The following is a 72089-nucleotide window of genomic DNA, read 5'->3' as shown; positions in this document are numbered from 1 at the left end:
ATTTTGAGTTCTGAATGACGGGTTTTAAAGTTGTCTGATAAAATAACGTATTAGCAAAGCGTATTAAGATTGAATCAAACCGCACTTGTGCATTTTCATGTTGATATTCTCAACATTGAATGACATATCTCGTTCTTGTGTATTTCAACTTAATGCACTCACCACGTTCGCATTTGGTGTAATTAGATATTTGATGTCTTGTCTCGGACGTATTGTCAATGGAACAGTTCTCAAGTTGTTTATTGTGCAAATGTATTTTTGCAATATCCATTAAACGAAATCTACGATAATATTTCATATGTCACAGTACACATTGATTTATTTCATTGTAAAATGCACGTGTTATCCGAAGATATTGAACACCAAATAATACAACCAAAATTACAAGATAATGTGTACAACACATTAAATAACGATTCCAATGAACAAATTGACAACAACTAGACATCAATCTCAAAGTGTTATTATCTTCAACACTTTCATCGTTTGACCAAGATCAACGCAATGATATTGTCTTGTGGTTTGCTTAAGGTACTCCCTCAATAGAGCTCCATGAAGTCATATAGTCATTACCTCATTTCATATCGAGACTTTTGAACAGTCAAAATCTGTCCAACCACAATATCACGTTAAATAATATTCTACACGTAAGTAGCAATATTTAGACAATTAATTTTGTTTATAACAACACTAAGTTGTTTTCCCATCAGTAGTCTACCCGGCATGTCACTTCTCGTATAAGAAATATACCATTTATATTTGCAAATCATATTTTATTTCTTTCAAAATATCTCTTTATGTTTGCAAAATTTTATAATCGTTTTCACAATAAACTATTTTATTTCTAACACATATTAGAAAACTAATGTTTACGAAACGCTTTATCGATTACAGTTTGCAACAAACCACATTTCTAACTTGGTCGTTAGAAATAAACATTTACCAAATGTTTTGAATGTTTATTGTTTAAAGACAACACTATGTCTAAGTTGCTCGGTAGACAATTAACGACTTCACACTACTTGGTTTATAAAATAACCCGTTTCTAACCGCTCATTAGAAAATAAATGATCACATATCATTTTTGAAACATTGTGGTTTATAACAATAAACCCATTCTAACGCTCGTTAGAAGTATAAGCATTTAGACACAAATGTTTACAATCTTTAGTTATATATATATAAACCGTATTTACTATTATTATTTTACCAACATAATAATTTCTAACACTCATGGTAGGAAACGTGTCGTTTAGTCCACAATATTTTATAATCAATTTGTAACCCGCATGTCAGGAGATGAAACGTTTACAAAAAACGTATTGATTATAAATTAAACCCATTCTTACGCATGTTAGCGTATTAACATTTGCATGAACAAATGATTTACCTAAAACCACTTCAAATTGTTTTAAAATGTACGGTTTTTCATGAACCGTTTCTACTTGATTTTAGACATAAACGATCACAAAATTGGTTTAACTATTAAACCCTCGGCTTAAAAAAAAACGTTTCTAACACTATAGTTAGAGTACATACGATTACAAAAATCGTTTCCAAATGGTTGAATCAAATTTCTCGTTTTGTATTACGGTATTCAGATTACGTATTGTACTCCAATAAAAAAAATCCTTACTCAATTGTACCACACAAAACTTTTCCCAAATCAAATATTTATAAAAATCCATTTAATAATTAAAACTTTTGTGAATCCCCTTTATAAAGGTTTTAAGATTATCACAACAATCCTGCGACAGTTCGAAATCTGTTTTAAAATTGTAGGACATGGGTCACGATTTTATTAAACAATATTAATAAAAAAAATAAATAATCTCTTTATACAATTTGGGAAATTTTAGTACATATACCGTACACAAATTTAAACGAGAAGAACAACATGTTGGGTTTCTATGGAATTTATAAACTTAGTTAACCATTTAACTAGTCACAATAAAGGCGGAAGCGTGATATTTACAAACTAAACATATGTATCCATGTGTTTATATATGTATATATTACAAGTTTATATAATATATGTTCATGAACAACCTAGTTTATCCTTGTCATTAGATTACCAATAATCTATATGTTAGAAACCCGAGGCAAGGATCAAGTAATACGAGAAAACTAAACTATCAAAGCTTGTAAAACTTACATTCTTAAACCTTTAAGAGATGTAGTTGATGGTTGAAGAAGATGATGATGTGAATGCTAGACTTTCAAAGGAAAACCCTCAAACGGAATATACCCCGAGCCTCCAACACACACCGAGCTATGTTAGGAAGCTTAAACACCAAAAACCGAGACCCGAGCCTTCCTTTTCTTCCTTGGCCGTAAACAAGAAGAAAGAAAAGAGAAAGAGTTGTGTGTTTTTGGTTACTTGAAAGTCCTCTTTCTAATAATGTATCTTGATCATTATATTCTTAACATCATGCATAAAACAATACCCATGGTGTTAGGTATTTGATCATGTATCCCATACCAAATACATGACATGATTTGACCAAGACAATGGGGTGTGGGGCCCACCCTAAAACCGGCCCCAATATGTATTTATTTTATTTTTTTTTTTATTTTTTTTTTTTATTTTATACTTTATAAAATATATAAACACCCCATCTTTTATAAACCATTTTATAAAAGAATACATAGTTAAATAATCATTCCAATAATAATTATTTGAATAAATAAATTAACCAATTAATTTATTTAACACTTTCAAGTAAATATTCAGAAACCCGATTTTCTGAATGTGTCGTGTTCTGTATTTGTCTTATAGATCTTATCTTAACAAATACATAATTGGTGTGTGTCTAACTCGTTATTGGGTATGACCCGACTTGGATCAAACACGGCTAGCCACATTAACCTAATTATGTGTCTCGGGCATACGGTATTCCAACAATCTCCCACTTGCACGTGACTCATAAGAAGTTAATGCTAATGGTGAATACCGCCTAACAACAGGTCACCACCCCTAGTGTGTTTGACTAAGTGCCATTCAATAACATCATCCCCTTCAAGTCCATACTTGATATGATATAGGTAAGTCTTATCATTACATCCCTTTGTTACTAGATGTCCTGTCAAATCGAAGAGACACAGAGTGATCATTCTCTCAACGATTTAACTTAACAGGCCTTAGACATCTAAACTCTCAACACATAAGAGGAACAAATCCCATCTTGACTGCATACATCCTCGTTGACATCTCATATAATATCTGAGCTCTTTCTTACACGTCATCGTGTTACCAAAATAACAAAGAATAGAGTCAAGATATCAGACTTGATGAAAAACCAGATCCGATATGCATCTCAGGTCAAAGGACACAATGATACTCGCCTTTACTCAAGGATTACTTATGATCAATTGCACTAACTCCATGCAGTGATCCTTGAGAGCGGATCATGTCCAATATTTGTATCCCACAAATATCTATGAACCTTGGTGGCAAACCTATGCCCTATATTCATCACATGAATATCAACCAATCCGGGTTCATAATAGTCTTAACTTCATACTTGTTCCCACAAGTATGATCGACTACGGACGTTTAGAACAACATAAGTCATTCATGGATTAAACATGCAAATATAGAACATAACTCATTGAATAATTAAAACATAATTAATTTTCATGAGATACCCATTACATTCGTTCTTATACAAACACTAAATACAGATTAAATCCACTCACTAGAATACCGAAGTCCTAATGCACAAACATGACCCTCATGCTTTGGCCTATCGAGGAGCTTCGTGAGTGGGTCCGCAATATTTTGATCGGTATGAACTTTATGAATACATATCTTTCTCTTTTCAACTTCATCCCTTATGTAGTTGAATCTGCGCTCAATGTGCCTCGTTTTCTGATGAGCACGAGGCTCCTTGATCTGTGCAATAGCACCTTCATTGTCACAGAATATCTCTAGGGGCTCCTGAATGGTAGAGATAATCCCTAGATCCATGATGAACTTTTTCATCCATGCAGCCTCTTGGGCTGCCATTGAAGCGGCGATGTACTCAGATTCTGTAGTGGATAACGCGACAACATCCTGCTTCGAACTCTTCCAAGAGACAGCGCCTCCATTCAAAATGAAGACATATCCCGACTGTGATCGAGAATCATCTCGGTCAGTTTGGAAACTCGCATCCACGTAACCCTTTACGACGAGTTCCTCCTCACCAGACCCATATATTAAAAACATATCCTTAGTCCTTCTAAGGTACTTTAATATATTCTTGACAGCCATCCAATGACTGTCACCTGGGTTGTGCTGGTATCTACTCGTTATGCTTAAAGCATACGAGACGTCCGGTCTAGTGCACATCATTGCATACATAATAGATCCTATTGCCGAAGCATAAGGAACATGCTTCATCCTATCCTGCTCTTCCTTAGAGCTAGGACTTTGGGATGAGCTTAACACGGTTCCTCTAGGAATAGGTACCAAACCTTTCTTAGAGTTTTCCATCCTGAACCTTTTTAGGATTTTATCAATGTATGCACTTTGATTAAGTCCGATCAATTTCCTTTTTCTATCTCTATAGACCTTTATTCCCAAGATATATGTCGCTTCTCCAAGATCCTTAATTGAGAAACGACTACTTAACCACGTTTTAACGCTTTCCATACTTGGTATATCATTTCCAAATAAAAGTATATCATCGACATACAAAATAAGGAACATGATTATACTCCCACTAGCCCATTTATACACACACGCCTCATCACCGTTTTGGACGAAACCAAACGCTTTGATTTCTTCATTAAAACGATGATTCCACATCCGTGATGCTTGTTTCAACCCGTAGATTGATTTCCTCAACTTACATACTTTATCAGGATTAGATGGATCGACAAAACCTTCAGGCTGAACCATATGGACATCTTCCTCAAGATATCCATTTAGAAAAGCGGTCTTGACATCCATTTGCCATATCTCATAATCAAAATGAGCTGCAATGGCAAATAATATCCTGATCGACTTAAGCATCGCAACCGGCGAGAAGGTTTCATCATAATCAATCCCTTGAGTTTGCGTGAAACCTTTTGCGACAAGTCGAGCTTTGTAAGTATCTAAATTTCCATGCATATCGGTCTTCTTCTTGAAGACCCACTTACATCCAACCATTTTGGAGTTAAGTGGACGATCAACCAATTCCCAAACTTGGTTATCGTGCATGGATTGCATCTCGGCGCTCATGGCTTCAAGCCACTTGTCACAATCAGGTTGTGACATAGCATCTTTGTAGGAGATCGGTTCATCCGAATCGACCAAGTAGCAATCATCCACAAGAAATCCATATTTCTTGGGAGGTCGACTAATCCTATTAGATCTGCGAGCAACGTGTGTATGATCAACCATTTGATCACCTTCAACATCCTCGTGTTGAAAGCTAGTATCGACCAACTGTGTATCATCCAGTGATTCTTGAACCTCTTCAAGTTCCACTCTCTTTTCACTAGGTCCTTCCATAAGGAACTTAGTTTCTAAGAAGTATCCTTTGCGTGAAACAAACACCTTTTGTTCACTAGGATCATAGAATATATATCCTATATCATCCTTTGGGTATCCTATGAAGATACACCTGATGGATCGAGCCTCAAGCTTATTTGGGGTGTCACGTTTAACATAAACTATGCATCCCCATACCCTTAAATATGAAAAGGATGGAACCTTTCCATGCCATACTTCATAGGGTATTCGATCCACCTTTTTGGTCGGGGCCATATTCAAAATACGAGCCGCTGTAAGTAGCGCATATCCCCAAAATGATGGCGGTAGTGAGCTTCGTGCCATCATTGATCGAACCATGTCCAACAGTGTTCGATTCCTCCTCTCGGATACTCCGTTATGTTGAGGAGTACCAGGAGGAGTGAGCTGTGAAATAATTCCACAATCTCTAAGATGACTTTGAAAAGCATCACTTAGGTATTCGCCTCCTCTATCGGAGCGGAGTACCTTGATTGTTCGGTCGAGCTGATTTTGTACTTCATTTTGAAATTCCTTGAACATTTCAAAGGCTTCATGTTTGTGTTTCATTAGATACACATACCCATATCGACTAAAATCGTCGGTAAAGGTAATGAAGTACCTTTCACTATTCCTACTAGTTGGCTTGAAGGGTCCGCATACATCCGTATGTATGATACCCAACAAGTCCTTAGCCCTTTCATTTGTACCTTTGAAAGGCTCTTTGGTCATCTTGCCTTGAATACAAGATTCACACTCATCAAACGAACCTAACTCATTTGTTTTCAAAAGACCATTCTTTTGGAGAGTATTTACACGATTCTTGTTTATGTGTCCAAGACGACAATGCCAAATGTAGGAATCACTCAAATCCTTTTTGAGTCTTTTAGTGGAAGTTTGATATAATGAGCTATTTAAGGTATTGTCATGAACCAATTCATAAATACCGTTGTTTGGTACAGCTTTAAAATAAAAGATACCATTAGATGATACATGCATTTCTGATTTTACAAATTTAAAGTCAAAGTTACATTGTCTAAGAAGGTGCACAGAAATAATGTTCCTAGTCAAACTAGGAGCATACAAAACATTTTTCAAAACAACTTCCAAACCACTTGGAAGCGATAAAGTGAAGTCTCCTCTAGCGACCACGTGCACCCTTGCACCGTTGCCCATGAAAAGACTCACTTCGCCCTTCTTTAAGTCTTCATTCCTTTTGAACCCCTGCAACCAATTGCAAATATGAGTTCCACATCCGGTATCCAATACCCATGTGTTAGAAGAAATAAGATTTAGCTCAATATTAATCATAAAGACATTACCCGAGGTATGCCCCGCATTCCTCTTGTCTCTTAGCTCCTTTAGGTAGACCGGGCAATTGCGTTTCCAATGTCCGGTCTCCCCACAACCAAAACAAGGATCATCCTTATGACCCCTCGGTTCCATAACCTTTTGTTTCTTTGCCATAACCGGTGATTTGCCCTTACCCTTAAGATGCACAGGAGGACCCTTCCTTTTTGCTACCTTAGCCTTAGGATTGGGTTGAGATCGATTCTTGGATCTACCTTCATTGATCGCAAACACGGGTAAAACCCTTTTACCCATACTCGCCTCGGCTGTTTTAAGCATCGAGTGAAGTTCTCCAATGTTTTTGTCCCACCCGTTCATGTTATAATTTAACACGAATGTGTCGAACCTTTTCGACAAAGAGTTAAGGATCAAATCCGTTGCTAACTCTTTTGAGATGGGACAATTGAGCTTGGCGAGGCGATCAATGTAACTTTTCATCTTAAGTACATAAGTTGAAACTGGTTGATTATCATCCATTCTACATGCATGCAAGGCTCGAACCGTTTCGAACCTTTCAACCCTCGATTGCTTAAGGAACATTTCCTTAAGTTGAGTAATCATGTCGTACGCATTATGGTTTTCGAAATCCTTTTGGATTTCGGGAACCATAGTCGCCAACATGAGGCATGACACTTGAATGGAATCTTCCGTGTGTTTGACCCAATTCATGTATTCGACCTCAGTTCCCTCTTCCGGTTCGTTGGGGATAGGTGTTTCCAAAACATGATATAATTTTTCTTGTTTTAGAACAATCCTTAAGTTTCGGAACCAATCCGAAAAGTTATTGTGGTTAAGACGGTCTTTAGCGAGAATAGATCGGAGAGATACGTTTTGGACGTTAGGGATTATGTTGTCGTCGACGTGTGCGGCCATCTGCAGAATTTTAATTAAGTTCATTTTAGTGTTTTACATATTTTAATTATTAATACCCTTTTATATATATATACCAAATATAATTAATAATTAAAATCTAGAATCCAACGATAAACCCGACTCCGGTTAGGTGACCTTTTTCCCATTGTCGGTTTATCAAGGTAGTTATTCATAACAATTGCAAACCCTTTTGCAACTTCTAGAGTTTATGGGACCGGTTCGAAATCATATTTCGTGTCGGCATGTTTATCCCATCAACACCTATTAGACCCCATGCTTGGGTGACCCTCTTCACATGGTTCTAATTTAAGTTGTCCTACTTGTATCAACTTGTAATATTAACATACAAACGGTTAGGTGACCTTTTTCCCATTTATATGCTAATATTACCTCAACATATTAATTTACTCTACGCGGTTAGGTGACCTTTTTCCCACTAAGAGCTTACTAATATGTTAAGCGTTAATACAAAAGGATGGTGTTTAACTTGTTATCCTTAATTTCAAAAAGGGATTTTTAGTTTTAATAATTCTAGTTATAAAACTTTAAATCATGTTCTAACATGCATTTAGTAACATGATTATTTTGAAACCATTTTTCAAAATTCTAATTTATAATAAAACCATTTTATTATGGGCGTGAGACGGCTAGTTAATAAATCCATTTTATTAAACTATGTGTCACGTAATTACCGATAATTATTAGAACCCGTTTTATGCTTTGTTAATTAATTCTAAGTGACGAAGTTGATATCCTAATATCTAACAACCACACAATCAAACAATCAATTAACAAGCATACATAATTATACTAGACACGAGCCACTAATTTAGACCACACTTGTTAGCCGAAACAAGTGTGTGTCTTAGGTCCAATCCTAAGGGACACATGACACATGGATGTTGTAGCTCCCACTCGATCCCGCATCCAAATGCTTCGAGCATCTTCTTCAACCCCGTTGTGATCCATTGGGCTTGAACTTGGGCCTTAGCTTCCATAAGCTTCCATTTGGGCTCATTGGGTGGGCTTAGGTCCATTTGGGCTTGAATCCCTTTAATGGGCTTGTGAGACCCATTATCACCATACCCGGCCCAATAAGGCCCAAACTTCCAATTTTGCAATCTTCTTTAATTTTACAAAACCAAATGTCCTAATACATTTTTTCTATAAAATAAAGATATTACAAATAATCTATTTATTACATACCCATATGAATAAATAATTACAAATAGCCCCTAATTAATTATTACAAACCGAAACTTTGAATAATTAACTACAATCACAACATCAACCACAATCAAACATCCATTTTGGTCTACGGCTCGGTCTAGTTTTAACAAACATAACCCGTTATGTCTTAGGAACCCATTCCAAAACCCCTTGACCTTATCGGGCCTAGCCCAACCCATTTGGGCTTGACCCAATAACATGTTTATGGGCTTCGGCCCATATGTCCAAAACACATGGGCTTCGGCCCAATAGAAAGTTTCATGGGCTTCGGCCCATTTAACCAAAAATGGGCTTCGGCCCATTTACTCTTTCCCTCCTTTTTTTTTTTCTCGGTTAGCCCATTAACCAAAACAAGTGGGCTTCGGCCCAATATCACCCGATATGGGCTTTGGCCCATTTAATCGGTTTTATATTTTTTTTTTTTTGAACAAAGCCAAAAAATATAACAAGATTAAATACAAAAAATATGCATGTTAATTTTTTGTATAAAATCTTTCAAGGGGAAAATATAAAACCGAAAACCCGAAGCTTAGTTTCCCGTATCCCGGCTCTTGATGCCATTTGTTGGGTTTCTATGGAATTTATAAACTTAGTTAACCATTTAACTAGTCACAATAAAGGCGGAAGCGTGATATTTACAAACTAAACATATGTATCCATGTGTTTATATATGTATATATTACAAGTTTATATAATATATGTTCATGAACAACCTAGTTTATCCATGTCATTAGATTACCAATAATCTATATGTTAGAAACCCGAGGCAAGGATCAAGTAATACGAGAAAACTAAACTATCAAAGCTTGTAAAACTTACATTCTTAAACCTTTAAGAGATGTAGTTGATGGTTGAAGAAGATGATGATGTGAATGCTAGACTTTCAAAGGAAAACCCTCAAACGGAATATACCCCAAGCCTCCAACACACACCGAGCTATGTTAGGAAGCTTAAACACCAAAAACCGAGACCCGAGCCTTCCTTTTCTTCCTTGGCCGTAAACAAGAAGAAAGAAAAGAGAAAGAGTTGTGTGTTTTTGGTTACTTGAAAGTCCTCTTTCTAATAATGTATCTTGATCATTATATTCTTAACATCATGCATAAAACAATACCCATGGTGTTAGGTATTTGATCATGTATCCCATACCAAATACATGACATGATTTGACCAAGACAATGGGGTGTGGGGCCCACCCTAAAACCGGCCCCAATATGTATTTATTTTATTTTTTTTATTTTTTTTTTTTATTTTATACTTTATAAAATATATAAACACCCCATCTTTTATAAACCATTTTATAAAAGAATACATAGTTAAATAATCATTCCAATAATAATTATTTGAATAAATAAATTAACCAATTAATTTATTTAACACTTTCAAGTAAATATTCAGAAACCCGATTTTCTGAATGTGTCGTGTTCTGTATTTGTCTTATAGATCTTATCTTAACAAATACATAATTGGTGTGTGTCTAACTCGTTATTGGGTATGACCCGACTTGGATCAAACACGGCTAGCCACATTAACCTAATTATGTGTCTCGGGCATACGGTATTCCAACACAACAAATATAACATATATGCATGTCTTGATTCATACCGAGGTCTTTAACCTGTGCCCGTACGTCGAATTCTTTAACGAGTTGATACCGGACCGCGAAGCCTAGTTGATCATCGTGTTGAAACCGCACCGGAACCAAGCTCACATCGTCTAGCTCGTGTTCAACGAGATCCGAGCATCACCTCTGAGTCATGTCTTCTTGTACACCTCTTCCCTTGGTGAACCCGTCTTGATCACCCGAAAACGTCTACACCTTTCTAGCTACAAAACTGAACAAACTATGGTTCCCGGTTGTGGCTAAAGATTTCTGTTAAACAGAGGTCCCTTAAAACAGATTTCGGGCCACCTCCGCGAGCCCGTCTGTTTCGCAGGGTACAACAGCCGAAGCAGCATGTACTGCCGGGATTACCCTAGCACCCGAACCATATTTGTAACGCGAAATCCGGATCTAGAGAGAGTTGGAATTGAGAACATGAACTAGTTTGGCTTTGTGTGGTCAGGTCAAGTGTGTATACGTGATGTGACTTATCCGGGGTTTCAGTGTTCCAAATGAGCTCCTTGACTTGCTCTTTATAGAAACATCCCGTCATGAGTCAGCGTGATACGTGTCACATCCAGAGCTATCTACGCGACACTTGGCACAAGATTAAGTATGTGGTGACACGTGTCCCATGATTCACCAATGACTTCGACACTTGGCGCAAGATTAAGCAAATGACGACACGTGTCCCGCGACTCACCAAAATGCTAAGGCAACTCTCAAGCGTTCTACCAATATGGGACAAACCCATCTATATTTTGACCAATGTTCAAGTTCTCAACTACACACTTTAGAGTATCGATATCGCATTCATCTTTACTCTTTGGACACGCTATTAATTTATTTATTTATTAGTAACAAGTACTAATAAATATTAATTTTTGTCCAAAATTTCCAACACTGTCTTAGGTAAAGCTTATGATTGAGATGATGGATGGTAATCAAGAACTCAAAACAACACAAGAACATCACATTTGAAAAGTGTTTACTTCTTTGTAAATGCGTCAACAGATACAATGATATTTGGACTTAACAAACAAGTGCACTACGTTATTTCCAAATTCTGATGGATTTGTAATGTTTGAAGCTTGACAGATAATGTATACGGTATACCAGTGGATGTCAGTGTTATTATAGTAACAAAGTATTTTCAGGACCTATATTTCCCTCATTAAAAATACTATAACGAGTCTAATAAAAAGATGGGTCTACATACATTTGCTGTTTTAGGTTGTGGAAACTTATAAACCGAGTGAAATTATGTTTACTTTCTCTCAAGTTGCTAGAAATGCTACGAGATTTCAATCTCCATTGTTGTAGCATAATTAACGTAAGTAATTTATTGGCAAGTATAAAAAAACGTTTACTTTGAAGACTTCGTTAAAATCAAGATTTAGTACTATACATTGTAGGGTTACTGGTATATAAAAGCTCTTTGCTTTCAAGATATAATTCTTTTTTGAACTATCAACAAAATACTATTATTCACCAAAAATCGGAATAACGACCCCCACCCAATACATATTACACTTCCAATAGTTTTCTACCAAACATAACACCAAATGAAACAAAGTTTACATTTTACACATTAAAGTTAAAAGAACTCCATCTTTTCCAATGTTAATGCCGCCATGTTTGATCTCGACCGCACCCATAAATAACCCAAAGCTTTTATATTCCTCATCACATTACTCACATATGAATTGGTTTCCGGTTGAATACCATATCATTCTGGATTCCTGGGCATTCCATAAACACATCGAAGTAAGACAAATAGTAAGAAAACTTTTAGCCTTCTTCTTCGAGAACCTCATATTTCAAGACTTAATTTAGTTATCGTTGCATAAAATTACACCAATAAATCTAGAAGATTCCCTTGTTATTGGCCTATAAAACTTGAAAATCTTAATAAAATTAAAATTGGCAATAGCGTTTCAATTTATAAATACTAGGTTGTCACCCGGCGCGTTAGCGAATACTAGGTTGTCACCCGGCGCGTTGCGCTAACGCGCCGGGGCTGTTCTGTGTTGGTAACACCAGACGTCGTTTCTGTAAGTTGACGCGAATTCGGTTGGTATCGGCTACACGCTTTACGGTATCAAAACTAAACCAAAAAAATAATTCCTTAAATTAACGTATTTAAAACTAATTAAAAAGCAAAACACCACACCACCTTACTTTTCATTACTTGATTTAGTATGAAATCTAATACAAAATTTTATTTCTATTTAAAAAAAAAACACTAAAAATGAAAAACAAAAACCGCTCCAAGAAGGCTCGAGCTTAAGACTTGCAAGTTGCAACAATACAACAATACCACCATAGCAACTTCATTTTTTGTTACTTCATTACTTTCTAATGAACAAATACTAAAACAGAAAGAAGAAGAAAAAAACCGGCTTAAGGAAGGCTTGAACTTAGGACCTAGAACTTGCAACAATACAATACAACAATACCACCACAACAGCTTTTTTTTTTGCTACTTTTATTACTTTCAATGAATAAATAGTAAAATAGATTTCGAAATATTTAAAAAAAAAGTTAGTGCCTGCCACATAGTAACAATCGATTGGACCTCTCTAAATTCTTTGTAACATTAGGTTTGCAATTATACATAGTATAATATTAGGTACGTTATTACTTCTTTTAAGGCCAAATTTTATAAAAGAAAATAAAAAAGATCACTTATAAGACGCAAGGGACCTCAAGATACAAGAAAACAAACCACAACAACGACAAACAACCTATCGTTACAAACAAACTACAATGGAAAATTCACAAAATTAAAATGACACAATTTCTCCCACTCTAGACCCGTACTCTTCTTTCGATCGATAATGTCTTCTTGATGAACACCATGTCATTCCTTGCCAACCAAATCACCCAATAAGTTACTATCACAATAGCTTGAATCACCTCGCCTTCCATCTTATTCGTTTTGAGTTTCAGTGGATATTCAAGTATTTCTCTAACTGATTCAAAGGAGTTAAAACCAGGTAATTTTACCCATTCAAGAATAATGACACATATCCATCTTGCCACCTTGCACCGAACCATCAAGTGCATAGAGGACTCCAACGCCCCCTCACACGAAACACACCTATTATCATCCACGTTTATACCTCTAACCGTGCCTCATTTGTTGCAATCCTATCCAATAGAAGCCTCCAAACAAAACAATTAACTTTAATAGGAATGCATTTAAACGAATAATTACCTTCCATCAAATGATGATTTACATTATCCATTTCCCATTTTATGCTTTTCATTGTGTAATTCATCTTTGATCCATCTGCTACCTTCCACAACCACACGTCCGACTTCTTTATAATTTCCACCCTTGATAACAAGCTGATACAATCTGCTAATTCCACTTTTACCTAATATATATTTTTTTATTTGTTAAAACCAAAAAAACATGCAATGACTATTTCAGAAAAAGGTGAAGATTGGAACGAATTGTGAAGTCATTTGCTATAATATTAGACACAAAAATTGCAAAGACACGAAAATTGTTAGGACACGTTTAGTCAAAACATTTTGATAATGTCACATTTTTATTTTTTAATCTTTCAGTTAATTTTTCTCTTTCTTTATCTGTTGCTATTGCTTAAACATCAAGAAATATGTAACTAATATTAAAACCAAACAAGTAGATATATACTTAGGTTTAGGTTTTGTTGTTGAATATTGATTATGTTTAGGTTTTGTTGTTGATTAATGGAAATGGGAGAGAAACAACAATTGTCAAATGAGCATCTAAAATGCTTATTAGAGACTTCCATTGAAGAGATAAACAAGGTGGGTAGAAAAGGTTTGAGTTTGCAAAAAGATCATGGAACAACTTAGGGCGTGTTCTTAAGGAAAAGTTTGGATTGGAGTTGAATAAAAAACAAATGAAAAATGCCTATGATAATCTTAAAGCCAAATACATAGGATGGGTGTATTTAAAAAACAAAACCGGCAACCTTTACAATGCTCAAACGAACACGTTCACCTTAACAAATGAGGAATGGGAGGAAATTAAGAAGGTATGTTCATATATTTTATTTTTTAATATGTAGTTATAAACAAAACTTATGCCATTTTCTACTTTGGGTTTAGGGACATCCAAAGACTGCATCATTAAAAACAACCTCGTTGCTATTTCCAGATCTTTGTGCATGATTATTTGATGGTAATACTGCCACTGGGAATCGCAAGTGGACCTCAACCCAAACATCAGTGGTTGGTTCCACCTCTTCTTGTTGTCATCGGGTCCAACAACTTATGATTATGGACAATGTTTTTATTGACACTGAAGATGATGATGCTGGCACTATTCCTGACCCGACTCCTAACCCTACTACTGAGCCTACTCATGAGCCTACCCCAGAGCCTAATCCAAATAAAAGGGCCAAAACCTTAAAGTCATCATCTGTCACTATTGATGATTTAGCATTTGATGTTCAAAAGACCTTACAATATTTGCTTAAAGGCAAAGATGGGCCTACAATTCGTGAATGTAAGGAAAAGTTAAGCTTGGTTGGGTTAGAAGAGTCGGACCCTCTATTTTTAGCCGCTTTTCGTATATTTGGAATGTTGGAGTTGAGAGAGGTATGGATGGAATTGCCAAATACTCCCGAAGTGTTAAAAGGGTGGATCAAGATGACGGGTATAGGTTTAGGAATATTAAAGGAGTGAAGAACTTGGTATTTTGGGGGTTTTAGATTTGTTTTTGCTATGTTGACATTGTATGCTTTTGGTTTATGTTGAATGATTGTTTGGTTTATGTTGACATTGTATGCATCGATGACATTGTATGCTTTTGGGTTTATTTGGTTTTATGTAGAATGGTTGTTTTTATGTTTATGTTAATTGTTGTTGTTGATGTTTAATGGATGTTTATTTTTAATGGTTGTTTATGTTTTATTATCATAGGATCAGAATGGATCACGGTAAGAAATTACTTTTAGTAATTCTTATATACGTGTATATCCGCTATTTTTGGAGGAGAGGTTTGAAACGAATGCGAGACAATGATTCGGCTATGACGGGGCATAAATACACGTTAGAGTTATTGCAAGGAAATCCAAACAATGCAATGAATTGCTACGTATGTCTCGTGAATCAGTTGTCCGACTATGTGCACTTTTTAGGACAAATTATTCATTAAATGATAGTAAATATGTATCGGTCGAGGAGAAGATGGCTATGTTTTTTATGATAGTCAATCATAATCAACGTTACGTAGTTATCAAGCGTAGATTTCAACACTCAAAGCAAACAATTCATAAATTTTTTTATGAGGTGTTGGATAAAATGATGCTTTTCGCAAAAGATATAATAGTACCAACTTCTTTCAATCCGAATCCAAACATTCCGGGACATAATAAGAGGCTACGACGGGTTTTTAGAGGAGCAGTTGGTGCACTAGACGGAACCTTGATACATGCTGTTGTCCCTGCTAAGGAACAAGATTTATATAGAGGAAGGGGAAAAGGGGATTGTTATCAAAACGTATTAGCAATTTGTGACTTCAACATGATTTTTACCTTCATCGTGGCGGGCTGGGAAGGGGTAGCACATGATTCTAGAATATTATCAGATGCATTATCAGATCCACATGCGCCATTCCCATTTCTACCACCAGGTATGTTTATTGTTTGTTACTTATTTCTATCTTAGCTTAATAATCTAATTAACTTGTATATCTTCACAGAGAAATATTATCTTTGTGATGCCGCGTATGCACACACGCGAGGATTTATGGCTCCGTACCGTAATGTGAGGTATTGGCTTGGAGATTTTCGTCGGAGACGTGCATTGACAAATAAAGAAAAATTTAACCATGCACATGCAAAACTTCGAAACATCATTGAGCGTTCTTTCGGTGTCCTAAAAGCACGATTCCCTATATTGAAGAGGATGGCACCATTTTCGTTGGAGACACAAAGAAACCTCACAGTTGTATGTTTCGCGCTACATAATTTTATTAGGAAAGAAGGTTTGAGCGACGAGTTGTTTAAACAATACGATCAACCCGAGGTGTCATTCAGAAATACTCATGCACACGTTGCTGATGAAGACGAGGTTGAAGCGCATGGCACTGCATTAGATCGTGAATATATGACACGGTTACGAGATGAAATTGTGGAGCAGTTAATGCAAAGTACCGAATAGATTATTTGAAAAAAAAAATGTTCTTGTTCTTTTATGAATATGATTGCACTTTTGTTTGACTATTATTTAAATTTCGATGGTGAATGTCTTTTTTATTTATATTTCAGCTTATTTAAAGATTTCTGTTTTATTTTAGCATTCTGCAGACATTAAAAACAAACAGTCTTCTTCTTGCAGACTGCAGAGGTTTGGTCCATCTCTTCTGCTACAGATGACTGCAGATATGATCCGCAGACTGCAGACATTTTACCTCTGAAAAAACAAACAACACCTAAGACAATCTACATTAATTCTAACATCTAAAACCAAACAATTTATTCAAGCCCAAAATCAAACATCAATCTCGTCATACCCAAATCAGTAAATGTTAAGCCAATTCCGTCACACCCACACCAAAACCTAGACTCAACACGTATTAACCGAACCTATTTAAACGAACTAAACCAAAACTAAATCCTCGAACGTAAACCGCTATTGTTCTTCTTAAACATAAAACCAACACACACATGCCATGAGTGTCTTTTTTAATCGTACTCGAATATCAAACCTGATCAAAAACCACCCGAACCCAAATTAAAGAATACCTGAAAAACCTGAACCCGACTAGTCCGAAATTACCACCAAATAATCTATCAAGGCACTACTAATTAAGAGAAAAACAATTTAGCAGGTGATAAACTCATAATAATAATAATAATCCTCCCACCGGAATCTGATTCGAATATCATATCATATCATTAACACGAACGGAGAAGAACCAAATAAATGTGGTGGCGATCTGCTTCCTTCATTCTTGACCGGAACGACAACAACAATCTCCTTCAAGACAACAAACCCGAAAGCCGTCTTCTCTCTCCGCCGTCATCCTACATGGCCGAAACCACCATCCAAAACCCTAACCCCAACCCTATCTCCGCTTACTACCAGACACGAGCTGCCCACCACGGCGTCGTCACCAGCGACTGGCTCGCCCAGGCTCAAGCCGCCGTCGGCCGCGACCAGCCGTCCGATCCCGATACTTCACTCAGATCTAGCGGCTCTGAGAAGCCGTTCAGCGTGATTGAGGAGTTTAATAACTGGAGGAAACAGCCTGATTTGGCGGAGGCTGTGGCGGCTATTAGGGCTTTGGCGTCTGTTATTAGGTCTAGCGAGGCTAATACTATTGCCGAGCTTCAGAGTGAACTCAAATCAGCTTCGGATTCTCTCAAGGTATCAATTACACAAAGTTTTTTGTTCTATTGTTAATTTAGGGTTAGCTTATTATTCATACAGACAAGGAAACAATTGAAGTGAGAAACATAGCATATGCAACACCTATTTATTGTACTGATCAATATTGAAGTTAATCACGACTAATACTGGTCTATGGTTAGTATGTTCTAGGCTGAATATACATTTAGTAAATGAATTGCTACTTGCCTTATGTTAAGCGAGTATCTTATCCGTAAAATGTTGCGCCTTAGATTCAGTACTTTGCAGCGTGCCTTATGTTGTTACTCTTTTGTTTATCTTAACAATTTTTCTCGTCGTTCTTTTTTTTATCCGTGCTTTATGTGTTTATTCTGCATGTTTGTGATAAATGTTGAAGCTTATGACTTGGGTTTATGGCCATTTGAGAAAAATTTTAACTTTTTAAACGTTTACATTTCCAGTCATGGGACACGACGTCCATCTCGTTGACAGCCGGATGCGATCTTTTTATGCGTTACATAACCAGAACATCGGCTTTTGAATATGAGGATTTTAACTCGGCTAAATCTCGCTTCCTTGAACGTGCAGAGAAATTTGGGGAGATTTCTTATAAGGTTTGTACTTTTCCTCTCGAGTCTATGTATGTGTCTAAATACACTGAAAGCTTTAATCAAGATTTACTTTTGCAGGCTCGGAAAATTATCGCGATGTTAGGTCAGGATTTTATTTTCAATGGTTGTACAATCCTGGTGCATGGTTTCTCAAGAGTTGTTCTTGAAATTTTGAAGACCGCAGCAGAAAGTAGGAAAGTCTTCCGTGTTCTCTGCACAGGTCTGTTTTGAAACATGTTCACAGTTTTACAAACATGTTAGTAGGCCTGTAAATGAACTGAACGAACACGCACAAGGGCATGCTCTTGTTCATTTATTTAATTTTAAACGGACACGAACGCGAATGCAAACACTTAAGCAGACAAATATTTGTGAACATAAATGAACTTATATGGACAAACGTAAATAAACACAAATAAACATAAACGAATATAAACGAACACGCTTAAATGAGCACAGACGAACAAATATAAAACATTAAGTAGATGAGTTATCCAAAGTTTCATCCAAAAATGAACATAAATAAACGAACGAAGTATGTGTTTGAGTCTGTTCGCTTGTATAAATGAACATAAACATTTTGTTCATGTACGCTTGTTTATTAAATGAACAAAAATAAACGAACTTCCTGCCGAAAGGTCGACAAACAGTTCATTGAACGCTCGGTTCGTTTACAGGCCTACATCTTAGTTTGGTTAACTGAAAGTTATATCATATGACTATTGACTTATTGAGTTAAAATGAAATATTGCACACTGTTAACTTTGTTTTGTATAAAAACAATGGCATATTATGATAGTTGATAGTGATGGTTTGATGCAGAGGGGCGGCCAGACCGGACGGGGTTAAGATTTGCCAATGAGCTGGCAAAGGTTGATGTACCTGTGAAACTGTTGATTGATTCGGCTGTAGCATACAGTATGGATGAAGTTGACATGGTTTTTGTTGGGGCAGATGGAGTTGTTGAAAGTGGAGGCATTATTAACATGATGGGAACTTATCAGATTGCATTGGTGGCTAAAACCATGGACAAACCTGTTTATGTTGCAGCCGAGAGCTACAAGGCATTATTGTTATTATTATCATGGTCACATTAGAAACTAACTTAAAACAATTATTAATGTTTTAAAACACATTACATTGCAGTTTGCTCGTTTGTACCCGTTGGATCAAAAGGACATGGTGCCAGCTGTACGACCAATTGATTTTGGTGTACCGATACCATCAAAGGTTGAGGTGGAAACATCTGCACGGGATTACACTCCGCCTCAATATCTAACTCTGCTTTTTACAGATTTGGGTGTGTTGACACCGTCCGTGGTTAGTGATGAGCTTATCCAGCTTTACTTGTAATCAATCCTTTTTGACATTCAACTTTTACTTTTTTTTTATAATATTGTAAGGGATGGAAGATTGCTTTTAACTTTCAGATTGTTTTTTATATAATATCTTTATGAAGGTAACTTATATTTTAAGAACACAACAGGATAATTAAATTGTTGCTTTCATACAGCTCATGAGCATGTTATCTTGTTATCAGACTTTGGCCACGTAACCTTTCTACATCTTGATGTAACCAACCCTCAACCCCACGTATTTATTGTTATTGTATGATTACGAGTGCTTCATTTTATTTGCTCACTAACATGACAACATAATAAAATAAAATATAGGGTTAATTGCACATATGGCCCTTGTGCTTTGAACATATTGCATGCTTGGCCCTTGAAATGTAAACTTGCAAACATGGTCTAAACATTTTTGAGTGAGTTGCATATTTAGCCCCTAACTTTAATGTCTATTAGTTTGTTGCCCGTTTACCTGCCATTTTATTGTAATCATTTTAGTTCAATGAGATTAAGCAAAAAATAAATAAAAAAATAACAATTTTGAAATGTTGATGCTGTGATGACTGATGACTGATGATGGACGTCAAACGACGTAATGGTAACTTTTCATAAGGTGCAAACTGCTCATAAACATTTGGACTAAGTTTGTAACGTTTCATTCTTGAGGATAGACATGCAATATGATCGAAGCACGAATGCCATTTGTGCAATTAACTCTAAAATTTATGTCATGTGTTAATAATGTTACTATACTACTATTCAGAATTATTCAAGCTTATCTTGCACACTCCATGCGATTGGTATTGGTCATTAGGGTTCCAAATTGATGCAGCATAACCTTTCTACCATCATAACTGCGTATCGAGATTACAATCTCAATTCTATTATGCTTAACGAACAAATAAGTGATTCCAAGTCCCTTAGTGAGAAAGATAAATCTCTACCTGATATGACTAGATACGTAAGGTACAAAATTATCAACTAGACACGTAACTACGTAAGGTACACAATTATCAACAAGACACGTAAGGTACAAAATTGTCGATTGAGAATACTTTTCTTTTATAACATCCTAGGTTCACGGGTGTAAAGCCAAGCCAGCCTATTTTATTACAGGCCTGTCTTTATAGTATAAAATGGTGTTACAACCACCATGACTCCATGAAAGCACGACAAATTATGTACAACAGGGAGGCATCGGTCATAGGAAAAATGTTTAATTATGATTGGTCATAAAAAAAGGCGAATGAAGCATGTGGAAAAACTGAAAATGTAAATGAAACATAGGAAATGAGTTGGTGTGATTTGCCAAAAACCCCTAGTATTATGCAATGCATGACCTAGCAATTGTTATACATAGTGGTGTAATCCTAACCGGTTATTGAATCGAAATTTGTTAGGATCTGAAACCAAAACTTGTTAGTAATATGTATAGTAGTAATTGGTTTGTAACCGATATTAACCGTAGGTTAGGGATCGCTTAGATATTTTCGAATACGAACCGGTTAACCAAAGTCACTTAATTTAGATAGGTTACTAACCGGTTATTAAAGTTGGGTATGATTTTTGACCATTTTTTTAAACGGCAATATAAGGGGGAGATTGGGATTGCTTATTTTCACCAACTTATAACTTATTAACTTTTTGAAAAGTAATAAGGTGTTTGTGATTGCTTATATTGTGAAAGAAAAAATTTCATAAGTTATATTTTTGTAACTTAATAACTTAATGAAAAATTATAAGAAGGTAAAATAAGGAATCTCAAACACCCCTAACTATTCAAAGCCATTTTGACCTTTTTGCCCCTTTTGTTAGTATAAAGTGGGTTAGCTAAACACCCTTTATGTATTAGGTTATCCCTGATATTATGTATCATTACCCCTAAAAAAATTTTAAAACCCAAAACTTCACCTTTAAAAGTTTTATTAAAAACCCAAAATGATTAAAAGCCTACCACTTAATTAAAACTTCACGTGAACGGGCAAACATGCGCCGGCACGCGCCAAACGGGTAACCACACGCCCATACTCACCAAACGGGTAACCCAACGCCAACACGCACATAACGTGAAACTGGGTTTGGAGCTCGCGAAATGCTTAATCGGTTGCATGTACAAGCAAAACGGGTTGCAAGACACCAGTACGCGCGAACCTAGTAACCAGGCCCCGGTGCACGCGAAATGGTTACCCTGCCGCCAGTACGCACGTAACACGAAACTGGGCCTTGGACGCATAAAACGCAGTACCTAGCCCCGATACACGCATAACCAAGCCCCGGTATGTGCGAAACGTGAAACCACGTGCTTGTACTCGCAAAACAAGTAAACTTTTTTTTTTCTTAACGTGCGGTTAAAAAAAATTATGCTACCCTTAAAAAAATGTTCTAGATCCGCCACCGATGCCGAATGTTGTTGGGCACAGATAAGCTGGTTGAAGCATGTATAACTAGTGGTGCAAATACTAGTTAACTGACTTAACTTTAACTAAATTGGTTATTGATCAACGCGGTCAAAACAAGTTATTCCAATAATTGGTTATGACTTATAATTAGGTTACAGCCATAACTTATAAAATCGATTACATGTCTAAAACCATAATCTATTTTATAGGGTGTTGCTAAACGTACCCCCTTCATACAATTTTTACTAAATACACATTCCTATTGAACTTATCAAATCAATTACCATTTTCCCTTAACATTATTTACATACATATTAATCTCTCTAATATTTTGTTTCACTTAATAGTCTCTACTAAATATATTAAATAAAAAACTGTTTTGTTATTATTAATTATTTTATTTTTATTATTGTAAATATTATTAATGTTTTTTTAATATTTTAAATAGTATCAGTATTAGTATCGTCTCTCTCACACACATGTATTTATATATAGTTTTAGAAATATAATAATAAATCGCCAGTGATAATAATAAATATTATTACGATCAATGACAATAAATACAAAAAGAGAGAAAAAATAATAAAAATTAAACATTATAGAAATAAAAAAATAAAAATAAAACTTTTAAATATAGAATTTAAAAAATGTTAGAGGGGAGTAATATGTCAAATAAATTGTTGAAGGAATTCAAAGTTTAGGGAAAATGATATTGCAAGTTAGGAAGATGGTACGTTTAGGTTTAGCTTAACCGATACATAAAGCGTAAAAAATAAAATTTTCTACTTTGGTAAAGTTGAGGGGTGACGTGGGCCACCCTTCACATTAATGTAAGGTGCTGTTTGTTTTTCAGAGGTAAAATGTCAGAAGACTGCGAAACCACATCTGCCAACATCTGTAGCAGAAGAGGTGGACCAAAACTCTGCAGTCTGCAACAAGAAGACTGTTTGTTTTTCAACATCTGCAGACTGCTAAAATAAGCTGAAATTTAAATAATTAAAGAAAAATAAGTAGTATAAACGATGATGGTTCGGGTGAAATATATGACTCAAAAATCTTCAAATACCATCATCCATAAATATCAAAAGAAACTAAAACTTGAAATTCATCAATGATTTAATCATCACTATAAAGAGGCTCAGACCTATCGAAACATTGGTGCAAAAGGTTCAAAGTGCCATGGCTGCAAGGGTACCTGCCATCCTGCATTTTTGCCACGCCAGGCACATATCCTGAGCTGATGTTAACTCGAACAACATTAGATCATCACAGCCACAAACCTGATTTCATATTTCAAACAACCATCCAAAAAACCCAAATCAAATGTCAATCGACATCGACAGAGGCGGCAACAGGCGTCAGAAACCGTGGATTTAAAAGCCATCACTTCCCCACACCGGAGTACAGCCACCACACCGAATCCGGTAACAATCAGAGGTCATAAACCCTAGATTTAACAACCGTAATTTCCCAACATCGGAGAGCTGCCACCACCACACGATCGCTGCCTAGGGTTCGTAAATCAAACCCGGTAACAATCGGCGATGATGGCGGCAATCGATAGAAAAACACAGCCATAAACAAAGATTATGGTGACAACAAATGAAAAGAATAAAATGAAGAGTGAAGAATTGCTGGTGGAGTCATCAGTAGCAACTTGGCTCATCACTTCTGGGAGAAGAGGTTAAAGAAGTAATAATGCCAACACTTCTGGGAGAAGAGGGCGCGCAGACGTTTTTTAATGAAACGTCTTCGAAAAAACAAACACACTGCAGAGCCCAACGTCTGCGCGCCCTCTTCTCAGTACAGACAAAAGAGGTGGAGAAGTCCTTCTGAGGAAAAACAAACAGCACCTAAGTCTGTCCTAGTGCAACATGTGTAATGTTACGTGGATTTTACCCATAAAACATCTCTTATTTCCCACCAACTTTGCATTACAAAATGATTCTTGCATCGTTTTAATTTTATATCATGTCCACCCTTGAATCATGAATTCAATTTCTTGGTTTAAGATCACAACTAAGCCACATGTATCTTCATAATTTAGTTGGTGGACAAAATCATACAAAAGTCAAAAGTGACATATTTAAATTACTCACTGTTTCTTTCCCAACTCCAACTCAAAAAGTCAAAATAGCCAAACTATCAAAGTAATAATAATAATAATAATAATAATAATAATAATAATATATTGTTTTAAAAGTGCCACCCACTAACGCGTACACATTTATATTCTGCCTTTTGATTTTGATTTCGATTTCAGATTAATATATTAATAACATGAAGTTATTATTAGTAATTACATTTTAGAAATTTGTCAGCCAAATGTTATCTAATTTCTGCATAAGAAAAAAGGGCATTAGATGGATTTAATACGGTTAAAAAATGAGCGAATTAAATTACAATATTTAACAATATATATTAAATTTATCAGGATAATATATTTTGTTTAGACTACTCACGGCTTCCACGTTTTGGCACTATTAAATGAGTGAGCCCCTCTCTTCCACGCCTATTTTTGTCTACCAAGTTATTATTGTAAATTTATAACACAACCGGCCCACCTGTCACTCCATACGCGTCCTTTTTCCCAAACATTTTTTAATGTCTAGCATTCCCAACCTATCTTTCTTTCATTTCTATAATTACATTAAAAAACACTATATTTTTATTTTCTATTTAATTAAATATATCTTTTTATACTTTTATCATTACAGTTTTTATGATTAAATAACACTACATTTCTAACATGTTTTACTTGTTTTCCAAAGATTTAAATCTAATTATAGAATGAAAGAATTCCACAAATGATTCTTTTGGTTTGAGCCAAATTTTATACAGTGTTCCTAATGTTTAAAACTTTCATGCATGGTCCCTAACTATCAACTTCGGTTTCATTATTGGTTCAAAAAGATGCCTCAGTTAACTTTTATATTAAATGCTACATGTGAAGGTGTACTTTGGTCCATTTAATGCTTTCATCTTTCTCTCTGCCCCATTATTTTCTATCATTCATTTTGGATTAAAAAATTGCACAAGTTTGAGATGAAACTCATACCTTATAATGATATTCTTTTAACTATCAATTAAGTTGTTAACAGTAAAGTAAAAAATATATTTTATTGAAATCATTTATTTCCAGCCGTGTATGGTAGTGGGTTGGCTTTGTAAAGGATAAAATAGATACATTTAAAATGTTGTTGATTATTGTGATCACTTATCAATTAAATGGCCATGTGCGAGATTTGGTATTCAATTTTTAAAGTAGATAAGAATCTATACAAAGTTCGTTTTCATTTGGTTATATAAAAAAGAAGTAAAACTATTAATTTAATGGCTATTAACTCTGGATTATAATATGGTTAGATATAACTCTTAGTTACTGATGTAAGGCCCCGAACCTCGGGAACCCCACAGTTGTTAATCATACAAAACACTTAAGAAAATAATTAAACTTAAAAACGGTTTCTTCCATTAAAACAAACATCTCAGAGTATATTTAGCGGAAAACATAAATAATAAAATAAGTTCCCAAAACCCGGGAATTTTGCCCAAAATCAACATAATTATCTTTAAATAAAAACTTTTAATAATAAATGTTTAATAGTAAAACTTCAGTTCCCGTATGCCCTTCACCGTCCAAGTAGCTTCGTGCACGTCCAAGCGATAAGGCATCCTCTTCCTAACCTGAAACTCACACTAACATGCACACAAAGTCAGCTTGAGCTGAGTGAGTTCAAGTTTTAAGTAAATAACATCAGTAGTAATAGTTAAGATAGTCAAACCAAAAGTTTTTTTTAAAAAAAGGGTGCATCCATCAAATCCTCATTACCGAGAACTAAGCATCCTCATACATACATATACAAAATGTATATGTAAACATTCTTTCAATTACATCTATATATATATATTACAGTATATATATATAACATCCACGTATAACATCAGGGTCGAGCAAACGTACAACCCAAACACGTAACATCAGTGCATGCAAACACAAAGTAGGCATACACAACATCAGTAGTCGAAACGACTACAACATCGCCAGATATAGGCCAAGCAATAATGTATATATATATATATATATATATATATATATATATATATATATATATATATTTAACATCCCAAGGCCTACTATATGCTAGCAAGCCTATATAAATCGTTTAAAACATTTAATCCAGTAGGAAAACACTTAGGTGTGCATGCTAGCCCAAAAGTTAAAAGAGTTAAAAAGGGGCATCATGAACTCACCTGAAATCAATCGAACACCTGCAACGAGCTAGGAATCCCTAAGTGCACAATCACAAGCAAGGGCCTGTAAATTATATACAACACGTTACTAAACTAGACCGTAAGAACACTCTTGCCTAATGGGCCGCCCAAGGCCCAACAACTTGGCCCAAGGCCCAAGGATAGTCAAATCGAGTCGAATGCGCGTGTAATAAACCTTAAAACCATTTGTTAAACGAATCAGCCCTGAATGGACCAAATTCCATTTTAAATCTTTTCATTCAACAAGATTATGTCACACGAGTTGATAGAGTTGACGGTTCCTTTTTACAACTCTTACTTTAACGTTTAAATGAAAATTCGCGCACCGTCGACTCGATTGACGAAGCACTAACCACAACAGCCCCGAGCATCAAAAAAATAATTTTTCCACAGCCCTTAAACCCCCTAGGGCTGTACAAACTGATTTGGTCGGTCACTCGATCAATTAACGCATCAAACTCAACAATTTGCAATTCTACACCCGATAAACCCTAGTTTTCGAACTAAAATCGATTGACCGACCTAAACACCTCTATTGGCTATGAAATTATAATATGATGTACATGTCATACCTAGAGGAATGTTGATGCAAAAACCTCACTCGAAACAGCCCCGGAAAAGCTCAATTGGGCAGCCACCCGGTTAGCCTACAACACGACGTTTTTCGATCAACACACGCAATATAAGGATCAATTAACGTGTAAAAGACTTGGGGAATCGTAGTACATACCTTGAATTGAAGTTCTAAGGCTTAGAATTGGCTGCAAAAAAGAAAATCGTGGTCTTGGGTCTCCTTTTACCTGCCGATCGCAGCTATGGGGGAGGGGGGGGGGCTAGGGTTAGTTTATGTTATAACATAATATTTTATACTCTAGTCCCTCCAGATTGGAGTGTAAGGTAAAATGGAAGGAAAAGTTAGGTTCTTTAACGTACCGAGACGACGTAAAGGCTTCCGAGAACGTCGGTTAAGTCCTGAGGGTTATACATACTCTACAATCCTTAATTCTTGAAACCGGAATTAACGGGCGTTACAACTGAAGTATTTTGGTTGGATAACGGATCTATAGTTTGAAAATCTAGTTGAATTGAGTCAATGAGATCACCATGATGGTTAGGAGAAAGCAGATATAATCACATAATGCCAAATTACATAATTACATAGTAATCAATATGTGGTAAGATTTGGTACATTTCTTAACAATGAACCATCTTTGATTTTGGGATTAGAAGATCTAGTCTTGAAGTTGAAGATGCGTGTAAAAAAGAGTTTTTGTTATATAAGAGGAAAGAGAGAAAGATGAAAGAAGTAATTGACCAAACTACCCCTCACTTGTAACATTTAACATCAAAAGTTAACCAGGTTATCTTTTTAGACTAATAATGAAATCAAAGTTGGTGGTTAAAAACCATGCAAGCAAATTTTAAGCGTTAAGGACCATGCATACAATTTAACTCAAACAAGAGAAACCATTAATACTATAACATCATTTTTATTCATATGTTTTAAAATTAATTTTTAAATTTTTTTTTTTGGTTTTAGATTATATTGAAACGTGTGTTGATGAAGCCACTATGACCATTTTTAAGGAATTAAAATTTTTTTCCATACGACTAGATTTGTCATTGAAGATGTCAATCGTCGATAATAAAGAGGATTTATGAACGAAAAATAGTTTTTTATTAAAAAATCACCAGCAATTTGTTACCTAAGTTAACCGTCAGTAATAGTTGTTATATAACGAAAAATAAATAAATAAAAGTATCTACAGTTGGAATTCAAGTGCTTACAAATTTATAATAATTTTCTTTAAATTAAAATATATAATAATATATAAAAGTTGTTCATACACTTACAACCTATCTAGCTAGATGGAGAGGGAGTGGCAGTGGTAGTAAAGACTACTCCTGGAGCATAAATGCAGTAAACTCATCCTGTCTTGGTCCTCAATATACAAACATAGAACATTATACACATGATATGTATATCGTAAACGATCAAAATTAATATCGTTATAACATACATTCATCGAAAGGGCCATAAGCGCAAGATCTTCAAGTGTTGCAAGTTGCAACTATGGTTATTTTTATTCATATGTTATTTTGTATTGTATTCATCATCATCTACAGTTAAACACATGGTAAACATGATGCCTTTCTAGCCCTGGGCCCTCTAAGGTTAAAAAACAATAGATGACAAGTTCAAAAACAAAAGTAAACGAGTCAGAAGAAAGAAGAAACATATAACCACGGAATACTATATAAGCATATGCTAAACATGGTCCCTTTCTAGTATTTATTTATTAAATATAGTTTCATTGTTTGTGGGACATTCAGCTTTTTAATATATGCCTTTTATAAATACCCACAACCATCACTCAACTCCTTCACATAATCATATCTCTAGGCCTTTCTCATTTCAGTTGAAGTTGAAGGAGCTTAATATTAACATCTCCATGGCAATCAAACTCCAGATAGCTTCAATGGAATCAAAAGCTGTTGGTTTAAAGATTCTTACAACCAAAACACACAATCATTCCAATCCCATTTTCCAAAGGAATCAAATTCCATCTTATCCACCTTCACCTTGCTTCCTCAAATCTTGCTTTCTCTGTCACAAGCATCTTCCAATCAACAAAGATGTTTATATGTATAGGTATATATAAGTCATTAATTCATCAATAATATATTTTAGTCAACTCTTTACCTGTACTCTCTCGTAATTGGATCATTTTATTATAACCAGAAATTGTAGTTTTTCAGATAAAAAAAAATAAAAAAAATCAACCCTTTAAGTTATTCTTAATCTGAATATAGTTTAATGAGACTAATTGAAATATGCATATGCGTGCAGAGGGGATCAAGGTTTCTGCAGTGAAGAGTGCCGGAGCAGACAAATATACATAGATGACGTAGCACAACTCGAGGTATCCGTCAAGAGAATGAGACGACAATCTCTTAATGGTAGCCGCTGCAATAACCGACATCCACGTCAGCATAAAAACTCCATGGCGTTGCCTAGGCCCCTAATTTTTACAAACCACTGAATGTTGGATATTTTGGAGACAAAAACTAAGGATTTTTTTAGCATATATATATGGATTGTAGCTAGGTAGATGTCATAAGTAATAACGTACCACAATATTAGATGCCGGGTGAAAGCAATATCAACCTGATATTTTTGGTGTAATCTGTACTTATTCCCATATTTATTGTCACATTACGCAAGCAAATCAACCTTTTGTCAAATTCTAAACCAAACATCAACGTTTTGTTAGCAGTGATAGGATATGGAAAAATAATTAATATACACCAGATAATAACCTATAATAAAACACATTATTGAAAAAATGTGTTTAAACTGATACTCAAAATTCAAGTAGTTAGTGGTTGAGTGTTTCTATATATTCAAATCATTCAGATACTATTAAACAGATATCTGGAAAAAACGATTGGAAAAAATAGGAAGAAGAGACAGAGGGACCCGTTTAAATCAATAAAGGTTTGGTATGTGCCATATTGCTATTCGAGCTTGGAGATCGATTATGATATGGTAGAATATTGTCGACCTGATGGCAGTGAAGCCAAAAAATATGCTGACTTGGATCAATTCTTTTAATTTTCCCAAAATTAAAAAGCAAGTGTTGGAATGTATTATATTCGTTGGTAGATAATTTGGAAGACTCGAAATGAAGCTATTTTCTATGATAATGATATGAAGATGAAACTCATAGCCCATGATATATTCTTGTATAGAATAGATATGATTTGATTGCAGTGGCGGCCCAACCATTATGAGAGCCTAAAGCGGATTAGAATAAGTGGGCCTTTCTTCAAAAAAAAAAAAGATTTCTTTTGCTTACGATCTTAACATGTTGAAACATCATGAAATTAACTAATAAGATTTCATATGGGACGCTTACTACCCCGACTCAAGATCGACCACTATAAAACTGATAAAAAAGAACTTTAGCATATATAAACGAACTAATGAGCTTAGTAGATTCAATTAAGGAAAAAAATAAGCCAAAAATCAACTAAGCAGAAATCAAACATAGCTTTAGCAACAGCTGAAAGAGAGGAGAACAACCGTGAATCATGAAAATGAAAATTGTAAGATATAAGAAAAAAAAACAAACTTATTCAACACGATAAATGTTTTTTTTTTCTTTCTAATCAAAGTGGGAACAAGTAATTCGTTACATGTAATACTATCTTCATGTATTGCATATATATGCAGTTTCCTTTGCTAGTTTTTGATGAAAATCTTTTCAATAGAGTATAAGGGAACACATTTAATATCTTAACACAAATGGAAAGCATTAGAAAATTATCTTACATGATATTATAAAAGTAACTGATAGTAGAAAAAATTAGAAATTTGATGAAAAACTTTTCAATAGAGTATACAGAGAAGAAATTTATTACAATATCTTAAAATAAATGGGAAGCATTAGAAAATTATATTGCATGGTATTATAGAAATAATTGATAGTAGGAAAATTTATTACAAAAAAAAGTAAAAAGCACACCCAGAGTAGAGAATCGAACTTATGACCATGCGTAAAGAAAATAGCTTGCAAACCAGTAGACTACCGAAAGCTTATTTGATAAAAATTCAAGGTAATTATTTATGTGAATATTTTAAAAAATGAGGCGTTTAAAGTTTGGGGGCCTAAAGCTAGGGCTTGGGCTTGCTATGCTATTGGGCTGGCTCTGTTTGATTGATAATATCTTGCATTATTTGTAATTGATATTATCATCTTAGTTAGACTTGATATTAAACATATATTGTAATTAAATGAGAAGCAAGGAAACGATTTCTTGGCATAGTATAAGTCTTGCATGGTATTAAGAGAAAAACCTAGCGTACCCTAATCTTCTCATGGCTGGCCACCAATTGCCGCCTATCTCTCCGACCTCCCTTCTTTCTCTCCTCACTTTCACATCTCCTCCCTCCTCTAAACACTGATGAAATCCAAAATTCATACCGCCATCACCGTCTCCAACATCAGAAACTTCATCCCGATTACTCTAGAGATGGAATCGACACAATTTTCTTTATTGTCCGAACTTTTCAAGATTCACTGTAAACATGGCCGTCCCTGAGAATGCATTGGCCTTTAAAGACCCCGTGCGAATTAAAAATGGGCCCCGAGATAAACTGATTATAGTAATTGAACGATAATTGTGATAAGTGATAACATATTAACATTAAACAAAACAATAATATTATAGTTAAACTTTCAAATAAACAAGCACATTTAAATGCATCTATAAATAAATAAACCTAATCAAATAATTTTAACTTTCAAAGCATAATTTCATAATAATACTTCGTAATAGCCCGATCATGAAATCAAAGTTTGATTCATTTTCAACTGTTAAGAAGGCAAAATGAGGGAAAAAAAACAAAATTAAAGAAAACACTGTAAAGTTTGTATGAAATGAAATTATGAAAATAAATCAGCACATGGATGCATGAATCGTACAATACAACGGATAAGTGGAGAAGTGGGCTGGGGGGAGTTTAATTTGTTTTAAATTGTTTGGGCCAACCATTTCAGAATTGGGCCAGATATAACAAAGTTTAATTTAAGATTATTGGACCTGCTGGTTACTAATAAAATTTTGATGGGCCCTTTCCAGTTTTGGGCCTTGTGCGGCTGCACAGCTTGCATTAGCCTAAATCCAGCCCTGACTGTAAAACCTTCTTAGTCTACGATCATCTTTTTCCCCCGTGTCATGCTCGAACCTAAACCTGACACACCACCAAAACCCAACGCACCACCAAGACCCGACCAACCGAAACCTGGACCACTACTGTTGAAGAGTGGAATGAACTGATTCCATCGTTTTACAATGGTTCTATGTAGGGTTGACATATCATGTATACATGTACAAGATAAGACACAAACACGAAACATGTACACGACACGAAAATTTATCGTGCACATATGCCCAAAGCCTGAACATGAACCTGTTAATACCAGGTATACACGATATGAGATGTTTAAAAATACACATTTAACAACCTGTTTAGAAGGGTTCGGAGAAGAGTTCGGCCGTTCGGTGGCCGGTGGCGCCGCTGCAACTTTGAGGAGGCCGGACTGCCGGAGAATCGGAGATGTGGAGAGGTAGACCAGAGAATCGAAGGGTTGCAACTACCAGAGATGTGGAGGGAAACCATCGAATTACCAAAGATCCTGAGAGGGAGAATCGGTGAAGGGTTTGTGCGCCGTCTACTTGATGTTGGATTGGAGTGATTAGAAGTGCACAAAAAAACCAGTTAACCGAACCAACCCGAGAACTAAACAAAAACGAACCAGTTTTGAACCAACTGTTTAGTAATCGATTTGGAGCTATGAAACCGCAAGTTTGGGACCAGGTTGGGGTTTAGAGCAAGAACAGGTTTTGAACCGCTGGTTCACAAACCGATGCGCCAAAAATTAGTTTGGATCATTAACAACAATATAGCCATTGGAAATCAATTTTTAACCGTCATATGATCGCTCGAGATCAGTTTTTGCACCCTTTTTTTAACCATTTTACTTTGTGTTAGTATAAATAGGTATTAGTTGTTTTCATTAGCCACAACACTCAAATACGCAAAAACACTATAATGAAAAAGTAAAGCCACGCTCATTTACATACGTTTTTATAAGTCAATACTCTCAAAATAGCAACCATGGAGAATCACAAGCATCTAGTAGTTTTGGTGCTTCATCAACTGAACTTCAAATTATAAAAGTTTTAGTCACCAATCAAAACCCTAATCTTTTTCAACATCTCAATTTATGTGAAATGACTGATGATTCAAGGCGTGCTTGCCCAAGAAACACATTGCTCATCAAATAAAAGCACTCCCACTAAAGGTTAATCAACAATAACCCACATGTAAATCTTTGGAATTTTGACGTTAATATTGTTCGGGATCGATTTGCAAAGTTTATGATTTAAGAGGGTTTGCCGTTTGACCACTTTGACAACCCACGCTTGACAAAGACTATTCAAGAAATTCTTCGACTGCCTTACAATCATGTAAGTCGTTCAAAACTTAGATGCCATTGTTAAAATTTATGGAATGAAGCAAAAAACAAAAAAAATAAATAAATAATTTTAGGTTTTGAAAATTTACAAGCCGGTGTGAACTTAACTACCGATCGATGTTTAATTGCCTCCACCCAGGTTACAAAAGCAAAGTGACAATACAAATTACAAACACTGTTCGTCGGCTACATCTTCAATTAGTTTTGGTTGTGGGTTCTAGAAGATTCTCCTTCCTTTTTAGGTTTTTTTTTCGGGTAAGGTGTTATCATATGAATTTTTACAATTGTGTTAGCTGCGGCTTTGAGGAATGCCCAACAATACTTGCAACGTGCCATTTCTGTGTTGTCCATCATAGAGCATTACTTGTAGTGGTTCCAAATCTCCGGGGCTCTCTTGGTTTTGATGAGACGTTTTCATTGGTTGCCATTGATACTTGAGGTGGAGAACTAGAGAGGTTTGAGAGCTTTTGCATTTAAAAGAGTGTTTGAGAGATGTAAAAATGATGTAATCAAACCTAAACATGCAATACCTATTTATACTAACTTGAGGGTTGTAAAATGGTCTAAAATGGTCACAAACGGCTATATAACCATTAGAAAACAGTCCAAAACTATAAATGTAATTTTTAAATTAAAACCGGTGTTGAACCTACCTGAATCAATTTCAACGGTTCTCAGTTTTCCATGCTTTAAACCACTTCTTGTATAATCGGCGGGTTAATAAGGAATAGGTTCGGTCCAAACCAGCTTAGGATTTTTAACCGATTTGTGCACCTCTAGCTGAGATCCCCTTGTGATGAGAGCCCATGATAACCCAATTAGTGGACTCTAATACTGCATTCTTGAGTTTTTATTTAAAGGTTTGGAAAATAAAAAATAAAAAAAAATTCTTTTTCATTCTTAAGTTGTTTTTTTTAAAAGAAAAGAAAGAGAATGGAAAGAAAAGTTAGGTTTTTTTCATTCAAAACTTTTCAGCTAAATATGACCTGATTATGAAGGAAAAGTTTATAGCCATGTACAATAGAGGTGCACAAAAAACCCGAACCCAGAACCGGATCAGAAAAAAAATACCCGGAACTGGTTTTTTTAATATCCGAACCAGTACCCGACCCTACCCGTAGGGTACGGATATGGTATGCATTTTAGCACCAAAACCCGTACCTGGAACCGGGCCCGATTTATACCTGGTAATACCCGAAACCCGGAACCGGTTACATACCTGGAATCGGGTTTTTCCAATACCCGAAACCGGGTTTTTCAAATACCCGATCTATACCCGAAATTACTTGAAAAATACCCGAAAATACCCCTAAAAATTGTAACCCTTTAAAAAATCCAATCCATACCGGAAAAAACTCGGAAAAAAACCCCAAAAAACCTAAATATAGGGTTTTTTCAATACCTGAAAATAGGGTATTCAAATACCCGGTTTTAGAATACCCGGTTCCATACCCAACCCGAACCCGATGCATAGGGTATGGTTTTAGAGACAATACCCAGACCCGACCCCGACCCTGGTATTACCAATACCCGATCATCCCCGAACCCCGTTCCATACCCGAACCCGGGTATTTGAAAAACCCGATTTGTGCACCTCTAATGTACAATATTACTAATTTACCCTGTATTTTTCTTCTTATCGAGGACATAATTGTAAAATTACAATTTCTTTTCCTGTCTTTTCTCTCCTATCTAACTCAAGAATGTAATTAATATTTTCTTTTCTTTTATTTTAATTTAATTTGAGAGTGTCTTTTTAAGTATATAATTTATTTTCTTTTATTCCCCTACCCAATCTTATCATTTTTTTTCTTTGTATTTTAAACCCGAGAATTCAGTGTAAAAGACAGAGAAGAACTGGTAATTTATCTCGTTAATTTTGGTTTGACTTTCTTTATTTTTTCTTAAATTAACGCGACAACCTTTATTTGATTTTCAAATAATGCCATAGGTTTTATTTATCGATAAGTCAGTTATTAACTTTCTTGATGTATTTTGAAATTTATCAAGATGTATAAAATTTAAAATGACGCTTGGTTGACACAAAAACCTATTTTTCTTAGGAGACGGCAGATGAATTTGAACCTTTTCTATCGGTCATCAAGCATCAGTTTGTGGTAAAAACCGACTTCTTGTAAGCCTCATCGCATTCAGGTTAGCAATCCTTAGGGTTCTTCTTCTCTTCTTCATTGATGCATATATCATCATCAAGTAATTTCTTGATGTATCATCAAGTTTCGAACTGTTCATCATGTTTGTGTAATTCTATAGCAGCAGTATGCGTAATATATTGATGCAATAATTTTGAAAATCATCTTCCGTATGCGTATTAAACATGCTTCAAATCATTGATGATATATTCTATAACAGTTGGTTCGATATTGTTTTATGTTAGAAATGAAAATCAAATCATGTATGTATGTATAATTATATATATAGCAGATCTTCATTCATAATTCTTCATGTATATTATCTTGTTTTTCATATATTGTTAGTTATGTGTTTTCGATTAAGGATATCCTTCATGAAAGCGTTCAGTAAATGTGTGTATATATATCAAAAGTAGGTTCCTAGCTCGTTGCGTTATGCTTGAATTGAGAATCAAGTTGGCTTGCTAATTTAGTTGTTTAGGTTGATGTGTGATGTTAAATTATGTCACTTTTTCATCTTCAAGAAAATATGGTGTGCTGTAGTGTTTTCATTTTGTTATGTTAGTTCAAATTGCTATATAAAAATTTAATTATTTGCTGTAGATGGGTTCACAGAAAGCACGACGCACACGGAGTGGCAAAAATGACAGGGGAAGCAAACCCATAATTGAAAAAAAACCCGGAAACAGTAAAAGGGCAAGCAAACCCATAATCGAAAAAAAACCCGTGAAGCAAGAAGCTAAGAAAAGAAAGAACGCTTCTGTTGTTTCGGAGCGTAAAAAAGTCAAGAGTGAGTTGTGCGCAGACTCTAATGTTAAGGGCCCATCCTTATCAGGTAATGAGATGATGAATATGCTTAACTTTGCATTGAACAGTAATTATTGTTAACCTGTTGATATTTCATAAAGTTTTTTGATTTTACCTATGCAAGATGCATTTATAAATGTAAACCAGATGACTAAAGGGCATTGCTGTTAATTCAAGCTCTAATCTTTACTTCATTATATATCATTTATACTTCTCAGCTGTTCAAGACGTTGATGAAATCATTCTTATTTCTGATGAGAAATACGCGGAAGAACTGCAACTTCAAGAGGCATTAATATTCAGCTCAGAATCAGTAATCCCTTCTTCATCTTCACCAAATCAAAAAGCATCACCAATCCCCTCTCCAACTTCAACATCATCGAAGAAGCCTTTGATGACATTGCCTGTAGCAACTAAGCCACTGCGGTATAGCTTCTGTGCCATATGCATGGACACAAAGACGGCGTCTGAGACGTTTGAAAACGCCAACGTTTGTCGTCATTCATACTGCCTAGACTGCATCCGTGGACACGTGGCAGCTAAAATCAAGGAGAATGTAACCAAGGTTAAATGTCCTGACCCAAGTTGTAAAGGGCTGATAGGACCTGAAGTATGCAGATCCATAGTTCCAAAAGAAGTGTTGGAAAGATGGGAGAATATTTTGTGTGAATCTTTGATTAATGAGTCTCTTAAGTTTTATTGTCCGTTTAAAGATTGTTCAGTAATGCTGGTGGATGATGGAGGGGTCACAATTACGTCGTCCGAATGCCCTAATTGCCACCGGCTCTTTTGTGTGCAGTGTAAGGTTGCTTGGCATTGTGGGATCAATTGCATCGAGTATCAGAGTTTGAAGAAGGGCGAAAAAAGTCCGAATGATATTCTGTTAACGAATCTTGCAAAGGAAAAAAGATGGATGAAGTGCCCAAACTGCAAGCTTTTTGTGGAAAAAACTTCTGGTTGTAATCACATTTCTTGCAGGTAAATTAACTGGCTAATACATGTTTCTGAGCATAAATAAAGTGATTGATGATGAATTTTGTTTTTTGTTTTAGGTGTGGGCATCAGTTTTGTTACCGGTGTGGAAAGCCTGATAATGGACATGGTCATATTTGTCCATCAGTAATTTGATTTTTTGTTTGTGGTAGTAGACAATGTCATACATGTGTCTCACTTTTGAATCTGTTTTTTTTCTCTGTTACAATATGGAGGGCCGTAAACAAACCAACGGTCGGGGAAGCTTGTTTATGTTCCTTCGTTTAGTAAATGAACAAACATGAATGACGAATTTCATTTGATTAGCTAAATGAACAAACACGAACAAAACTCATGTTCGTTCAGTTGTGTTCGTGAACTTTCTATAAGGTGTTAATTAACGTTTGTTTATGTTCCCTAATGTTTGTGTGTTTATGTTTTTTCATTAAAGGTTTTTTTTTTAATTTATTTTAAAGACTTTTCTGATTAATCATATAGACTTAAGCAAAATTAACATATGAATATGAATTTTAAAAGAACAGCAACATAAACTTGGTAGCCGGGCCAAACAGTTGAAACTGGCATTCTCAGTTAGCAAAATCAAATAAAGCATTGTTTATGCTAATTTTTGTTAGTCTGGTTAGGTGTTCGTGAACCGTTAGGTTGTCCCATAAAACCTTAACGAACGAAGATGAACCATTCGTTTGCCCCATAAGACCATGTTTATGAACCAAAAGGTTTTACAACTTGGTAGCTGTGTAATGTTTGTACAGGTTAATCCAAGTTACAAAGTTTGATACAGTAGAACATAACAGGGCTTATCAAATCCGGTTCTTCTTTTGGTGATAGAAAACTTGAAATATATTTGTTTAAACGTCTACGTAAAACAAATGTTACATATATGCATAAAACATTGTAAGTTAAAAGTTTAGTGAAATCACCACATTTTATAAATATTTTTTTTCTTGCATCTCAAAAGTTGTTTTTGAGGATTCTGTTCATAAAGATTATATATATTGCATCTCAAAAGTTGATCGGTCAAACTGTCATTATAAAAGATTAAAAGCCCACATTTTTATAGATATCAACTAATGATTCAAATGTGGATTAAATCAAAATTATCTTTTACGTAATCACATAGGGTAGTCAAATAAGAAACGTATCATCAAATTCCAAAAGATCGGATTTGGAATTTACTTGTTGTCAATTGCATGCACAGATATTTTATTTATGACACAATATGATTTGACCAAGACAATCTGCAAGATAAAGGATCAACTGATACGAAACAAGGTCGTATCTCATGATCATCTAAACTTATTAGATGATGAGTCATACATAACTGTATAGACTGTATAGTCATGAGAAGAACTTGTCATACTTAATTGTATGGACTATAGACTGTATAGTCACAAGAAGGATTAGTTAGGACATGAATCTGAAATAATTAAAGCTGTTCGATTCCTTCATAATAAACTGCTATTAAAACGCAGTCGATGGATCATTGCATTTTGATGTAAGCGTCTAGTATCTCATGATATTGATCATCTAAACTTATTAGATGATGAGTCATATAACATTAGAGAATTTAAGTATAATATTCTACTGCACACGTAACCAAAAGGTTAATGAGATTAGGGGTGTTCTTCGACTTGTTTTATCGGGTTTAGGATCTATCAGGCTGGGTCTTCGGGTCCTTAAATATGGAAATGTAACCCGATAACCAAATCATTCTTGATTTGGGTTTTATTGTTTTATCAGGTTGGTGTAGTTTCAGGTAATTAAAATGTTGCTAAAGGACTGCAATTTGGTGGGCTTTTATGGGCTGCGAAAGTGTTGAAAATAAGAATTAAAATTTACTAATAAAGACTATAATAAGGGATGGAATCGCCATTTACAAATCAAGGTTGCAAAAGCGCCACCCGGGGGGGGGGGGGGGGGGAGGCTTCGCTGTGTTGGGCCTAAATAAGGGATTAAACAAGGCTGCAATTTGGTCAGTAGGCTTGCACTGCATATATTTTATTAGCATATATTATCATACAACACAACATTATACTTGTCAACTAATAACATAACATTGTCTCTAATTTCTTACAAGAACAGATTTGGACATTCAATTGAAAAAACACTTATCAACACCATTTTGAATCATATTAAAGACACCATCTTATTAATCTTAATAGTGACCTTACATAACATTGTTAACAATTTTATGTAGTAAAAAGGATTAAAAACTATCAAACACTAGTCACTAAGTATGGATCACTTAAATGTAGTGAAACAAAACCACAATCTCAATTTATACGAAGCAATCGTTAAATATGATCTATATGTTCCTAACCAAAACATATAAAAAAAATACAATGCATTAATATAAATATCATATTCGTCTTCACTCTTTAATCTTCAAATTGACATTGACAACTTCATGTTTGCTCCTCTACATCCATTTTTATATTAAGCAAAAATCAATAAAAATAAACATTACCAATTTACCATGGTTGCATATTATAACATGAACAAACATTACACAGCTAATTAATAATAAAAGTACCTTATCGATTTATTAAATTGAGTCACAATCTTCTTCAATTATGTAAAAAATGGTAATCAGAGAAGAGTTGAACCAGATTTTACTCTACTCAATAATACCACAGAATCCAAGATGAACACACAAACCATCAACAAGATGATGTGAATCGATTTTATGAGATCTAACAAGCAATTCTACTTGAACAATACGAACAAGTATAAAAACCCTAGATCTATCTAACCAACTTCTGGAAGAAAGAAGATGAGTACAAAAACATTCTTATCATAAATATCTTATACGTCTTCTTTTATATTTCTGTCACAAAGCTTCCAGGGAGTTTTAACAACTTGGGCCAGCCACCAAAATCTTCACAGCTACAAGCCCACTCATCCACAAGCCCAGCTACTAGCCCAACTTATCCATTATAAGCCCAGCTTCTAGTTATACCAAATATTACCTCATAATAACATATTGAATTGAATTAGTAAACAATAAGCATACACCTAATATTTCAACACCCCCCCCCCCCCCCCCACACACACACAATTCAATGGCTAAAAATATTAAACATACCAAACCTTTTACAAAGATCTATATGATGATTTATTAGTAATCCTTTAGCAAAAACATAGCAAGTTGATTTTCTGACTTAACTGCTATAGTTTGAACTTTTCCTTTAGAAATTTTGTCTCTTAAAAAGAACAAGTCTAGTTCAAAATGTTTTGTTCTTTCGTGAAAAACCGGATTGGCTGCAATAGATATTACAGCCATATTATCACAAAACAAATTAACAGGAAGACTAACCTTTATTTTCAGCTCAGATAGTAAGTTAATCAGCCACATAACTTCCGATGTCACAGCACACATTGCTCGGTATTCTGATTCTGCAGAAGACCTTGAAATGGTTGACTGCTTTTTACTTTTCCATGCAACTAAACAACTACCCAAGAACACACAATATTCGGTAACTGACTTCCTTGTTTCCAAACATTTTGCCCAATCAGAATCTGAGTAGGCACTTAGATCAAAGGACTCATTTTTAGTGAATAATATTCCATTCCCTGGAGCCCCTTTTAGATATCTCAACACTCTTAATGCAATTTGCAAGTGGGAATTAGTTGGCTTATGCATATACTGACTCAGAAAATGCACAGAATATGCTATATCTGGTCTAGTATGAGACAAGTAAATTAATTTTCCCACTAACTTTTGATAACCAGAAATATTAGATAATAACACATTATCCTTTTTACACTTATTAGTTATCACAAAGTGTTGTTCTAAAGGACTGCTAACTGGTTTGCACCCTGTCATGCCATATTCAGCTAATAGATCTAAACAATATTTTCTTTGTGATAAACATATTCCCTCATCGGTTTTAAGAACCTCCATTCCAAGGAAATACTTAAGATGACCAAGATCTTTTATCAAAAATTTTGTTTTTAGAAATTCTTTTAACTTTCATGATTTCCTTATTACAACTGCCTATTATTACAATATCATCAACATATACAAGTAATACAATGAAAACCAAATTACTTGATTTTATAAACATGGAATGATCACATTGACTTTGTACAAATCCTAGTTCATGTAAAACAGTTACTAATTTTTCATTCCACATCCTAGGAGCTTGTTTCAAGCCATATAAAGATCTCTTTAATTTACACACTCTACTTTCTCCTTTAGAGAAATAACCTTCAGGTAAAGACATATAAACATCCTCATTTAAATCACCATATAAGAAGGCATTATTAATGTCAAGTTGGAAAACAGATCAATCATTTTTAACAGCAATAGACAAAACACATCTAATTGTTACCATTTTGACCACAGAAGAAAAAAGGTTTCAAAAAAGTCAACACCTTCTTTTTGATTAAAACCTTTGGCTACTAACATAGCTTAAAACCTTTCCACTTCTCCATTTGATTTATATTTTATTTTATAAATCCATTTACACCCAATTGTTTTCCTATTGGATGGTAATTCAACCAACTCCCATGTATTATTCCTATTTAAAGCCTCAATCTCATTATTCATAGCTGCAACCCAATTTGGATCAGTTGCAGCTTCTGAATAGGTTTTTGGCTCACAACATTTATCTAACACAGATGTGAAACACATATTTGATACAGACAAATTGGAATAATTCACAACTCTTTCAAGACCATACTTGACTTTACCTTCGACCACAAAATCATTTAAAATTCTAGGAAAAACAATATTTCTAGTAGATATCCTTAATACCGTTGGTGCATTGAGTTCTACTTTAGTTTCAATCCCCTCAGAAGCATGATCATTTGACACTACATTACCTCTACCTACATCCTCAACCCTGCTAGAAAGTGGTTCAGAATTACTGGGCTGCTGATTACTAATATCTACCATGCCCCTAGTACTACTATTTGGCTGTTGAATGACATCTGCCCTGCCCTCAGTAGTACTAGAACCATTTCTAGACTGCTGAGACCGATGAGTAGAAGTTTCTTGTCTATTAGGATTAGCATTAATTTCATCATTGGGTATGTCTTGGTCATTAGAAAGGTTGGTGTCAAATTGATCAAACAAATCAAAAAAATTTAAGTTGTTGACATCAAGATTACTTGTGCCAACTTCTTTTAAAACATCATTATCAACAAATGGAAATATCATCATCATCATCATCGTACTCAGTATATCCCACCAATAGCAAAGCTATGGTAGGGTCTGAGGAGGGTAAGATGTAGGCAGCCTTACCTCTACCCCATAGGGATAGAGAGGCTGCTTCCGGTGAGACCCCCGGCTCGATAGTAGTTTTGCATCAAGCCTTAGACATAAGGCACATAGCACTCAATCATCGGGACACCGGCTGATCGGTGCATGTACCCTTATCTTTCAGCTATCAACGCCACTACATGATGCCTGATTAACCGTCCGTCACTTTTAACGTTATTTTCACGAGATTAGTAAAATAACGTCAAAATTAGTGCAATTTCACTTTTGCCCACCCGAGGGTTCACACATATATACATCATATGTGCGCACCGCAAGCAGGGCTAACAAATGGAAATATAGTTTCGTAAAATTTTGCATCTCTAGAAAAAATAATTTGTTTAGTATCTGAACTCCATAATTTGTAACCTTTCTTTTGATTGGAATACCCAACAAAAACACACTTTTCAGCATTACTTGAAAAATTATTTGTGTTATTTAGAATTGTACTAAAACAAAGACAACCAAACATTCTTAAATGACTCAAGACAGGTTTAAAACCATACACTAACTCATAAGGAGACCTACCATTTAGCACAGAAGATGGAGTCCTGTTAATCAAGTAAGCAGCAGTTAGCACACATTCAGGCCAGAATCTAAGAGGAACCCCTCCTTGGAAAAGTAAAGCCCTAGCAACATTTAACAAGTGTTTATGCTTCCTTTCAACAATCCCATTTTGTTGAGGAGTATAGACACAAGTGGTTTGATGCATAATACCCTTTTCAAGACAATACAAATTCATTTGGTTATTTACAAATTCAGTCCCGTTATCACTTCTTAGAACCTTTACATTTTTACTAAACTGATTTTTAGTCATTATTACAAAGTTCTTGAAATTATTAAAAACTTCATCTTTATGTTTTATTAGATAAACCCAAACTTCCCTTGTATAATCATCAACAATGGTAAGAAAGTATCTATACCCCTCTCTGCTTGGAACCCTATAAGGCCCCTAAACATCAAGGTGTACTAACTCTCCTAATTCTTTTGACTTATGATCACTTAAGAGAAAAGGTTTCCTGTGCTGTTTTGCCTTATGACATACGTCACAGGGAACAAGTGAGTCAATCTTTTTAAGATTCAAATGTTCTTTTAAAAAATCTAGAACAGCATCCGATGGATGTCCTAACCTAGCATGCCACAAATTAACAGCCTTATAACTACTACACCTTCTTAGTTAAAGTAGATCCACCACACATGTAAAGACCATCAATTTGATTACCAGTCACCAGGACACTTTTTGTTAATGAGTCCTGTATGTAACATTTGAATTCATCAAATGAAACAGTTAACTTACTATCTTTAGCAAGCTTATGAACAAACATAAGATTTACATTGTAACCAGGGACAACTAAGACATCACATAATGTGACCCTGTCACTAAGTTTAATGTTCCCAATTTTAGTTATCACAGCACTAGTGCCATTAGGATGCTTAACTCTTATATTAAGATCAATTACATCAATTTGATTAATTAATTCACTATCAGACATAACCATATGTTGGTTTGCCCTTGAGTCAACAACCCATTCAGTCACATTATTAAATTTATCTGAACTAGCAAAACAAAACTGAGGTTTACTAATACTCATAGAACAAAACCACAGGCTCATATTACCTGATACATTACAGCTTTGATGATTCTCCCCAGCCTTTTCATCTAACAAGCTTAACAACCTAAGAACTTGCACAGAAGAAAGACCACTAATAGAAGGATTACTAGTAGAAACAGTATTATCAGACAAAGAATTATTATTATTACCACTAATATTTTTACCTTGCCCATTCCTAGGCTTCATCCAACTAGGATAACCGATTATTTCAAAACATTTATCAATAGTGTATCCCATCTTGTTACAATGAGAACACTTCATACTTTGATTTTGTATTCTTGTGGTATTCCTTTTATTATCAAATGTTTGATTAGACTTAGAAACAAATCCCATATTTTGGGATTGTCCTTTTTGATTAATACTAGAAAGCCTATGTGATTCTTCTTTAGAAATTATAGAAAAAGCTTCCTTAACAGTAGGAAGTGCCTCCCTTGTTAACAGGTTAGACCTTATTGACTAATAACTATTGTCAAGTCCCATCAAGAATTGCATCAATTTAATCATCAAATTGAACTCATTAACCTGTTGTGAACCATTACAAGTACATGTAGGTAACTGAAGAATTTGATCAAGTTGTTTCCACATAATGTTCAATTTATGATAGTATTCAGATACTGACATATTATTTTGAGAGAGCATATTAATTTTCTGATACAAATTAAACACTACAGATACATCAATTTTATCATATGTCTCTTTTAATTCTTTCCAAACTTCAGAAGCCAATTTAGAATAAACTTGACCAAGATATAATTCATCTGAAACAGAATTCAAAATCCAAGTAAGCACAATAGAATTACACCTATCCCACTGTCTTGCAAGTATCACATCATCTGTGAATCTAATGCAAGAGCCATCAATAAAACCAATTTTGTTTTTTACTTGAAGTGCAAGGTTCATTGCATTAGACCACACAGTGTAATTTTCAAAACCAGTTAATTTGGTACTTACAATAGCGAGACTACTAGAGTCACTAGCATGTAAATACAAAGGATCACTAGCCTCAATCTTACTAATCAAAGTACCAGAACTAGAAGCATCACCCATACTTACAATCAACAATACTCACAAAAATCAACCAATATGCAAACAATTAATTGATGTAACAGAAATAACAAAAAACAAGAACGAACTCACCAAGGGGCGCCCAAGTTAGGGTGTTCCTTCCAAGAGTCAAGACCTACAACCTTCACTTAGGGTTATAGATCTTGACAAAAGAAAAAAAATAGCGGTCTGGTGAAGCAATATATCAATCACGGCCAATATCAGAAGCATGTGAAGAACACCGTTACGCCTCAGATCCAAGCGAAATCACACAAGAAAATAAATGCCCAAAAATTAGGTTTTCTTCAATTAGGGCTTCGAATTGAAACCCTAAATCTTTGCAAGTAGTATTGAAACAACAGCGGAATCCCAAGAATTAGAGCTCTTTACGCTCTGATACCATGTAAAAAATGGTAATCAGAGAAGAGTTGAACCAGATTTTACTCTACTCAATAATACCACAGAATCCAAGATGAACACACAAACCATCAACAAGATGATGTGAATCGATTTTATGAGATCTAACAAGCAATTCTACTTGAACAATACGAACAAGTATAAAAACCCTAGATCTATCTAACCAACTTCTGGAAGAAAGAAGATGAGTACAAAAACATTCTTATCATAAATATCTTATACGTCTTCTTTTATATTTCTGTCACAAAGCTTCCAGGGAGTTTTAACAACTTGGGCCAGCCACCAAAATCTTCACAGCTACAAGCCCACTCATCCACAAGCCCAGCTACTAGCCCAACTTATCCATTATAAGCCCAGCTTCTAGTTATACCAAATATTACCTCATAATAACATATTGAATTGAATTAGTAAACAATAAGCATACACCTAATATTTCAACAAATTATGAGTCTCAAGCTTGAAGTAGAACTACCCCGAAGGCAACCTTGAGTGCATATTAAACTCTCAACAATCCTAGAAGTCAAATAACTCGTAAACGGGTCCAAGTCGACTTTCTTTTGTTGTTCTAACAACGCCCTGTGTTGTTCTTCCAAAATGCGGTGAGCTGCTTTCTTTTTCTCGGCTTTCTTGCTTCTCATCTTGAGTAATTTTTTTGTTATCTTCGGCTCTTTTGCAGTCAGTTATTTCTTTATCGCCCGCTCCTTTTTTTAATGATGTTGAATTCGTTATGATCATTTGTACAAAATCCAAATCGACACTTAATGATGGCAGTTTTTCCCTTTGCGTGTCGGTTTTTCCTGCTCTTTTGGGAATGGGTCTCATCATCTTTGATGTCTAAGTTGAGGTCTACATATGGACCTCAACTTGGCTCCCATTTCCAAACTCGAAGTTTTGGTTCGTTTAGACCACTGGCTCATAAACTCGGCTCTCATTTCTGAACATGGGACCATTTCATAGGGTCCTAACAACATCCAACGCGTTTAAACGAGAAAATCATTTTTTTGGCAATTTCTTTCCTATATACTCGGATAGTGGCGTGGTGATTATATTCTTCTCATCTTCACCACTCCTTCGACCCGTCATCTTTTTGTTGTAGATATCGTTGAATTTGTTTATCTTTTGGTGTAAATCTTTCTACTTTGAATTCATTTTATGGCCAGACGGTACGCTTGGTTTAATTTGGCCGAGTTGAGTAGTGAAGTGCATAGGAATACAAAACAGAAAGGAGATAGAATACAGAACAGTAACCTGCCTGTAGATATATATTCCATAACGTCTTTTGAATTTACCTATGCATTTTTATAAATAGTAGAGCAGATCGATACACATGCCTTAGCCTTAAGAACATGGCTGTTAATTCAACCTCTGATCTTTACCTCATTGTAGATGATTTATACTTCTCGGCCCTTCACGACGATGATCAAATCTTTCCTATTTCTGATCATGAGAAATATGCAGAACAACTCCAACTGCAAGAGGCATTAATATCCAGCTCAGCTTCACTAATCCATTCCCCATCTTCATCATCATCAAAGCAGCCATTAATGACATCATCTGAAACAAGTAAGTCACCGCGGTACAGCTTCTGTGCCATTTGCATGGACACAAAGACGGCGTCTGAGATGTTCGAAAACACCAACGTTTGTCGTCATTTGTACTGCCTAGACTGCATTCATGGACACGTGGCAACTAAAATTAAGGAGAATGTAACCAAGGTTAAATGTCCTGACCCGAATTGTGAAGGAGTTATAGGACCTGAAGTATGCAGAACCATTGTTCCAAAACAAGTGTTGGAAAGATGGGAGAATATTCTGTGATTATGGAGTCTCATAAGTTTTATTGTCCGTTTAAAGATTGTTCAGTTATGTTGTTGGATGATGGTGGAGAAGCGATTAAGTCGTCCGAATGCCCTAATTGCAACCGGCTGTTTTATGCGCAGTGTAAGGTTGCATGGCATTGCGGGATGAATTTTGTTGAGTATCAGAGTCTGAAGAAGGGCGAGAAAAGTCCGAATGATATTTTGTTTATGGATCTTGCAAAGAACCAAAAGTGGATGAAGTGCTCAAAATGCAAGCTTTTTGTGGAAAAAACTGGTGGTTGTCACCATATTTCTTGCAGGTATTGGTTGGTTTATATATGTTTTAATATGAATATGTGATCTTTGTGCATAAATAAAGTGCTTGATGATGAGGTTTGTTCTTTTTTGTAGGCGTGGGCATCAATTTTGTTACCAGTGTGGAGAGCCTTATGATGAAGGACGTCATGTGTGTCCATGATTTCTAGTATATGTTTGTGTCCGTAGATGTTGGTGTTCTATGTCCTACTTTAAGTTTGTGATTTGTTTCACACAACACCTCAGGCGCATTAAGTTTGCTTACTTGTCATTTTCTCTGTCACATGTCGATGACGTTTGTATATTTTTCGTCTCTCTTTTATTAACTAACTCTCTGTCTGTTAAATAATAATAATGATTTTAAATAACTAAATATCTAAAATTTATTCTCAGTTATATTTTATCTTAATATATATTTTTATATAAATCTTAAATCTCCGTTATTTGTTACCTACAGAGTTACAGTTATTAAATTTTTTTTATTTTTTTATTTCATCAATGACTGATAACATCTAACATACAGATCTTTATAGAAAATGTTTGTTTACAATGTCTTGGATTTATTTAACTCGTGTAATACAATATGATGGTTTGCAAAATGTTCAATGAAAACTAACTGATACATACAAGGTTTAGATGATATGTCACAACTTGAGATATCCACCAAGGAAACACCGACTCACCGACGTCTATGCCACCATAAAAACTCTTTTGGTACGTCCCCTAGCCCCCTAATTATATATACCTCTTTCTTTTTAATTAAATAATATATTTTTATATTTTTATCAATTATTTTTTTTATCTTCTTCAATTATAACAATTTAAAAAAAATATTAAAAAATTAATTGCGGTTAACATTATTTTTTCAAATGTACTAATGAATAGCAACATTTTTTTCACTCATCTGCCCACCAACCACACAACTCACAATCATTTCATATAACTTTTTTGTAGGGATAAGTAAATTCGATACCGGTACTGATTTGGTACCGTCGGTACCAAAGTTTTGATTTTCGGGGCCGGTACGGTACCGGCACTGGTATTTTCCGAATTTTTACCTTCAATACCGGTACCGAACCGAACAGAATATTTCGGTACCGGTACTGGTATCAAGAATTTATGATTTTTGGTACCGGGATTTTCAGTACCGATCTGAGATCCCTACACCCACTCACGAAGTTTAGGGAATAGATTGTGAATGGTTGTACTTGTGCCTGTCAAGCCCGTGAACCCGTTCCGCTAGACCCGTGAAAGTGTACCCCGAACAATGTTTTCAGACCCGGCCCAGACGTCGACCCAGTCGCCTTACCGGGTCAAAGGTCGGACCGACCCGGGAGGGCGGACTGTTGTTTGACCCGGATTTCATAAATAATATTTTTATTTTTTATATATAATATAATTCATGTTGATGAAATATTTAATGTTTGTTGAAATTTTGAAGGATTAAATATATGATGTAGAGAAACTAATGGACTAAAAGGTAATATTTATGTTACCTTTAAACAAAATAATATAATATATAATTATAATAAATAAGCTTTCAAGTTAGCTGCTGTCTTCTTTTCTCTCTCTGCAAGACATCCCCCAAGACCCCAACCCTAAAAATTAGATTTGATAGCCGCCCACATCCAGCATACTTCTCAAACCCTAAAAAAAACCCAGCGCCGCCCACATTCACCATTGTTCACCATCGCTTATGATATTAACAATCTTACATGACGATGATAACCAAACGGGGATGGGCCACGATTTAGGGTTTGAATTTTCATAGATTTTGATTTTTCTGATTAAAACTGAAAAATAAAAATAAAAAAATGTGTTTACCGGTTCACCCGGCGGTTCACCGGGTCCGGTCCGACCGCCACCAGTCAGAACCGGCCAGGTTTTTAAAAAACGGGTTGACTACTCCAAACCGGACCGGTAAGTGCAGCGGGTTCCCGTCCAACCGGCCGGTCCGGTCCGGATTTCAAAACACTGACCCCGAATGCCCCCATTCTGGTCCGACACTTGATGAAGAATCGGTTATCGGGTCGGACCGTGTATCACCCAGCGGAGCTCTATTAAAACCCGGGAGACAGGTTGGCATAAAAACCTATACAATTTAGGAGTATATTGAAGCTTTTCCATCGATCATCATTCATCAAGCATAAGTTTGTTTGCGATTGTGTTTCTTCTCAACCTCATCATCGCATTCATTCAGGTACGCATTAGGGCTGTTCTCATTTGTAATCCGTAATCGAGGATCATGTATCATCAACTAGTTCGAATATACTAAAAATCGTATGGGTATAAATAATTTGTAAATGTAAAAATCGCGCCTGGTCAAACTAGATGGCTATGGTCAAAAAATGGGTCAAAAACAGTAAAAAATTGAATCAGAATGGGTCAAAATTGGATCGAATCCCTCAACTGGAACTAGTTCTTTCCTCAAGTCGAACCAAAGACGCGCCAAAATTGGGGCTTGGATATAAAATTGGTACCAAAACTTCGATGAGTTGTAGAACTTGAAAATGCGGTGTCCAAGGCGGTGGTGCCAAAAAGTGAACTTACTTTGTTGAATGTGAGGGCAGATGAATTAGGTTTAATTAAGTTTGGGTATTTTTATTCTATAGCAGTTGGTTACATATTGCTTTATGTTTGAATTGAAAATTAATTTGGTTTGCTAATATGGATATGTTCGTCATGTATGGATGTATGCATGTATAATTTTATAGCACTGTGTGTAATAGAACGAAAAAGCTTTACATAATTCTCCGTCATGCATCATGTATCTTATGTGTTTTTGATTAAGGATATCCTTCATGAAAATGAAAACCTTCAGTAAATGTACGTGTAATAGCGGTAGGTTAAATATTGCATTATGTTTGAATTGATTAAATTATGTATCTTATAGTGTTTTCGATTAGGTTGATGGGTGATATTGAATTATGATTTCATATTAAAAAAATGTAGTGTATTGTTTTCATGTTAATTTAGGTTGCTAAATCTAACATGCATATGGGCATTTACCAATTTGTTGTAGATGGATTTACAAGAACCACAGTACATACAAATACCAGGTGACAGTGACGGCGAGAACGTGGAACGACCAGCTAGGAAACATAGAAAAGGAAGGTGCAACTACGATAAGAGTGAGTTGTGTGCAGACTCTGATGCTAATAGTACATTCTCATTAAACATTTACCATGCATAATGGGCCTAATGGCTCATCTACTTAGTTATTAAATATTCAGCATTTCAGTTGAATAATATCATATTTTCCTTCGTATAAAATTTTATATGGATTTTCTCCCAAATCGAGTGATTATCGAACGTTTGCCGGAAGGTGAAAGAGATTGAGAAGGTAATGAAATTATAAAAATCCTTGACTTTGTATTGAATAATAATATTATTGTTTATATAATCAGCTAGGAGATGATGCAAATTATAATCTTGGAATCTGAATAGAATACAAAACAGTAACTGTTGATATTCCATAACCTCTATTGATTTTACCTATGCACTATGCATTTATAAAGGGTCATATTATACCTACACCACCCCCATTTATTTAAAAGTAGGCCATCAAAACGGCCGTTAGACAAATACCCCAACGGTCGTTTTGAAAGTAGGGAGTCAAACTTTGAGAAATATTGGGTCAAGACAGCCGTTTGATAAATATCCCAGCGACCGTTTTGAAATTGGGGGTCAAACTTTGAAGATTAGTAATTAAAACGTCATTTGACAAATACCATGACGGTATGTGTCGCATGCCCCTTTATTATAAATTGTTGTGCAGATTGATACAAAAGCTAATCAGCCTAAAGGAGACTACTGACAATTAAAGCTCTGATCTTTATCATATTGTAGATGATCTATACGTTGTGGATCTTACCGGCGATGATGAAATCTTTCCTATTTCTGATGAGAGATATGCAGAAGAACTCCAACTTCAAGAGGCATTAACATTCAGCACAGCATCACTAATCCCTTCCCCATCTTCACCAACTCAAAACGCATCATCATCATCATCGAAGCAGCCACTGATATCATTGTCTGAAGCAAGTAAGTCGCCAGCGTATAGCTTCTGTGCTATTTGCATGGACACAAAGACGGCGTCTGAGATGTTTGAAAACTCCAACGTTTGTCGTCATTCGTTTTGTCAAGAATGCATCTGTGGACACGTGGCAGCTAAAATCAGTGAGAATGGAGCCAGGGTTAAGTGTCCTGACCCAAGTTGCAAAGGGGTGATCGAACCGGAAGCTTGCAGATCGATTATTCCAAATGAAGTGTTAGAAAGATGGGAGAATATTCTGTGTGAATCTATAATTATGGAATCTGATAAATTCTACTGCCCGTTTCAAGATTGTTCGGCAATGTTGGTGAATGATGGTGGGGTGGCAGTAACGTCATCAGAATGCCCGCATTGCAACAGGTTGTTTTGTGCGCAGTGTAAGGGTATGGCATTGTGAGATGAACTGCAACGAGTTTCAGAGCTTGAAGAAGGGGAAGGGAAGTGAAAAATTGTTGATGGATCTGCGAAGGAAAAAAAATGGATGAAGTGCTCAAAATGCAACTTTTATGTGGAAAAAATTTCTGGTTGTGATGTCATTTCTTGCAGGTATTGGTTGGCTCTTGTTTCATGATTTTTGTGCATACTTAAGACTGATTGATGATGATGATGATGAGTTTTGTTTGTTGTTGCAGGTGTGGCTATCATTTTTGTTATCGGTGTGGAAAGCCTTCAGATTACTCGGATCGTTGTTGTGGACCAACATTTGCACGAGGCCGAGGCCGTGCACGAATCCGTTAACACGACACGAAGTTAAAACAGGTTGGGTTTGATTAAAACAGGTTGGGTTTGATTAAAACAGGTTGCGTCATATACAGGTCGACGCGTTTATGGCACGTTCAAAATCGTGTCTAGACATGTTAAAACCGGCCTAACACATTTATGAAATATTTAAACCCATTTAAATATTTTATTTTATAAAATTCAAAAATTATTAAATATCTTAAAACTCTGAAATCATCGATACTTTATTTGAATCCTAGCAATCTTCCATACTTTAACTCAACCCATCAAATAGTAACAATCAAATTATTATCACTTAAAACTCTAGTATTCGTTTAAACCCATCGATTATGCAGCCACATCTTGTGTTTGGTTTCAATTTGCTATGTTTCGATTTGCAGGTTGCCATCTTTGGTTTGCAGTTGGTATAAATTGATGGTTTTTAAAATTCAAGTTCTTGTATTTTGCATTATGGTTTTGAATCCAAGTTCTTGTACGATACAGTTTTTCAGTTTGCGGTTGCTGGATTATGTATTTGTCAAGTTCTTGAGCATTTAAAGTCAGGCTCTTGTTCTATATTGGAATGCTTTGTTTAACTTTAGATTGATAAATTTTACTTTTTGGTGAATTTTATTATATTGTCTCCAATGCTAGTGGCGCCCTTAGACACCCTTATTACTTAGTCAACTGTCACATCGTCCAATTACATAAAAATCAGAATTAGACTACTAGACTAGATTTAAAGAAACAAAAATTTTAAAAATAAAAATAAGCTAATCTATAAAAATTAAAAAACCAAAGTAAAAAAAAAAAAGAAAAAAAGAAGGTTAATGGCTCTATATTCATTGAAAATTCTTGGTAACAAAGAGATATTTAAAATAAGCTGTTGGTTTAAAAGTTGGCCAAAAATAAGATGCGGATCTTTGCCATGTCATCTTGGGTTAAAAGTTTAAGGGCTTATATAAATCATTAAGTTTTAAAATTTTAATTTGTTGAGATCCCGTTGTGATCAGAGCCTAGGATAACCCAATTAATGAATTCTAAAAGAAATATGAAAAATGGTAACAAATCTTAGCTTTATTTGATTTTCTAACAAGAGCATCCTGAGTTGTGGTAAATTCATTTTATTGATTATTTCATTAATTTACTTAGTTTAGAGATTTGACAATACATCTATAAAATTTAGAATTAGTGAATTGCGTACCCTTGATTAGGAATGCCCCACCCGTACTGCTAGACCCATGAAACTGTAACCGTATGCCAACTCGGTCCCACAATTCATGTCAAACCGATTATCGGGTCGGTCCAGGTATTAGTGTATTACCCATCAATTAAAACCCGTGAAACAGGTTGGCATGAAAACCTATATATTTTAGGAACCAATATTATTGATTTATTGGAGGGCAGGTGATTCTCAACTCTTTCCATCGATCATTAGTTTGTGTTAAAAACCGACTTCTTCTCAGCCTCATCGCATTCGGGTAAGCATCTTGTGTACTTTGGCAATCTGTACTTGTTAGCCTCATGCTCATGTCATCAAGCATCAGGCCCGTCCTCGAAAATGATAAAAAAAAATTTAGGCCTCGTGCGAAAAAAAATTGGGCCTCCTCTTTGTAATATAAACTCATCAGTTATATATCAACAAGCCACAATACGTATACAGTTGTTATAAAATAAACAAAACAAAAGTAGTGTATGAAAATAATTGAAATTACTTAAGTGAATCTTGAAGCTCTCCTAGCGTTTGGGAATGGGAGAGGTATTTGTATTTATTTGGGAACGGAAGACATGATTTCTAGACAAAAACGAAACATATTTAAAGTTTCAAACATTAAGTTTCATCTTAGAAAGGGTAAACATCAAATGAACTTTATAAGTCTTATACTTAAAAGAGCTATAAAATCAGTTATTTTAAAACTTTCGAAAATATTGGTACACTTTGACTCAAATATATATATATATATATATATATATATATATATATATATATATATATAGGGGAGATTTCAAATGAGAACCCCTTTGAGTTTTAAGAACTCGAAAGAACTCAGTGTAACGATTTTTTTTTTCGAGTTTGTTTTACACATGCGTAATATATGTAAGTTAAATACACGTAAAAAATTACAGAATTTTTTACGCGCTGAGTCAACTTATTATACATGTGTAACGGACGTAAAAATTAGTATAATCACTTACAACTTTATTCTCTCTCATACTTTGACTTTTTAGTCAGATTTAATCTCAACCACACAATCCAATCCATTTAATAAAATGTATGGCTAAGAATTGAGTTCTTAAAACTCAACATGGTTCTCAAAATATCACTCACATATATATATATATATAGATATATATGCTAAGTATAAAATGAAAACCCACTTGAGTTGTGAAAATTTTAGAAACTCATTCTCAACCACATGTTTTTAATTAATGTTTAAATCTTGTGGTCCACAATTAAAATGAATAAAAAGTGTAAATATAAATATAACTTTTTCTCTCTTCTGAAAACATATATAAAAATTAGTAAAAAAATGTTAAAAAATAGCAAAACATTTTTTTTCTTGTTTCGATGTTTTGCATTAAATGTAACAAAAAAAAAACGATGTTACATAGAGTTTTCGCGGGTTTTTACAACTCAAGTGGGTTTTCATTTTAACCTTACCCTATATATATACACTTAAAATAGTTAAAACGATAGAATTAAATGTAATTAATTTATATAATCATGAAATAGCGCAATTACATTAAATGAATTGTTAACTGTGACGACAATACGATAAAAAAAACACATATTATACAAATTACTAAATGATAAACCAAATAAGTAAGTAATGTAATAATGCAATAAGACAATAAATATGATATTAATATAAATGTTTAAATTCCATGTATTGAGTTAGTATTTACTGATGTTAATTGCACGTCCCAAAAAGCTTTTTTGATACATATTTTTAACTTATTTTAAAAGAGTAGATTTAATAGTGGACCTAAAACTATTTAACATAAAGCCCAGACTTAAAACCTAATCTGTTAACCGTCTTTCTTCTTCCCCAACACAGTCACAAGCAAAAGAACAGAGCTCCAATGGCTGCTCGCTATAGCCGCCTAAGAAAACTCCGATGGTGCTTCTTCACCCTTCTTACTTCAAAAACGTTAATACTATTCCAAAAACCTTTGGGCCCCTTTGCATTTTGGGCCTCGTGCCACTGCACGGTTTGCACAGCCCAAGAACCGGGCCTGTCAAGCAGCTAGTTCGTATTGTTAATTCATCATGCATGTATTTATGTTTAGTATTTTGGAAAATCGTCTAGACATGTGTGTGGGTATAATTCTATAACAGCTGGTTACTGTAACATGATGATATATTCTGTAACAGTTGATTACATTGTGTAACAGAAAAAGAAAAGAAAAAAAATTAACATGATTCTATAGGAGATCACAAGTTAACAATTCCATCAATCAAGAATATAACATGGAAGAATAACAAGAGATGAAACACAAACTTGTGTTATTGATCGAACAAGACACTTATTCAAATGTTATGTGATGATCGGCATATAAAGCCGATGTACATATCGACGACACGACAATTCGCCAAACGTCACAACCCTAATTTGAAAACCGTGTCATGTTTACATAATGACCCCTTAACCAACAACAAATAAATAATAAACTCTATACCATGCTTATGGATAATTACCAATTTGACCAGCAAGATTAATTAATTATATTAACCACCTAATAAAGTTGCCTTTCAACAAAAAAACATAATTCTTTTATATTATACCACTGCTCCTCTTTCCTTCCACCTTTGTTTTTCCCATTCTAGATCTGAAGTTGCTGAACAATGATCACCATATATCCGTCCCCTTGAACAGAACTTGATTGATTCAAACTCTCCGCCGTCAAACAGCAACCAACGAAATACGGTTAGTCTCCTTCAAATAGATTACCTCAAAAACCCCTTCATGGAAGTTGAAATAGATTTTGATCAATTGATTGTTAAAATTCTAGAATGTTTAAACTTGTTTGTTTCTTTATTAATTAATATAATATATAAAGGGCCCCACATCTATCCGTCCTTCTCTGCACGTCGCTTGCCAACTGGATGCTCTAAGAAACGTAGATACGATAAGAGTGAGTTGCATGTGTGTAGACTCCGCTCTCATGTTAATATAGTGCATCCTCATTACACATTGACCATGCATAATGACTCATATTTAGTTATGAAATATTCACTTGAATAATATCATATTTTTCTACGTAAAAAACTTTATATGGGTTTTCTCCCAAATATTCGAGTGATTATCAAACGTTTGCCGGAAGGTGAAAGAGATTGAGAAGGTAATGAAATTATTATAAATATGCTTAACTTTGCATTGAATAATACTTATTGCTTACTGGAGTAAATAGTTTGCTAGGTGATAATGTAAAATAATAAATTATATCTAATAATATTAATTACTCGCAAACTATAGGATATAAACCCTTATAAACATTTTTTATAACGTATCAGTTAAGTTCATTTCTGTCATGCCTAAAGTTGCTGTACGTAAGTTATGATAATCGATGTCTTGGAATCTGAATAGAGTAGTATACAAAACGGTAACCTGTTGATATTCCATAATGTATATTGGTTTTACTTTTACCTATGCAATATGCATCTATATAGAGGGTCATAGTCATACTACTATATAGCTCTCCCTTTAATTTTACACCTTCAAGTGGCCATTTGAAAGTAGGCCATAAAAAGGACAAATACCCTGATGACCATTTTGAAAGTAGGGAATTAAACTTTGAAAAATATTGGTCAAAACTGCCGTTTGACAAATATCCGACAGTATGTGTCGTGTGCCCCTTTATTATAAATTGTAGAGCAGATCAATACAAAGCAAATCAGCCTAACGAACATGACTGGTAATTCAAGTTCTGATCCTTACCTCATTGTTGAGGATTTATACGTCATGGATCTTACCGGCGATGATGAAAACCTTCCTATTTCTGATGAGAAATATGCAGAAGATCTCCAACTTCAAGAGGCATTATTATTCAGCAAGGCATCACTAACCCCTTCCCCATTCTCACTTAATCAAAACACATCATCATCATCATCGAAGCAGCCTTTGATGTCATCGTCTGAAGCAAGGAAGTTGCCGGCGTATAGCTTCTGTGCCATTTCATGGACACAAAGGCGGCGTCCGAGATTTTTGAGAACACCAATGTTTGTCATCATTTATACTGCCTAGACTGTATCCGTGGGCACGTGGCAGCCCAAATCCAAGAGAATAGAGCCATGGTTAAGTGTCCTGACCCAAATTGCAAAGAGGTGATCGGACCCGAAGCTTGCAGGCTCATTGTTCCAAGTGAAGTGTTGGGAAGATGGGAGAATATTCTGTGTGAATCTATGATTACGGAATCTGATAAATTTTACTGCCCGTTTCAAGATTGCTCTGCATTGTTGGTGAATGATGGTGGTGTGGCAGTAACGTCATCAGAATGCCCGTATTGCAACCGGCGGTTTTGTGCGCAGCGTAAGGTTGCATGTCATTGTGAGATGAATTGCGTCGAGTTGCAGAGCTTGAAGGAGGGGAAGGGAAGTGAAAAATTGTTGATGGATCTTGCAAATAAACAAAAATGGATGAAGTGCTCAAAATGCAGCTTTTATGTGGAAAGAGTTGCTGGTTGTAATCACATTTCTTGCAGGTAATGGTTGGTTCTTGTTACATGATTATCGGATTGATTGATGATGAGTTTTGTTTGTTGTTGCAGGTGTGGCCATCAATTTTGTTATCAGTGTGGAAAGCCTTCTGATCATGCAAGAGTGGGTCAATGTTGTGGTGCAGGAGTCTATTAATTTACACGACTCGAAGTTAAACAGGTTTGGGTTTGATTAAAGCAGGTTTCGTGTCATATATACGTTTATGGCATGTTAAAAATCGTGTCTAGACAGGCTGAAATTTGCCTATCATGCTTATGACACATTTGAACTTATTTAAATATTTAATAAAATTCTAAATTTATTAGATATCTTAAAATTCTAAAATCCTTCGACACTTTATTTGAATCTTCGATACTTATAACTCAATTAAACCCATCAAATAGTAGCAATCGAATTATTATATCCTAAAACTCTAGCATTCGTTTAAATCCATCGATTGTCGCAACTACATCTTTTGTTTAATTTCAATCTGCTATGTTTCGATTTGCAGGTTCATATATTTCGGCTTGCAGTTGATATGAGTTGATGGTTTTTAAAAGTCATAAGTTCTTGTATTTTGTATTATGGTGGTTTTGAATTCAAGTTCTTGTACTATATTTCGATTTGCAGTTGCTGGATTATGTATTGCCAAGTTCTTGCACTTTAAAGTCAAGCTCTTGTTCTATATTTGCCATAAATCTATGGTTTCAAAGTCAAGTTCTTATGGTCAACTTCTTTAAATTTTTGGATTATGTATTTGTCATGTTCTTTAAATTTCTAGAAGTTTAAGGGTTTGTTGGAGATAGTCTTGTATATGTTATGTCATCTTGGTTAGGTCATGTTGTGTCATTCATGTTGCTTTAGCAATTATACTTAACCTGTTTATCAACATATTCATGCTTGTGTTTGGGTAAATGATATGTATGGTTAATCGTGTGGTGTTCGTAATTGATACATGTGTTAATCATGTTTGACTTGTTTAACACAATTAGACACATTTTGCCAGCCCTATGCGCATTAGTGTTAATATTTGTCATGTGCTTTACTCTAAAATTGTTTTCTTATGGCCATACAATTTTTCCCCGCTCATCATGGTTAAGTTTGCATATATTTGTCATTTTCATTCTCAAAAAATATAATTAGCACTTGGTCAAAGAATACGACTAGTAATAGTAAACACTAGTATAAGAAAATTTTAAAGCGGTTATTTTATTATTTAATAAAGTGGTTTTTGAACCATTTTAATGTGCGTGCTACAAAAAAAATAATGTTAAAAAATATTATCAAGATCACATTAAATGAATGCCTTTGGAAAAATTTAAACACATAGTTCATCACCATTGTAAAAACTACGGTTCATGTGTGTATAGTTCCATCAAATAAAGTTGTTATATGCACCAAAAACAGCGGCCAAGTGCCATCAAATAATCTCATCAATTACAACAGTCATACGCGCAAAACACACACAAACACTCATTATGAATGCCTTTGGAAAAATTTAAACGCATTAAAGCAATTCATGACCATTGTAAAAACAACGGTTCATGTGTGTATAGTTTCATCAAATAAAGTTGTTATATGCACCAAAAACAGCGGCCAAATGCCATCAAATAATCTCATCAATTACAACAGTCATACGCACAAAACACACACAAACACTCATTCTATAACCCACCTAATAGGACGTTCATAACACATTAATTACAGTGGTTCATAACCAAATACAACGATCATTTGCAACTTTAAAATGAATAAAAAAATAAGATTATTAATATGTATCAACCTAGCGACCAAAAACTGTTCAGAAAGAATATTTTAAAGTTGAAGGGCCTGAGAGTAAATAATCCAAAGTATAACATTCAAAGAACTAAAATGAAAATATCCAAAAAGTTGGTTAGACGAACCAGCTGACCAACACCACCCATTTCAAACGGTTCATATAAGGGCTCAAAATAGGTTGGCAGTTTCCATAAGTTGGCAAATTGCTAATCTTGCCAACAACCTTGTGACGGCTCATCTAAAGGATAAGTACTGTTATTTTTGTCAGTTTGTTGGTTACTTGTTGAACCCTTACTTATTCCTATCCAAACAATTTGAGCTATACAAAGAGATGCCATGCAAGTCTTAATTAATCCAAATAGTTAGAAATCATTTCTAGCCCTTATACATTCAAATCAAAGAAGAAAGTTGGTGCTATTGGTGGTTTGTTTAACCACAAGCAAGTTAATAGGATTAAGGTGTTCTTCTTCATCACTAAGCCTAGTTTGCAAGTGTGAAACATTTGCTCGAAAGTTGTCAGGTTTGCTAATAACAATATCATGATCATAAGTTAGTCATTAGCTAGCCTGAGGTAATGCTTTCATGATTTCATGTTAGTTTCTTTAAGCTTTGATTATTGTTAGCTTCTCATAAGCCTTGTTCAAACCATGTGTTAAGTACCAAAATTATTTACAAATGATCTTGGATAGTTCAAGATGGGAACCAAAAGATAAAAAAAGGGCTTAAAGCATACAACCTAGCAAAGTTGTGACTAGGGGTGTTAATTAATCGGGTCAATCCAATCGAGTTTTGGGTTAATTGGGTTGGGTTTAAAAAAATAAAATCGAACCCAACCTGACCTTTTTAAGGTCCGACTTAATTGGGTTTGGGTTACTTGGGTTTTGGGTTAGTCGGGTCAGGTTATCCGGGTTAATCGGGTTAACCATGTTACTTTATATTTTTATAAGTTGATTTTTGTGTTTCTAACTTGTGAGTTGCAAGACTTCTCATTCCACTCAATTTTCAATTTCTTTCACAAGTAATTATCTTATAATTACATATAGGCATGCAAACGAACTGAACGACCATTAACAAGGGCATGCCCGCATTCGTTCATTTAACTTTAAATGAACACGAACAAAAACACTTAATCGAACAAATATTTGTGTTCATGTTCGATCGCTTAAAATATGAACATGTTCGTGTTCGTTTATGTTTGTTCATTTAAAATCTTAACAAACAGTTCACAAACATAAATAACATAATTAATCAAAGATAAATGAACATATATGTTTATACATAAATGAACACAATCAAACATAAGCGAACATAAATAAACAAATATAAAACACATTAGGCTAATATAATTTCTAAATGCAAATAATATTTAATAATTTTCTATTACTATGTAAACGAACATGAACAAACATAAACAAACTTAAATGAACAATCGTAAACGAGCGTTAACAAACAAAAATAATAATTAAACCCTCTATAAAACTTCTACCATTGACTTTTAGTGTTTATTTTACCTTTGCCTCAATATTATATTTAAAGTTAACTATCAACGCTAATTGGGTTATTCGGGTTAACATGAAACCCGATTCTTTTTTTCAAAAATGAACCCGAAACCTGACCCTATTAACAATTTGGGTTAACCTGAATAACCCGAATAATACTTTTTGACCCTATTTAACCTAAACCTAATTAACTTATTCGGGTTCAGGTCGAGTACTTTGGACACCCCTAGTTGTGACTGTTAAGATGATTAGACAGGCTATCTAATCATTTTGACGGTTTGTCAAATGATTTCTTCGCAGCCAAGTTTGATAAGCATTAGATAGAACGTCAAATGCAAATCAAACCCTAATACGGCCATTTAATGGTCAAAATGGAAAATCTAACCTTTTCAATAAATGGTTTAAACCCGTAAACGAGCCCAGTGATTCATGGTTTGAGCCTAGAAAACTAGATCCGTAAAGATCTAGAAATATAACACTAGATCGTGTAAAGATCTATATGATTAATACAAACATTGTGGTTTAACTATAGGTCAAGAAACATAAATCGTTGCCACGGGGAACTATCATTCAAGATTTACTACAAGGTGAATATAACTCTTTCAAAAACTTGAAAATGTGATATATGTTAAAATGAGTTTAATGTTTTAGAACCATTTGATACATAAGGTAGTTTAACAAGACAACATTAATTCAGATTATAATAGCATGCATAGTTGGATTCAAGGTATACACAAGTTATAGATGAAATGCTCTAACATGGCTGTAATGAAATTGGTACCAGGTATCGAACACAAACTCAGACACGTTTGTTATTGAGAAACTTCACAAAACTCAATTGCTCAAATTACAATCTCTAAACCCTAAAGCACGGGTATTTATAATCTAACCTATCATGTTTAGACTACAACTAGGATTGCTAAATAATAGGACATGATAATTATACTAACAATTAAATCTGAGCTCATTTAATTGTTTATAGTTATCGACTCCTTAAATCATGCTACTTAGCCTTGCACACCAAGTAACGCACTTGACCCGAAATTCCCAACAGGCTGGTAGGAGATACTGATAAATCCGAGTATAATACTAGTGTGGAAGTTGTATACTTGGTGAAATAGTCCCACTGTATGGTTGGTCAAGTTTTTTTATTATTCAGTCAAACCATAGCGTTATTTACATACACCAACATGTGACTTTAAAAGTATTTCATGTAACAGTACAAAAGGATAGGAAGAGTAACAAGGGGTAGCTGGGCGTTGAAAGGATTTTAACTCTTAGATACTTGATAAAGCCTTACAACAGAAAATATTATGAATCCTTATACAAGAAGAAAAAAGAAAAATGAATTTTGAAAGTTACAACTATTGTATTATAGCCAACTTAGGATATTTATCCCTTTTGAAATGAATCGTTGTTTTATCTAACTTTAAAGTTGTTTTCTATTATAAAACAAATATTTCCGCCGCACATAAAATTACCATGTCCCAACTGTTAGTCACACGTCTGGGGCTCAAATCCGAGGATGGTGAAAAGTGATCTTCAAATTCTGCCAAAAATTAGTAAACATTTGTCAAATGTTCCAAATTCATGAGAATGCATTATTAAGCCAACACTGATTATTAATATAAATAATTATTGTTCTGCCTCAAACTCAAATAAACTAAATTTAAACTACATTCTGGTGGAATTTTAGATCTGTTTATTCTCATCATCAGAATCCGAGAATGGGGGTACCTCTCACGGCTGATAATGGCGAATGAGGTTGTTGCTTGATCTAGGGTTTGAAACGTTTGTGAAGAACCGATGTTGAAGAACAAGAAGCAGGGGTTATTATGGGGGTATAAAAGATAATATAAATAATCAAGGGTATATTAAACTAACTAAAGGGACTTAAGTGTTCCTCGCTTAACAGAAGAACAACTAACGTTGTTAGTGAGTTGGATCGAAAAAAAAAAAAAGAGAGAACGAGAAAATATTTGTTTGGGGAAATAAACAAACGACATGAACGAAAATAAAAGTTTACTGTATGTTTAAATACAATACATACATAATTCATAATATAATAAATTATCATAATATGAATTCATTTGGCACGTCACATGACTCACATATATATCTTTAGTATAACCACTTTGTTAACTAAACAGATTCTGTTGACCCATTTTTAAACTATATGATTAATAAGATACCTTCTTGTGTGTAAATCTTGTAGTTAAAAAGGCCTATAAAATACTTGATGATTATATAAAGTAGTTGGATTAGACAATTAAAGCTAGGTATGAAAAGGTAGTTGTCAACTCTAAAGTCTATAACAAGTTCCCTAAGTCATTTTTTAAATGTTTGGAACTACCCTTAATATTTGAGTGAGTTTTTTTAGACGGAATGTTAGTCGTCTATACAGACTTAGTGACTTTGACGCTTCACGACCACCGACTTAACCAATAACACCATCAAGGAGGAAATTCATCATCGTAGAAAAACCCCTTAAAGTCAGGTTTATATCAAGGGTCCCAAGTCTTAACCATCACCCCATGCTATTGGACCAAAAAGTCAATGCTGGTTTTGTAATAATTATGTTTGATTTCTGGCTATATCGATCTTTATATATAGAATACTAATTCAATGAACTTCATGCTGGTTTTGAAATAATTATGTTTGATCTTATATTGTAAAGAAATAATATATATAAATATATATTATTATCATTTGAGTATATATTGTTCAAATTGTTCAACGTGTGGTTCGAGTAGCTGCTAAATATGTTGATTGGGTCAAAGACTTAAATACGACCAGATATTTAGTTACCTGTTAAATATGCTGATAATTGATGGCAAATGCTACTAGACAAATGGCTGTTGCAAATATCCAACTTCTTGTGGTTTCTTGTTTGATGCTTACTGGTTGCTTGAGCTCTCATGGGCATGTCAACAAACATGTTGCGCTCTTTGTTTTCGGTGATTCCCTTTTCGATCCTGGAAACAACAACTACATAAACACTACAACCAACTTCCAAGCCAACTTTTGGCCATATGGCATCTCATATTTCAACCCTCCAAGTGGGAGATTCTCGGATGGCCGTCTCATTAATGATTTCATCGGTAAGTATCATCTTAAATGACCACCAATCATATCTTGAATTTTCTTGCTTTTCTATTAGCCTCCCCTTATCTTCTAACAGCTGAGTATGCGAGACTGCCCCTCATTCCAGCGTATCTCGACCCCCGAGATAAAGAATTTGTGTATGGAGCAAACTTTGCGTCAGGAGGAGCCGGTGCATTAGTTGAAACTAATGCTGGATTTGTATGTATGGCTTCCAATATTTATTTATTAATAATTAAATATGCATTAAGTTCTAAGATTTTACAACTGGATGTAGGTGGTTGACCTTAAAACACAACTACATTACTTTGGAGATTTAGTGAAACAATATTTTAGGCAGAATTTAGGTGAAGCCAAAACCGATCAACTTTTGTCCAATGCGGTCTACTTGTTTAGCTGCACCGGCAACGACTATTTAGCTCCTATCGACAACAACAACAGTATTTTTTATCGCTACACACATGAACAGTATGTGGGAATGGTCATCGGAAACTTGAGTGACGTGTTCAAGGTAACAAATATTTACTATATTTCATTTCTACTTCAACACTAAAATGAATAAAACTTACAATGAATAGAACTTACGGTTATATTAAAAAAAAATGATTGAAATTTTCTATATCTGGTTTACCAACTTGGCAACTTTGAATGTTGACAATTGTCATTTTCACATTTATTCAGATTTTATGAACTCAACTGAAATTCAAATAAATGTTGTCTGTGTATTAATGCTGCAATGAAATTATTTACTATTTTAAAGGGAATCCACGAAAACGGAGGGAGGAAAATCGGAATCCTTACCATCCCGTCATTAGCATGTTTGCCAGGCATTCGAGCAGCACGACCCGGGAATACCTGCAACCAAGAACTTGAAATCATACCAACTCTACATAATCAGCAACTTTCCAAGACACTTGAAGAACTTGAGAAACAACTAGAAGGATTCATGTATGCAAAATTCGACTTCAGCGCTGAGGTTCGCAAGCGCATGAAGAACCCATCAAGATATGGTAAATCCAGATATGACTTTCATTCACGCCTTGAATTCGTAAACTACTGTTGCTATTATTCATGATTTGGATTTTGGTTTTGATGTGAAGGTTTTAAGATAGGAGACAGAGCATGTTGTGGTAGTGGCCCTTTGAGAGGAATATACAGTTGTGGAGGTAAAAGGGGAATACAAGAGTTTGAACTGTGTGATAACATTGATGACTGTCTTTTCTTCGACTCTACTCATCCCAATGAAGTTGCCTGCGGCCAATATGCAGAGTTGTTTTGGAGTGGGGACTCCAATGTCACCGCACCTTACAATTTGAAGACCTTGTTTCAACTCAAGAATGACAAAAATGTGTAATACCGAATGCATTTATTTTTATACACTTTATCCTTCATTGATATATGAATTAATAGTATGTGTGAAATACATACAAGAAAATTGGATTTATACACTTTTCACTGTGATTATAACTTATAATTAAAACTACTGGTCTGGGGTGGCATGGTTTCAAGAATGAGAAAATCATTTATCATTGCAGCAATACCATCTTAATCATTCATACTTAGACTTCTCCTAAATAGGCCTATTCCTAACAGATTGACCCCGAATGTGTGTCGTCTGACTTGAGGTGGATTTTATGAATTCTTTTCCAGCATGAGTGTTTTTTTATCTCACAATCATCATTCTATCAACCGGATAGCTTTTAGAGCATCAAGGGTTTCAAATAACACGCATTTATACATGTAATTGGAAGAAATATAATACAATTTACAACTACAAATGAAAATGGGATCAAATAGGAGGATTTGACCTTTTGCGCCTACACGAACCAAGACGTTTGTATGCAAAGAGTAACAAAAAGGTAACTAATGCCATCTCCAATTACTTACGATTTTTTTTTAAATAATGCTTTTTTCAAACTATTGATCACAACTAATGCTAGTTATTTGAAACCCTTGATGCTCTAAAAGCTATCCGGTTGATAGAATGATGATTGTGAGATAAAAAAACACTCATGCTGGAAAAGAATTCATAAAATCCACCTCAAGTCAGACGACACACATTCGGGGTCAATCTGTTAGGAATAGGCCTATTTAGGAGAAGTCTAAGTATGAATGATTAAGATGGTATTGCTGCAATGATAAACGATAATCTCATTCTTAATAAAACCATATAGGAGGTTTTATGCATTTTGAATTTACTTTAAGAGCTACATTTTACCCTTTGACCCGTTAACTATTTCTAAAGTCGATCATGTTTAAAAATTGTTGGAAAACAAGGTTTTCTCCAATACAAATGGCGATTAACTAATGCTACCTTCAAAAGTTAATCACATCTATGGTTTTCTCTAATACAAATAGCGATTTGAGGTTGGAAGTATAGGTGTGTAAGAGAATCTCTATAAAAAGCAAAAGAATCACCATTACAAATGGCGAGTCCCGTCAAAAAAGGGGAGTGTTGCCATTGCCAATGGCAATTTCTACAAAAATAAAGAAGAATTGCCATTTGTATAAGCGATTTTTGAAAAAAAAAATGATTGACACTCCAATAGACGATTTTATGTAATGTCTGAAAAAGATAAAATTTTGTCTTTCCAATTAGCAATCTCCTTCCATTTATTCACGGGTCAAGATTCTCCTTATACAATGATTTCCACAAATAAACCATGGAACATTTTTCTTTTGAAGTCCAACCACATTCAATAAAGATATCCATATGTTTGTTTCTTTCCTACTTTCAAAAACCATAACCATCTTGCATTATTAATCTTTAATTGCCACTACGAAAGGTGGTTCGCTATAGTGATGGTCCGCTAATTAACGATTTATTGTTTCTAAGTGGAAAACATAGAGCCGATTATATATTTCAAAACCCGGAAATATTAAAAGATGGTGTGTGATTATGAGTAAGACGGTGTGATCAGAAGCTTTGGGACTGCATTCATAAAACGGGTCATGGAATATCTCCGATAATTGAAAATAATCTTGATAACTATAGTATAATTTCAAAGTAATTAGCTTATAAAAAAATCTTTTTGAACTTGAAGATGAAGACAAATCAAATCCAAAAATTCTTCATATGATAACTCTTGTTTAATAATAACAGTAGTATTCACACGAAATCATTTCTCGTGGAACTTTCACATGAAATCATTTCTTTTTCGAATGATACATTACCACCTCAATATAATTGAACAATAATAGGAACAAACATTTTAGTTTGTTATGTTACTTGGAATGGGTAGGAATGACTTTCGGTGAGATAGACTATTATTTATATAACAACTGTGGACATTTGTAGAGCCTTGTGAACCTTGTACAAAAATTAAATCATTGTAATGCAATGCATGAGAAATTTTGGGCAAGCCCTTGAACCTTGTACATAGCCTCGTGAACCTTTGCAAAAATTGTCAATTGTAAGGGCAACAAGTACATTTCGGCATAAATGACCATTGGTAGTGGCAACACTTTTACTTTTTGGTAGAAATCGCCATTGAAAATGGCAACACTTTATTTTTGGTACAAATCGCTGTTAGCAATGTCAATGATACTTTTTTATTTTGAAAATCGTCATTCCCAATGAGAATTGTATTTTTTTTAGACATTCTCTTTCTGATACTGACATTTCTCTTACATGCCTATACTTCCAACTTTAAATCACCATTTGTATCGGAGAAAACCTTATATGTGATTAATTTTTAGAGATAAAATTAGTTGTGATTAATTTGAAAAAAAAACGTGATTTAAAAAAAATCAATTACTTACACAAAAAGTTCAAAAATACAAACGCGGAGTCTAAACGGCAATATGCAAGTAGAACCAAACGAAATGTATTAAATCGACTAACAACACAAGTTCACATAATGATTCGAGTTTAAAGAACATTCCTAAGCTCAAACATTACTTATTAATAACTTTACAAAACTCGAGCTTGTCTCATTTACACTAATATGTGGAACCATGTGCAAAAAAACATAAGAGCAGGCACTAAATGTTTCAACTACAAAATAAAATAATTGCCTGATAATTTATCAGAGCAACCCCTTTGATATAGATACAAGTGCAAGTTGCTTGGTGTCGGTGAACCAATAAAATATATTATCCTCACTCCACTTCATATTTCTGGAATGTATCGAGTATCCTATTTTCACAATCTGCTTATACAAATGATTATTGCAAAGATCCCACTTTTACTTGTATCTATTCTGCTTCTGCTCAAAGGTCACTCGGGTTCGAGTTCTGAACGCATTGCGCTCTTCATCTTCGGTGACTCGCTTTACGATCCCGGAAACAACAACTACATAAACACCACACCAGAGTTCCAAGCCAACTTCTGGCCGTACGGCATCTCATACTTTGATCCTCCATCTGGCAGATTCTCCGATGGCCGTCTCATCCCTGATTTCATTGGTCAGAATATTACTTTAAACGCGAGCTCACTAATCTTTTTCTTAGCTTCGATCTTATTTCAATTTCTAGTGTTTTAACAGCTGAGTATGCGGGACTGCCGATTATCCCGACGTATCTCGACCCCCGGAATAGTGAGTTTGTGTTTGGAGCAAACTTTGCATCGGGTGGAGCAGGTGCTTTAGTTGAATCCCATGCTGGATTTGTAAGTATATATCCTAATGTGGATAATTTGGTACGGAGTACTTATATTTATATTTGTTTGGTACCCAACTTTCCATAATTACGTCGTCACTGCTATTACCATTTTTGGTAACAAACTAACAATTAATATTTAATACCATACAGATGGCCATTTTGTAACCAGAAACACGTAAATACTTTTATCTAAATACTTTATCTCCACTTTTTTAGAATTTGGCATCACATTTTGTAACCAGCGATACCAATAGATCCGGTACGCTATTGGTACGGTGCCTTCTAGTGTCCACTTTTCCAGAAATTCAGTATCAGTGTTTTCGGTACCTTTAGCAGTAAGGTACCGATACCATATAAAAATAGGTATTTTGTAATGAGTACCGGTAGCATACCTATAGATTCTGTACTATCGGTATGGGTAATCGGGTATCCATTTTTCCTTAAATTTTGTAACATTATTTTCATGGTTCCGTATTGATCTCATCCCTATTGTGGATTGTGTCAGTTTTGAATTGGAATATGTTCTTAATATTAATGGCGTATTAGTTTCAAATACAATTTGGTGTAGGTAGTTCATCTTAAAACGCAACTGCAGTATTTTGGCGATTTGGAGAAACATTTTAGGCAGAATTTAGGCGACTCGAAAACGGACAAGCTGCTATCCAATGCCGTATACTTGTTTAGCTGCGGTGGCAACGACTATTTAGCTCCGGTCGGCAACAATGACAGTATACTTTATCCGTACACACATGAACAATACATAAGAATGGTGATCGGGAACTTAACGAACGTGTTCAAGGTAATATCTAATTCGCCATTACTTATTAATGAAATTTTTTTCTTTCTTTTTGAAACAAAAGTAATTAATTTGTTTACTAAAAAGGGAATCCATGAAAAAGGAGGAAGGAAAATTGCAATCACTACAGTGGCACCATTAACCTGCTGGCCAAGCATTCGTGCGGGTCGACCCGGGAATACATGCAATGGAGAGCTTGATATCATAACAAGCATGCACAATCAGCAACTTTCAAAGAAACTTGTAGAACTGGAGAAAGAGCTAGAAGGATTCATGTACTCATTATTCGACATCAACACGGAGGTTGGCAACAGGATGAAGAACCCATCAAAATATGGTAGATTTCATTTTTTGGTCGGAATAGACGGACAAGCGGTTATTATAATAATTTGTGTTAGTGTTAATGAGGTAGCTAAAATCTTGTATGAATTAGGTTTCAAGATAGGAGACAGTGCTTGTTGTGGGAGTGGTCCTTTTGGAGGCATTTACAGCTGTGGAGGGAAGAGAGGAGTAACAGAGTTTGATTTATGTGATAATATCAGTGATTACTTTTTCTTTGACTCCAATCATAATAACGAAGCTGCGGCCCGGCAATTTGCAGAGCTGTTTTGGGACGGTGACTCCACCGTCACGGCTCCTTACAATTTGAAGACACTGTTTCTTCACCAAGGTGCAAGCTGACCTTTTAAAAGTTTATTCATGTTCATTTCTACTTCAACTTTGTTGTGTTGTTGGTAGGGAAACGATCACCAGCTTATCGGAAGGAAGAACTATGAAGTGGCTTTGAACTTGTAATGATTTTTTGGAGAAGAACACGTTTGCTCTTTGAATACGGACGCTACAAAAAAATAAAATGTGAAAGTCGCTCCCCGTTGCGACTTATCTAGTTGGGTAATTAGCAACAACCCCTAAAAATACAAAAATTAAACTAATAAAAAATTTAAGTAAATTAGGTTCGTGCCTATTTGGTATTTGTCTTATGTAACATATTGCATAAAGTATGAATAAAACAATACTTACCTTTGGAGAAGGAAAAAGAAATAATTGAGGAGTTGGCATGAGCATGAATAAAACTAGCCTTCTAAATTTGTGCTTGTGTTTCTAGAATACTTCTATAATTAACTTTTCTTTTACCTTTTATGCACTTTATCAATGACGTCTAAACGATGCAATGTTCAATTGTTTTTTCCACTTTCGTCTAGTTTTTTCTTTATTGCAAATCTCTTAAAAGTTAATTCTTTGAATTAGCAAATTATATTTAAAATTCATTGCTATCTTTATTTTGATTGTTATATTTTTATAACTTTCTATTTTATGGATTTTCTCTGCGTATGACAGTTATTACACAATATTTTATTTTATAGATTTCCAACGGTATCTATTTTCTCTTAGACCTTGTGTAATGGGAGAGGAGAAAAAGCCCCATGATGTCCTTTTTGAATAAAGCCACCTTTATAACATGTACGTCACGTGTGACATTCGTCAATTTCGGGTCTTGTTTGTATTCATTTTTGTATTTGTTTATTATGTAAGCCGACCCGATTTGTAAACCGAAGTTTATGTTATAATCAAAATGATGGATTTATGTTACAATATTGTTTCACACTTGTTGGGTCTTGAAAACATCCTACCTTTATTTTTATTTATTTATTTTTTTTATTATTATTTTTTGTTGTTTTGTGTTTTTGTCTTGATTCATTTTGCATGAAAACTCTTGTGTCTCACACCCATATTTGACCACCAACATTACCCTATATATACACCACATTTCCTCTTCATTTTCCCTTGCTACAACTCCAAAAAAAAAAAAAACTCTTTCAAACATCAAAGATTCAAGGTTATCTTCTTAAGTGTTCTTGAAGGTTTTTAGT

General features: G+C 34.8%; 4 protein-coding genes, 1 long non-coding RNA gene and 3 pseudogenes across 7 annotated transcripts; 7 read left to right on the top strand and 1 right to left on the bottom strand.

Annotated features, from left to right (window-relative positions):
- The first annotated feature begins 17462 nt into the window (after window positions 1-17462).
- LOC143541484 (uncharacterized) lies at window positions 17463-19965 on the top strand. Its single transcript, XM_077034304.1, has 5 exons — window positions 17463-17906; window positions 18350-18502; window positions 18578-18719; window positions 19322-19563; window positions 19646-19965. Exons 1-5 carry the CDS (start codon window positions 17463-17465, stop codon window positions 19850-19852), a joined length of 1188 nt encoding a protein of 395 aa, XP_076890419.1. The 3' UTR covers window positions 19853-19965.
- Window positions 19966-34698: 14733 nt separating this feature from the next.
- On the top strand, window positions 34699-37874 carry LOC143541454 (E3 ubiquitin-protein ligase RSL1-like). Its single transcript, XM_077034278.1, has 3 exons — window positions 34699-34755; window positions 36683-37503; window positions 37578-37874. The coding sequence occupies exons 1-3, from the start codon at window positions 34699-34701 to the stop codon at window positions 37651-37653; spliced, it is 954 nt and encodes a 317-aa protein (XP_076890393.1). The 3' UTR covers window positions 37654-37874.
- Window positions 37875-43197: 5323 nt separating this feature from the next.
- LOC143541483 (uncharacterized) lies at window positions 43198-45621 on the bottom strand. Its single transcript, XR_013136760.1, has 3 exons — window positions 45532-45621; window positions 43951-44034; window positions 43198-43332 (listed from the first exon to the last, which is right to left on the bottom strand). It is a non-coding gene; the product is annotated as an uncharacterized LOC143541483 (long non-coding RNA).
- A 1580-nt stretch (window positions 45622-47201) lies between these two features.
- On the top strand, window positions 47202-48131 carry LOC143541453 (E3 ubiquitin-protein ligase RSL1-like; annotated as a pseudogene).
- A 1651-nt stretch (window positions 48132-49782) lies between these two features.
- Window positions 49783-52760, top strand: LOC143541452 (uncharacterized; annotated as a pseudogene). The gene is made up of 4 exons (XR_013136757.1): window positions 49783-50046; window positions 50991-51099; window positions 51818-52568; window positions 52655-52760. The product of XR_013136757.1 is annotated as an uncharacterized LOC143541452 (transcript).
- Window positions 52761-57624: 4864 nt separating this feature from the next.
- Window positions 57625-58655, top strand: LOC143541482 (E3 ubiquitin-protein ligase RSL1-like; annotated as a pseudogene). The gene is made up of 2 exons (XR_013136759.1): window positions 57625-58445; window positions 58512-58655. The product of XR_013136759.1 is annotated as an E3 ubiquitin-protein ligase RSL1-like (transcript).
- Window positions 58656-64523: 5868 nt separating this feature from the next.
- LOC143541451 (GDSL lipase-like) lies at window positions 64524-66174 on the top strand. Its single transcript, XM_077034277.1, has 5 exons — window positions 64524-64819; window positions 64900-65021; window positions 65098-65331; window positions 65581-65830; window positions 65921-66174. Exons 1-5 carry the CDS (start codon window positions 64549-64551, stop codon window positions 66172-66174), a joined length of 1131 nt encoding a protein of 376 aa, XP_076890392.1. The 5' UTR covers window positions 64524-64548.
- Window positions 66175-68983: 2809 nt separating this feature from the next.
- Window positions 68984-70994, top strand: LOC143541450 (GDSL lipase-like). The gene is made up of 6 exons (XM_077034276.1): window positions 68984-69227; window positions 69308-69429; window positions 69991-70221; window positions 70306-70555; window positions 70652-70888; window positions 70957-70994. Exons 1-6 carry the CDS (start codon window positions 68984-68986, stop codon window positions 70992-70994), a joined length of 1122 nt encoding a protein of 373 aa, XP_076890391.1.
- The last annotated feature ends 1095 nt before the right edge of the window (window positions 70995-72089 follow it).

This window comes from Bidens hawaiensis, unplaced genomic scaffold (assembly GCF_021521415.1).
Source record: "Bidens hawaiensis isolate Kalapana, Puna unplaced genomic scaffold, B.hawaiensis_p1.1 tig00012605_1, whole genome shotgun sequence".
NCBI classification, from domain to species: domain Eukaryota; kingdom Viridiplantae; phylum Streptophyta; class Magnoliopsida; order Asterales; family Asteraceae; genus Bidens; species Bidens hawaiensis.
This window is presented reverse-complemented; position numbering and strand designations above follow the sequence as displayed.

Bases quoted from the DNA above. Each gene is read 5' to 3' on its own strand.
- LOC143541450 (XM_077034276.1), top strand. From the start codon at position 68,984: ATGATTATTGCAAAGATCCCACTTTTACTTGTATCTATTCTGCTTCTG. The intron at 69,228-69,307 runs GTCAGAATATTA...GTGTTTTAACAG, and splicing joins TCTCATCCCTGATTTCATTG to CTGAGTATGCGGGACTGCCG. The intron at 70,556-70,651 runs GTAGATTTCATT...TGTATGAATTAG, and splicing joins GAAGAACCCATCAAAATATG to GTTTCAAGATAGGAGACAGT.
- LOC143541484 (XM_077034304.1), top strand. From the start codon at position 17,463: ATGTGGTGGCGATCTGCTTCCTTCATTCTTGACCGGAACGACAACAAC. The intron at 18,503-18,577 runs GTTTGTACTTTT...TTACTTTTGCAG, and splicing joins TTGGGGAGATTTCTTATAAG to GCTCGGAAAATTATCGCGAT. The intron at 18,720-19,321 runs GTCTGTTTTGAA...GGTTTGATGCAG, and splicing joins CTTCCGTGTTCTCTGCACAG to AGGGGCGGCCAGACCGGACG.
- LOC143541454 (XM_077034278.1), top strand. From the start codon at position 34,699: ATGGTATGCATTTTAGCACCAAAACCCGTACCTGGAACCGGGCCCGAT. The intron at 34,756-36,682 runs GTAATACCCGAA...AGATGACTAAAG, and splicing joins CCGGGCCCGATTTATACCTG to GGCATTGCTGTTAATTCAAG. The intron at 37,504-37,577 runs GTAAATTAACTG...TTTTTGTTTTAG, and splicing joins TGTAATCACATTTCTTGCAG to GTGTGGGCATCAGTTTTGTT.
- LOC143541451 (XM_077034277.1), top strand. From the start codon at position 64,549: ATGGCAAATGCTACTAGACAAATGGCTGTTGCAAATATCCAACTTCTT. The intron at 64,820-64,899 runs GTAAGTATCATC...ATCTTCTAACAG, and splicing joins TCTCATTAATGATTTCATCG to CTGAGTATGCGAGACTGCCC. The intron at 65,332-65,580 runs GTAACAAATATT...ACTATTTTAAAG, and splicing joins ACTTGAGTGACGTGTTCAAG to GGAATCCACGAAAACGGAGG.